General features: G+C 40.9%; 1 protein-coding gene across 8 annotated transcripts; it reads left to right on the top strand.

The window, feature by feature from the left end:
- Nucleotides 1–27,966: 27,966 nt before the first annotated feature.
- Nucleotides 27,967–60,744, top strand: LOC112908104 (adhesion G protein-coupled receptor E2-like). 8 transcript variants are annotated; one of them, XM_072721366.1, is made up of 21 exons: nucleotides 27,973–28,160; nucleotides 28,540–28,695; nucleotides 30,076–30,135; nucleotides 37,587–37,736; nucleotides 39,720–39,770; nucleotides 40,068–40,202; nucleotides 43,788–43,943; nucleotides 44,674–44,805; nucleotides 45,328–45,374; nucleotides 45,515–45,592; nucleotides 45,964–46,141; nucleotides 50,769–50,876; nucleotides 51,043–51,266; nucleotides 51,469–51,648; nucleotides 52,703–52,900; nucleotides 53,183–53,418; nucleotides 56,575–56,641; nucleotides 57,048–57,139; nucleotides 58,119–58,287; nucleotides 58,373–58,483; nucleotides 59,246–60,744. In XM_072721366.1, exons 1-21 carry the CDS (start codon nucleotides 28,133–28,135, stop codon nucleotides 59,258–59,260), a joined length of 2,571 nt encoding a protein of 856 aa, XP_072577467.1. In that variant the 5' UTR covers nucleotides 27,973–28,132; the 3' UTR covers nucleotides 59,261–60,744. The 8 variants fall into 8 exon arrangements, with proteins under 8 accessions (XP_025839301.2, XP_072577467.1, XP_072577469.1 ...); XM_072721368.1 differs by having other exon boundaries at nucleotides 28,545–28,695; XM_072721370.1 differs by having other exon boundaries at nucleotides 28,655–28,695.
- Nucleotides 60,745–60,948: the final 204 nt, after the last annotated feature.

A 60,948-nucleotide genomic window follows, 5' to 3' on the forward strand; every position in this document is an offset into this window, starting at 1 on the left:
AAACTCAAAACTTTCCCCCAATCTTCTCTTCTCTTTTTTTTCCCCCAATCTTCTCTTGATTGTGTTTCTTTTCTGTTTGTGGAAGTTCTTTTTTTATTAAAGATTTTATTTATTTATTAATGAGAGACACAGAGAGAGGCAGAGACATACACAGAGGGAGAAGCTGGCTCCATGCAGGAAACCTGATGTGAGACTTGATCCCGGGACTCTGGGATCACACCCTGAGCCAAAGGCAAACGCTCAACTGCTGAGCCACCCAGGGGTCCCTGTGGAAGTTCTTTGTATAGTAAGAAAAAGATAAATTAAACACATTTCTTAGAAACCATAATTCATTAAAATTAATCCAAAAAAGATATAGAAAATTTACAGCCGTAGATTTTCCAGCTTTATGATGGTATAATCGACAAATAAAATGTGTATATATATTTTTTAAGATTTTATTTATTTATTCATGGGAGACACACAGAGAGAGAGAGAGAGGCAGAGACACAGGCAGAGGGAGAAGCAGGATCCATGCAGGAAGCCTGATGTGGAACTCGATCCGGGCCTCCAGGATCATGCCTTGGGCCGAAGGCAAGCGCCAAACCGCCGAGCCACCCAGGCTGCCCAAATGTATATATATTTAAAGTACACAATATGATTCCTTAATATATGTATACATTGTGAAATGATTACCACAATCAAGCTCATTAATATACCCATCACCTCACATAGTTCTTTCTTTGGTGAGAACAATCAAGGTCTCCTCTCTGAGCAAATTTCTAGAATACAATGCAGTATTGTCGATTATACTTGCTATGCTGTACATTACATCACCAGGAATTACTCATCCTGAATTACTGAAACCCTATACCCTTCGATTAATATTTCTCCCATTGCCCCTGCCTCCTGCACCCGCTAACCATTTATCTACTGTCTGGTCCTCAAAGATCAACATTTTTAAATTCCACATGTAAGTGAGATCATGCACTATTTGTCTTTCCATGTCTGTCTTAGCAGTTGTCCTCCAGGTTCATCCATCTTGTCACAAATGATAAATTTCCTTCATCTCTAAGGTTGAACAATATTCCATTGTGTGTGTATACCCACATATATACACATATACCCACATTTTCTTCATCCATTTATCCATTGATGGTTGTTTCCATATCTTGACTATTGTGAATAAATAAAAATGAGAGTACAGATATCTCTTTGAGATACTGACTTAATTTCCTGTGGATACATACTCAAAATTAGATTGCTGTCGTATGATAGCTATACATTTTTCAAATTTTCATGTTATTTTCCATAAATGCCGTACCAATTTATATTCCCTCCAACATCCCTGCCAACACGTATTACCTTTTGTCTTTTTAAAAGTAGCCATCCTAATAGGTGTGAGGTAATACATCATTCTGTTTTAAATTTGCATTTCCCTAATGACAATGATGCTGGGCAACTTTTCATATATCAGCTGGCCTTTCAAATATCTTCTATATATATGTCTATTCAGGTTCTTTGCTCATTTTTTAATTGAACTTATTATTATTATTATTATTATTATTATTATTTTGCTATTGAGTTCCATGAGTTCTTTATATAATTCAGTTATTAAACCCCTTAACAGATACAGTTGACCTTGAACAACACAGGCTTAAGCTGCATGAATCCACTTATACATAGATTTTTTCCATAAACATATGTCCAGTACTGTAAATATATTTTTCTTCCTTATGATTTTTCTCTTCTTTTAAGATTTTATTTATTTATTCATGAGAGACTCAGAGAGAGGCAAAGACATAGGCAGGGGGAGAAGTCGGCTCCCCGTGGGGAGCCCTATATGGGACTCAATCCCAGGACCCCTGGATCATGCCCTGAACTGAAGGCAGATGCTCAACCACTGAGCCACCCAGGTGTCCCCCTTATGATGTTCTTAATAACATTTTCTTTTCTCTAGCTTACTTTATTGCAAGAATGTAGTAAAAAAAAATACATTTAACACATAAAATATGCATTTATCAATGGTTTATGTTAACAGTAAGCTATTAGTCCTTAAGTTTCGGGAGAGTCAAGTTTTGGGATCAACGCCCCTAACCCCTACTTTGTTCAAGGGTCAATTGTACATGGTTTGCAAATATTTTTCCCATTCTATAGGATGTCTTTTCACATTCTGATGTCTTCTTTTGTAGTATGGGAGCTTTTTGGCTTAGTGTAGTCCCACTTGTTTATTTCAACTCTGTTGCTGTGTTTAGGTGTCATATCCAAAAAAATCTTTAACATTAATTCATGTCAAGGGGCTTTATTCCTGCTTTCCTCTAGGAATTTTACAGTTTCACGTCTTACTGTACATCTTTCTCCATTGAGTATTGTTGGCTCCCTTGTTAAATATTAGTTGAGCATATACTTGGGTTTCTTTCTGGGCTCTTTATTCTGTTCCATTGGTCTGTTGTCTGTTTTTATGCCAGTACCATACTGTTTTGATGACTACAGCATTATAGCATAGCTTGAAATCAGGGAGTGTGATACCCCCGCTTTTGTTCTTTTTTTTTCTCAGGGCTTCTCTGGTTATTCAGGGTCTTTTGTGGTTCCATATAAGTTTTAGGAATGTTTTTTCTGGTTCTGGAAAAGATGCCATTGGGATCGTGATAAGGATTGCTTTGACTCTATAGATGTCTTCTGCCAGTATTGACATTTTAACAATATTAATTCGTCCAATCCATGAACACAGGATACCTTTCCATTTATATGTATCTTCTTTTATTTCTTTCATCAATGTCCTGTAATGCATAAATCTTTCATCAATAGTTAAATTTTAATTTTAAATTCATCTCCCAGATATTCCATTGTTTTATGCTATTGTAAAAGTAATCAATTTCTTTACTTCCTTTTCAGAAATTTTACTATTGATGTATAGAATTGTTACTGATTTTTGTATGTTAATTTTGTATCCTGTAACTTTCCTGAATTTGTTGATTAGATCTAACAGGTTGGGTCTAGGATTTTCAATATATAAATTATCCCATCTGCAAATAGAGACAATTTTACTTCTTCTTTTCCAGTTCTGACACCTTTTATTTCTTTTTCTTGCCTGATTGCTCTAGCTAGGATTTCCAGTACTATGTTGAATAGGAGTTATAAAAGTGGACAACCTTATCTTATTCTTGATCTTAGAGGAAAACCTTTCATCACTGAGTATATTAGCTGTGGAACTGTTATATGTCATATATGGCCTTCATTATGTTAGGATATGTTCCTTCTATCTCCAATTTGTTGAGTTTTTATTGTCAATGGATGTTGAATTTTGTCAAATCCTTTTTCTGTGCCTATTGAAACTATCAAATGATTCTTTTTCTTTCATTTTATTAGTGTAATATGACGTTGATTTGTGAATGTTGAACCAATCTTTTTTAATTTTATTTATTTATTTATTTGTTTGTTTGTTTGAGAGAGAGAGAGAGCATGAGGGGAGGAAGAAGCAGAAAGGGAGGGGGAAGGAAGGGGAAACAATCTCAAGCAGACTCCACACTGAGCGCAGAGCCCAATGTAGGACTTGATATCATGATCCTGAGATCATGATCTGAGCTGAAACCAAGAGTCAGATGCTTAACCAACTGAACCACTCAAATGCCCCTAATGTTGAATCACTCTTGCATCTCAGGAAAAAAATGCTACTTGAATTTATGAATAATCCTTTTAAATGAGCCACTGAATTTGGTTTGCCAGTATTTTATTGAGGATATTTACATTCATCAGGAATATTGGCCTACAAGAAATATTTTTAACAATCAAATATATAGTTGTATAATTTGTCAATGAAAAAGTAAGATTTAAAACGTTTAAGTAATTTATTTTTTAAGATTTTATTTATTCGAGAGACACAGAAAGAGAGAGAGGCAGAGACACAGGCAGAGGGAGAAGCAGACTCCATGCAGGGAGCCCGTCATGGGACTAGATCCCTGGTCTCCAGGATCAGACCTTGGGCTGAAGGCAGCGCTAAACTGCTGAGCCACCAGGGCTGCCCACTTCTAAGTAATTTAAATGGAATATCAATACCAGGTCTATTTATCTTGCGATTATAATATGGGAACAACTGAATAATATTAAGAAACTTCAAAAAAAGCAAAAATTAATAAAAATAGCCTACTGTTGATGAAATAGTGGATATAACTAATATTGGCATGATTAACTGCCTTTCACAAAAGAGAATATGAAGAATGTTGTTTGTTAGGTATTTCCAGGAGACAATGTAATGTGAATGCTCCCAAAATCCTAGTAAGAATAAGTATTTCCAACTTAAAAAAATCTTAAGGGGTATATGTGCCTGAAATCATAAACTAGTCATTATAAATTCATTAGCTTTCCCACCTAAACACATTCTTGTTTGGCTGGAATCACTAGAGTGAAAGCAATGGAGAAAATTAAGAATGAAGAAGAATAACATATATGGTTCAGATACCAGGATGTAGTAGTACTCAGTGAATGTTAGCTAGGCAGTGGTCTTATTCAACAATACTGAACTGCATCATTGGCCAGGGACCAGCAGATTTACTCATTTAGAAAGACCCTCTAGATTCACCATCACTCACTCTTTCATCATTGGAAATTAAGAATCGTCAATCAGCACAGAGATTGGTGGTGAAAAGAATAGTAATGCCAAGCAAGGAATGAAAAGCAGAACAGAGAGATTTGGTAAGTTCAAATTAGTGGGGGAAGGGGAAGAAAGCATTCAGTCTTGCTATTTGCCAAGTCAGTTCTTCTAGGGTACATAGTTGCTTCAACAGGAAATATTATTGACCCACAGCTCAAGATTGAATTCTCCCACAGCTAAGGCTTCATGATTCTGTACATAAGGGGCAGGTATTTTGCATTTTATTCAGATAGGTAGAATTGTGAGAATCTTCCATTAAAACCATTTTAGTATTCTCTGTGACTTGCAGAAATGTTTTTCCTCTGCTTGATTCACAGCTTGCTCTTGCACTATTTTCCAGAAGGATAAGAACCAAAAGAGGACATTTTTTCAATTCTATTAACCTTTCAAAGAAGGAAGTGGTTTGAATTTGCACCAAGGGAAAATATGGGTTTTATTTTGGGGTTTCTCAATTTATTATCTATATATTTTTGTTATTATTACCAAAAATATTTTTGTTCTTAGAATAAATCCTGTGAAATAATATGGTGCCTAGAATTTGCCTCCAGCTTATCCAGTGGGGGCAGGAACTGAGTAGAGGTGTAGAAGAATTGAAAGTGACCATGAGTTTATTATTATTGTAGCAGGGTGATTAATACACACACGTTCAGTTGACTGTTTTCTACTTTTTACTATGTTTGGAATTTTCTATTAAACTGAAAAAAATCTAAAGTAAAGATCAAATTGCACAAAGTCACAGAGCCAGTGAGTTGAAGAACTAAAATTTAAGTTTCATTGCATTCAGTTCCAAGACCATGTTGTAATCTCAGGTCAGCCTGGAAATGAAAATGGATTTAAGCCACGTCAAAAGAAGAAAGATCCTGACTGTAAAGAACTAGTATTTGTATTGAATAAAGACAGGCAGATCTGAAAATTTCTCCATAAAATGTATCTTGTAAAACGGATGGGAATAGATGTTCTAATATGTGTGCCTATTATTTTCCATTTGTATAGATTTTGATTCCAGTACCAAAAGCCTACTGTTATCAATTCCCCAGGAGACCTCCAGAAGATAAAAGGGAGAACATGTGCCCCCCTAGGTCCTGTGGGAAAGTCTAAGAGTCTGTTCAGAAGGAAACACTGGGATGCTCTAGAAGCCATGGGGCCATGGGGTACAGGTTCCTTAACCAAGTTGTAGTACCTATTTCTAGGGGTAGTTTGGATTTCATTCCTCAGCTATATTTACTTCCTCTCTGTTCTAGAGCTCTGTGTCCCACTAATATCACTGGAAGCTATTGCCCACAGGAATGGAGGCTTATATGTGTAACAAATCCCACCCATCACCTGAAGCTGAGGAAAGGGACTTTACACTAGCAAGGGCCTTTCCTTGGGAGTAGTCTTCTTGGCTTTGAGAACTTAGACCCTGCTTCTCCCCCAATCTTCCAGTTCATTACCAAGGACAAGTCCTTGTATGAAGACAAGCATCACATCTTTCTCCTCCTTCCATCTCCTTGTTCCCAACTGACAGTTGGCATCTTCTGAGGGCCCTCAAACCCATATATTCATTCCCCACAGCTCCCTGTGCTTGGTGCCAATGGAATGCCTACTGTACCAGTGCCACCTCCTACCACTGTGATCCTGGATTCACTTCTCTGTCTGGAGAGGTCATCTTTACCACCCCCTTGGAGGTCTGTACAGGTAGAGTCTCTACTGAGAGACAGTAGAAAGGGTCATCATAGAGGCATCTCTTGGGTGTATTCAGACTCCTCAGCCCTTGAAGCAAGACTAAGTTCTTTGCCAAGGGCAGGAGAGAGAAGCCAAGAGATAGGCAATCATGTCTCAAGGTCAAGCAGTATAGTGTTGAAAGTTTAGAATTTGGAGCAGGACTATCTGAATTCCAGCTCTTGTACTGACCAGCTGTGCAAATCCAAGCAAATTGTTTCATCTCCCAGTGCCTCAGTTTTCTTATCTGTAAATCGGGGACAATGATAATATCAACCTGCTTACTTATTATGTGCTTTAAATCCATGAATACATATAAACAATCCATAGAAACAGAAAGCAAATTGGTGGTTGCCACATGCTGGAGAGGGATGAATGGGGAGTGACTACTTATTTGAGTAAGGGTTTTTCTTTTTTTTAATTAAGTGTTTAATTTTAATTCCAATATAGTTAACATACAGTATTATATTAGTTATATTAGTTTCAGGAGTGGTGTAGTGATTCAAAAATTCTCAGTGATTCACAATTATTCAGTGCTCATTATGAGAACTGTACCCTTAATCCCCTTTCACCAAAGGGGGTTTTCTTTCGGAGGGATAAAAATGTTCTGGAACTAGAGACAGTTAGTGCTTCCACAACATTGTGAATGTAATCAATCCTGGTGAATTGTTCACTTTAAAACAGTTTATTTTGTTATGTGAATGCTACCTCAATAAAAAAAATACATAAATGATAAATTATACATGCAAAACATTTAGAACAGCGCCTTGCACCTGATAAGAAACCAATACATTTTCCTGTTGTTGTTATTGTTGTTGGCTGTTAATTGGTCAAAGACGGAGGCAGCATGTTGAAGGAGGTGTTTAGGGAGGGCAGTGCAATCATGAGAGATTTGGAATGTTCTACCAACCCTAGTACTCACTTTCTGAGAACTCCCTATAAACCATAATCTCAGTTCCTCCATCCAAAAAACCCACATGCAATCTCATGCCAGGATGGCCATTCGCCATTTGTAAAATACTATTTCTGAAATTAAAATTAAACTACCCAACAACCAAATGGGTGGATATTGTTATTATCCTTGATTTATAGACAAGATAACTGAGACATTGAGAGGTGGTTTTCTCACACTCATACAGCTGGTCATACAGCTGGAATTCAGAAAGGGATAATTTAAAGTCCACAAATCTCTCAAACGCTGTCCTTGAAGAAGTTCCGATCAGCCCCTTGATAAAGTCGAGTTGGTGCCATATTGTAGATAAGGAAACTGAGCTCAGAGAAGGAAATCCCTTCGTCCAAAGTAACACAGCTAGGAAGTAGAAGAATCTGGACCCATGGTTCAAACTGTAGCAATCTGATGTCTGTCTGGGTGGTCATGAGTTGGATAAAATATGAAATACTTCTATGGAATATCTAGAGACATTAAAATCATTTATTATTTTAATGTGGAATAGTAGTCATAAAATATTCTAAAATCCCAGGAGAATTTGTATATGCCAAAAGCTGTGAATTTTTTTTAAGCTATGGTGTGATGCCATGGGAAATTGATGAAAAAGTAGTAGAATTATCTTCATAATCGGTAACACTGGGTGACAGGTATATATGGATTTATTATACTGTTCCCCATTATTTAAAAAAAAATTGTTGCAATCTCAGTGGTAGGGTCTTTATGTGTGCATTTTCTGATTTCCTAGTTTTGTTCAAAAAACACATTATTTTCTTTGGAAAGAAAATGTAAGGGGTAAAATCATTTGAGTTTGGCTGCTACCAATCCTACCAGAATTTTGGACATTCCTAGCAGTTCTGACTTGTGTTCTAGATATCAGCGAGTGTGGCCCACCTCTACATGTCTTATGGAAGCCTTGCACATTGTCACAATGTGGAGGAGGGTCACTACTGTGAGTGTGCCTCTGGGCAAAAGCTCCTTTCAGACAGCACCAAATTTCAAAAAGAGAAGAACACTTTTCAAGGTAAGTAGCTTCCCATGACTCACATTTCTCCCACTCCCAGACCAACCTCATCCCGTCAATTTTGACAGTTGTCTTAGAACCAGTATCCATTAGGTCTGAGAGTCCAGGAGAGAGTACCGTGGGTCTATCAGAGGCTCATTCTTCCTATTTCTCATTCTTGTTCAGACTTACAGTGCCATGTTAAGGTATATCTAGAAGATTCTTTATTGCAACATTGTATGCAATAGTTAAAGATTGGAAACAGATGACTTCTATTAATGGAGAAGAGTCTGACATATTATGGTACTGCCATACAATGATAAGCTTTAGAGCCTTTTTATCAACTTGTTTTTCCCTTTGATGAACAGTTCTATGAGTTTTTTCAAAGATTTTATTTCTAAGTCAACTCTATACCCAACATGGGGCTCGAACTCACAATCCCAAGATCAAGAGTCACATGTTCTTCTGACTGAGTCAGGCAGGAGCCCCAAAGAGGTCTATGAATTTTAACACATGTACATATTTGGATTACCAACACTACATTCAGGATCTAGACCAATTAGTTCCATTATCCTGAAACATTCCTTCCTTCTGTTCCTTTACAGTCACTCCACCCCTCTATCCTACAAACCCAAACCTACAGATGTTTTTTCCACTTGTAGCATTGTCTTTTGAAAATGCCATATAGATGAAATAATACAATATGCAGCCTTTTGAGTTATATTCTTTCCATTCAGTGTAGCATTTTTGAGGTTCATTCATATTGTTTGTGTATCAATAGTTTATTCCTTTCTTTACTTCACTTTTTCTTTTTCTTAAAAGATTTTATTTATTCATGAGAGACACAGAAAGAGAGAGAGGCAGAGATGCAGGCAGAGGGAGAAGCAGGCTCCATGCAGGGAGCCCGACATGGGACTTGATCCCTGATCTCCAGGATCACGCTCTGGGCCGAAGGTGGCGCTAAACCTCAGAGCCACCCGGGCTGCCCTTCTTTTTTTTTTTTTTTTTTTTAATAATATATTTATTTTTTTATTGGTGTTCAATTTGCCAACATATGGAATAACACCCAGCGCTCATCCCGTCAAGTGCCCCCCTCAGTGTCCGTCACCCATTCACCCCCACCCCCTGCCCTCCTCCCCTTCCACCACCCCTAGTTCGTTTCCCAGAGTTAGGAGTCTTTATGTTCTGTCTCCCTTTCTGACATTTCCTACCCATTTCTTCTCCCTTCCCTTCTATTCCCTTTCACTATTACTTATATTCCCCAAATGAATGAGAACATATAATGTTTGTCCTTCATCGATTGACTCATTTCACTCAGCATAATACCCACCAGTTCCATCCACGTTGGAGCAAATGGTGGGTATTTGTCGTTTCTAATGGCTGAGTAATATTCCATTGTATACATAAACCACATCTTCTTTATCCATTCATCTTTCGATGGAACAAATTATTTTAAGATTTGTGTGGAATCAGAAAAGACTCCAAATAGCCAGGGGAATTTTAAAAAAGAAAACCATAGCTGGGGGCATCACAATGCCGGATTTCAGGTTGTACTACAAAGCTGTGGTCATCAAGACAGTGTGGTCCTGGCACAAAAACAGACACATAGATCAATGGAACAGAATAGAGAACCCAGAAGTGGGCCCTCAACTTTATGGTCAACTAATATTCAATAAAGGAGGGAAGACTATCCACTGGAAGAAAGACAGTCTCTCCAATAAATGGTGCTGGGAAAATTGGGCATCCACATGCAAAAGAATGAAACTAGACCACTCTCTTTCACCATACACAAAGGTAAATTTTTTTTAAATTTAAATTCAGTTAGTCAACATCAACATTCAACTAGTAAATATACTTAGTTTCAGATGTAGTGTTCAATAATTTATCAGTAGTGTATAACACCCAGTGCTCTTCACATCACATGCCCTCCTTAAACCCCCATTTTTGAAATTTTTAGTTTCCAGAAAGAAATATGGCTACAGTTAGCTTGGATTTATAATGACCGTTTTCTTCTCCTATTTATCTGGATCCTGGGTTTGGCTAATAATACAGTTGCATAAAATTACTTTCCCTGTGTGGGCTGCATAATTCTAATCTGTTGTTGGATCTACAAGTCATATTAGTCCAGGGATTTTTTACAGAAATGGGCATAGTAATTCTCAATTTGGGCTCTCTGGTAGAATCACACTGTATTTTAAAAAAAAATACAGGGATCCCTGGGTGGCGCAGCGGTTTGGCGCCTGCCTTTGGCCCAGGGCACGATCCTGGAGACCCGGGATCGAGTCCCACATCGGGCTCCGGGTGCATGGAGCCTGCTTCTCCCTCTGCCTGTGTCTCTGCCTCTCTCTTTCTCTGTGACTATCATAAATAAATAAAAATAAATAAAAATTAAAAAATAAATAAAAAAATAAAAAAAAATACAGATGCCTAAGCCCTCCCTACCTAAGATGTACTGAACCATGCCTAGACATGTGGTTCGGATATTTATATTTCTTCAAAGTTCCAATGGTAATTTTGATGACTAGCTCATTCCTTTTTATTGCTAAGTAATATTCCTTTGTACAGCTCTACCGGAGTTGGCTTGTCCATTCACCTATCGAGGGACATTTGGGTTGTTTACAGTTTAGGATGATTAATAATAGAGTTAAAAGACATATCCTTTGATGAGTTACATTGGAATGCTTTCCAACTTGTTTTAAACAGAAAAGCATGTTGTGGGGTGGTACCTATGCCAATGGCATAGGTGGTATATTATGCCAATGGCTTTTCTTCTCCTTTATCTTTCTTTTTCATTAATCTCAAGCATATTTCCATAAGTGTATTTTAATTTTAAAACTTTTCAAGTAGTAGTCCAAAAAGTAAATCCTACTTCTTAGTAGTATTCAGACAATAATTTCATCATAGGCATGATTTGGTTGTCTACCACTGCTCTGGGCTCTATGATAGGCACTGTGACTCCAACACTAAATAAGCATAGCCTCTGTCTTCTGGAGCTTTTACTCCAGTGGGCAGACAGACCTGTAGACAAATGCAATATAAATCAAGGGTTTGTGAAAAATTATAGTCACTCTTCACAAACCATACACTTCATGGGTAAACAAGGTATTTCTCACCACTGTACCCCAGTGCCTAGCACATAGAAGGAACTCTGGAAATATGCATAAGTGAATAACTGGAAAATAGCTCCATTATCACAGTAATCAGCTCTATGAAAAATCAGAGAGGGTGACAAAACATGAGAGACTCCTAATTCTAGGAAATGAACAAGGGGAAGTGGAAGGGGAGGAGGGCGAGGGGATGGGGTGACTGGGTGACAGGCTCTTGATGGGATGAGCACTGGGTGTTATACTATATGTTGACATATCAAACTCCAATAAAAAATATACAAAAAAAAAAACAAACAAGGATTTTCTTTAAAACTTGGTAAGTACTAGGATTTGTAATGAATCATTAGCAATAGAGAAAAATGGGAGGGAAGCAGGGGAGACAGATCATTGCATGTGCTTTTGTGATCCGTGTTATTTTTCCCAGCCCAAAAATATTATTTTTTAGCTGACCTGGTACAAATCCTCATGAAGGTGATCTCACCTGAGTAGGACTGAAGCATCATTTCCAGGAGAGCAACATGTAAAACTAATGAACATAGTGATCCACAAATTTCAGCATCAAAATAAAATCCTAGTATATTAAAGTCTTGATATCTTGAAGGAGGATTATCCTGTCACACAGGTACTGCTGAATTAATATGCGCTCTACTTCTCTTCTAGATATCAGACCGTCAGGTAATTAATTTTTAAAAAAATGAATTCTATGGGTTCAATATATTTGCAATAAAAATCAGGTTATAAGGGTACATATACTCCATGAGTTTTCCCAATTGTAAAGATCCTGTACTACAACACCCACTGAGCTATAGAACCATTCCATCACCTCAGAAAGACCCTCGGTGTCCTCTCCGTGTTCCCATCCCTAGTCCCAAGAAACCACAGACCTCATTTTATTGTTACAGTTTCCTTTTGACTGTCCCAGAGTCATTCAGTAAAGTAGAATTATTCTCTTTTGTGCCTGGCTTCTTTTGCTCAACATTCTATGAGAGTCTCCAGATATTACCATGTTACCATGTAACAATAGTTCACTCCTTTTTATTGCTGTATCTCATTCCAATATACACTACTCCACAAGTTGTTTATCTGTCCTCCAGTTAATGGGCATTTGCATTGCTTGCAGTTTGGGCTACTATGAATAAAGCTGATATGAACAATCTTAAACATTGCTTTTGTGGACACTTGTTCTCATTTCTCTTGGGTAAATGCCCAGAAATGGAATTGCTGAGTCATATGGCAAGTGTATGCTTAGCATTAGTGTATGTTTACTTTATTGAAAAAAAAAACTCCCAAACTCCACTCCAAAATAGTAGTTATCTTTTATATTCTCAAACAGCAGTATACGAGAGTTCCAATTGCTCCATTTTGCTGGTATTTGGTACTATTAATGTTTTAAGTTTTCCCATTCTAGTCTGTGCTTTTTTATTTTTTTATTTTTTTATTGGAGTTCAATTTGTCAACATATAGCATATCACCCAGTGCTCATCCCGTCAAGTGCCCCTCTCAGTGCCTGCCACCCAGTCGCCCCAGCCCCCCACCCACCTCCCTTTCCACTACGCCTTATTCATTTCCCAGAGTTAGGAGTCTCTCATGTTCTGTCCCCCTCACTGATATTTTCACTTATTTTCTTTCCTTTCCCCTTTATTCCCTTTCACTATTTTTTATATTCCCCAAATGAATGCTTTTAAAGGTGTGACTGTGATCCCCTCTTTGATGAGTCTCAGAAGGAGGGTCCTGTGCTGACTGTAATCACCTACCTGGAGCTGGGCCTCTCTCTGCTGTGTCTCCTCCTGGCAGCCCTCACCTTCCTGCTGTGCAAAGCCATCCATACCACCAGCACATCCCTCCACCTGCAGCTTTCAATCTGCCTGTACCTGGCTCCCCTGCTCTTCCTCATGGCCATCGACCAGACTGAAATCAAGGTACTGACACTGTTGCAGAGGTACCCCTGCCCTGCAACAGGGGATGCTCAGTTTATGGACCTGTGCTGCATTAGTACCTTAATAAAATGGCCTTGGGTTCTGAGGGGGTTGGAGGGGTAAGTAGCCTATTCCACATTGACTAATGAACTAGAAGACAAATCCTCCCCTGACAACTCGACCATATACATGAGCATCTCTCCAATGGCAAGGTATGGAATAGGTCCTGGGGCCACCCTCCTCTCTGACAATGCCTCCTGGTGACCCTTTCTCCTCCCCTAGGTGTTGTGTGCCATCATCACAGGTGCCTTACACTATCTCTACCTGGCCTCCTTCAACTGGATGCTGCTGGAGGATCTGCACTTCTTCCTCGCTGCATGCAATCTGAAAGTGGTCAACTACTCCAGTGTGAATAGGCTCATGAAGAAACTCATGTTCCCTGTGGACTATGGAGTCCTAGCCATAATCGTGGCCATTTCTGCTGCATCCATGCCTCACCTTTATGGAACACCCACCTGGTAAATGCAAATTCCCACTGTCCTTTTCTCCAGCATGACCATAGCCATCATAGAACCAATAGTAATTTAATTTCACCAGATCGTGATAGACAGAGAAGAGTCTGTGACCACTCCAAAAACATCTACCTGGTGGAAAATTGTTTAATTAAAGAGACTGTTTTTATTTAAGTCTCTAAGATTTAATTATTTAATTATTCTGTAACTTTTTTATTTTCATCCCTATTTATTTATTCTTTTTCAATTTTGTATTTATTTATTTTTATTTTTTATTGGAGTTCAATTTGCCAACATTTAGCATAACACCCAGTGCTCATCCTGCCATCAATTTTTTTTTATAACACATTCAGGAAATCACATAGCAGTTTCCAGAACCACTGCACTCCATCATGCCCACACCTTCGTGCATGCTCTGCCCTCTGCCTTCCCCTTACCTTGCACTCAGTGAACTCAGCTTCATCATCCACATATCACATCATCTGAGAGTTTGGAAATGCCCTCTGCTCTCCTCAACTTTTCACAGAATCAGTGGCCTCTATTTTAGGCAAAGCATGTCCTGGCTCATTCATGGAGAAGGTGAGGACAAGAACAGCCCTAGATTGGACCTGAGCAGAAGTAACTCACTTTGCAAATGGTGTAAGTGATCATTTGTTTTGAGGTTTCCACTAGACTTTAAGGCCTATAAAAACAGAAGTCTTATCTTTGTTGTTTTGAATCCCCTGGCCCCAGCCTAGAGCCAGCTGCACAGAACATTCTGGGTAATGTTGGTCGTATAAAATCAGGGGTCTTCATGAAACATCATGAGCTTTTTGAAACTCACATTCTGGAGTGTCATCATAATCCTCAGTCCTAGTCAAAATGCCATCCTGGACCCAAATAGTGTTTCTTTTTAGGGAATCATTGACAATTAAAGATCAAAGTCGATCACAACTCAGTCAGAAACATCTATGCAAGAGATATGAAACCAGCTCTGGTTGTGTTGCTCTTTGTGTAGGCATCATGAGCCTCCTTTCTCTTCCTACCCAGGATGCTGACATTTAAAGCCACAGCTCAGCTCCTCATCTTAGGCTGCGCGTGGTGCCTGGGCATCCTGCAAGTGGGTCCAGCTGCCCACATCATGACTTACCTGTTCACCATCATCAACAGCCTGCAGGGTATCTTCATTTTCCTCGTGTACTGCCTCCTCAGCCATCAAGTATCACTGCCCAGCTCTCACCTGGGACTCGTCCCCTCCTCAGTCCCCTCAGTGAGCTGACCCAAGAGTGATTTGCCTCGGCAGGTCCAAGAACAATACAAGAAATAGTTCAAGGGTGTCAGGAAAACCAAAGCCAAGTCTGAGAAGTACACTTTTTCAGTGGGACCACGTCTGATGCCTCCAAACACAGCGTGGTAAGATTTTGCAGTGTTCCCAGAACACTTCACTAACCAATCCCCTTGAGAAGTTCATGCCTACCTCACTAGACAACCTAGATGTATAATGGGCAATGCTCTTGGATGTCTCACACTTGATTTACCCCTGGACTCATTTGAAGGCACTTCTCTGTCTTGAAAGGAGGTCTTCCTGGACTTACACTCTATGCTCATATTGACCTTTGCACATGACTGTTCTCTTTTCCCACAATTGTACAGCACCCACTTCATGTGACATGTTTCATATGGTTTTTAATTGTATTTGGTGAGAAGATAAAAAGATGGATACTTGTAAGCAGAGAAGGAACCCTGGTCAGCTAAATAATCAAGAGTTAATGATCTAGAGCAGTGATGCACAAAAAGCACAGAATCACCACACATCCTTTATGTGCAATGTCATTCCAGAAAGAAAGTGAGACCTACAGAGTTTATGTAAATTATGCAAGGTCTTCAGCCTCCTCTACTTTCCCCTAATTTCAGTGCCCCCTCACCCTGACTGGCAAGTCATCTGCACATCTCTCCCCAACTTATTTGTCCTCCTTCTAAAACCGTTCCTTCCCAAATGCTCTACTCATCAAAATCTCATCCTTCTAACTCTTTCCTCTTCCCAGCAGATGTTCTTACCTACTTCTTCATATCAAAAACATGACTCAGCAGACAAGAAACAAGATCAATTTTGCACTCTCAAAAACACCAATCATTTGGCATCTTGTTCATTGTCTCCTTATTCCATCTTGTTACCACAGATAGACAAAATATGCTTCCTATCTTTTATGGTTAACCCCTCTACCTGCACTCCTCTTGGCTTCTCAGTAACTTCACATTACTGATCATACATTTCCTCTCTAGTATATTTGCTCGCATGTTCTCAAAAGCATCCTTTCCACCTGCATTGCAATATGCTAAACCTTTCTCTGACTCTGAAATATTAATTTTATATATTTGATTCTTCCTTCATCCTCCTCCAGATATTCAAACCCAAATTTTGCCTCCATCATTCTACCAAAAGAGCTCTATCTTAGGCCTCCAATGTTCTCCACTTAATAAATATCCTTTGATCCTCTTAGCATTCCTGTTAGCATTTGATACTCTTTGCAGTACTGGATGCCATCTTTGCCTCCCCCGTTTTGAAATACTCCTCTTGTGTCTGGCTTCTACGTCTTAACAATCCCTGGAATACTTGCTATCTTTCTACTGAGCTTTCTTCGTCTTTTATATTTCAACTACTCTACCTGGCTGAGTTCTAAAAACACTTCTATTCTTATAGCTTGGTACAATATTTTATGATGTATGTAGATTAATGTTTAGGAAAGTTAGTGAGTACATTTCAAAGTGTAAATCATAAGTGCCTTTGTAAAGCCCCTGAAAAAATCTATGTCCACATGTGCCTATGTATTGGAGGAGGCAGCCATAGGATATGGGGGAGATGTTTCTTATTTTTCTGTATCTATATGTTGTTGGGTTTTTTTTAAAGATTTTTTTAAATTTATTCATGGGAGACACACGGAGAGAGGTAGAGTCGTAGGCAGAAGAAGCAGACTCTCTGTGGGTACCCCAATGCAGGACTCAATCCCAGGACCCGAGGATCACGATCTGAGCCAAAGGTAGGCTCAACTACTAAGCCACCCAGGTGCCCCTATCTATACGTTGTTAACATTATATGTTGGCAAATCGAACTCCAATAAAAAATATATATACAAAAAAAACACATCATTTAAAAAAGAATATTCACATATTTGTGATTTGAAAAATAAAAAAAATTCTAAGTTGCTACAAACCACAAAGAAAGAAATCTACATGATGTGTAAAACTACCTACTTTTCAATTTAAAGTGTTCACATCTAGGGCAGCCCTGGTGGTTCAGCAGTTTAGCCCCACCTTTGGCCTGGGCATGATCCTCGAGACCCGGGATTGAGTCCCACATCGGGCTCCCTGCATGAAGCCTGCTTCTTCTTCTGCCTGTGTCTCTGCCTCTCTCTCTCTCTCTCTCTCTCTCTATATATATATATATATATATATATATATATATATATATATAATGAATAAATAAATATAATTTAAAAAATAAAGTGTTCACATCTAGAAGGGCTTCTCCAGATCTTTCCTTGGTGCATTTATATTTTCCATACTAGTTACTCTTGCAGCAATCTCTTTTCCTGGAAACTGTTAATCGTCCACAAGACATAGAATATCCTTTGGATCGGTTAAGTAGGAGGAGTGAACAACTTTCAGTTACTCACAATATGATCTCCCCACTTCACTATGTGGAAATGCCTACCTGAAGCAGACAGTATACAGTACTTTTCCCCAAATGCAAATGTCCCTGAAAACAAGGCCCTCCCCACAAAAAGAACCTACAGAACAAAGTCCCAAGCAGAAATCCCAGAATGACCTTCTAACACACTCCTAGGGTGTTTTTACAGCTGGGAAATTCAGTTTGTACTGGCCTGAGTTCAAATACTGGCTCAGCTATTTGCTCTTTATTACACTTTAGACAAACTATTTTATATCATTTCTCATTTCAAAACCCTCTCCTATCCTCCCTGACTGCTTCCAGCACTGCTCCAGATTTCTCCCACCTAGCTGCTCCTCCAGGACCCCACCCCTCTTCCCACCATCAGGCACTCACATTCTTTTATCAGGACCCCTCAACCACTCTGGAGTATCCCTCTGGCCCAGACCAGTCTTCCCCATTATCAGACTCTCTCCAATTCCTTTTCAGGCTCATTCTTACAACTCCTCACATCTCCCACATGCAGAACTCCCACTTCCCAGCTTCATAGAATCCCCAACACCCAGTCTTGGATTTCTAGGTACAGGAGGCAGGGGTTTCTTGTGCCCAGGCTCCTCGAGTCACAAAATTCCAGTTTCCAGATTCTAAGGATTCCAGCTTCCAAGAATCAGCCACAAAGGTTTGAATCCCCGCTAATAAAGGTGCTCTTCATCCAGAGGAGTGTGTGCAGTCTTCTCTGCTCTTAAAAGCCTCTGAAGTAGGGGGCTCAGGGAAATGATGACTTCATTATATTCACTGAATCACTGGAAGGCAGAAAAATATAAACCACTCAAGTGAACCATCAATAAGAAATGGCAAAATGAAAAGTTATCTTGGATTTAAGGAATGCCAGTCCATAGACACAAAGATCAAATCACTTCTACCTATGTTGACATGGAAAATCTCCATGTACAAGTTGTTGGGTGTCTGTAGTACAATGCTGTATAATTCTAAGAGCCTAGATTTATTAACATCTTAATGTTTGCACAGATAGACTTTTTGCCTTAATTTTCTTTTTTAATTTATTTTTGTATATTTTTATTGGAGTTTGATTTGACAACATATAGTATAACACCCAGTGCTCATCCCTTCAATGCCCTCCTCGGTGCCCATCACCCAGTCACCCCGTTCCCCCGCCTACCTCCCCTTTCACTACCCCTTGTTCGTTTCCCAGTGTTAGGGGTCTCTCATGTTCTGTCTCCCTCTCTGATATTTCCCACTCATTTTTCTCTCCTTCCCTCTTTAATCCATTTCACTATTTTTTATATTCCCCATATGAGTTAAACCATATAATGAGTGAAGTAAGTCAATTAAAAAAGGACAAACAATACACAGATATACTTTTATTTAACTTCCGTAATTCAGTTAGAGATTCTATGTTTGGCAGAACAAATGATAATTTGTTGATAATAGAGAATGCTTATTTAAGGGAGATTAGGTCAAGGTGAGGATCAATCAGATATCTCTTGCATTTGTGGTGTTATATTTTTTATAACAAAAATAAGTTCATGTTTTTACTTGTTATCAAAAATAAGTTTGTAAATATTTTAAATAAGGTGCCCTCTCCTGGAAAAAGCAAGAATATAGTTGCTGAAGAGGGAAGTATAAGGCATGACATACTCCAACTCTAATTCTTTTTTTTTTTAATTGGAGTTCAATTTGCCAACATATAGCATAACACCCAGTGCTCATCCCATCAAGTGCCCCCCTCAGTGCCCGTCACCCAGTCACCCCATCCCCCCATCCATCTCTCCTTCCACCACCCCTTGTTCATTTCCCAGAGTTAGGAGTCTCTCATATTCTGTCACCATCTCTGATATTTCCCTCTCATTTTCTCTCCTTTCCCCTTTATTCCCGTTCACTATTTTTTATATTCCCCAAATGAATGAGACCATATAATGTTTGTCCTTCTCTGATTGACTTATTTCACTCAGCATTATACCCTCCAGTTCCATCCACATCAAAGCAAATGGTGGGTATTTGTCGTTTCTAATGGCTGTCCAACTCTAATTTTTAATTGGTTTTCTGCCCACAGTGCTTCTTAAAATTCCTTATGTATCCAGAACAGCTTAGATCTTTTGTTAAACTGTAGATTCTGATTGAGTAGCCATTGGGCCTTTACTTTTGCTTAAGAAGCAGACTTGTGAAGCAATCTCACACTCCCCATGGTAAATACTCATTTCAAAATAATTTGAAAATCAATACTTGAATAGGCTCACAATTCATTATGCTACCTTCAAGGTCATTCCCTTGGAAAGGAAATAAAAAAATAAGAGTCACCAGTACCTGAAAGAAAGATAAAGCAGTCATTATTCAGAGAAAGCATAATTGTCTGCCAAGAAAGCTTCAGAGAATTCACTGGAAAAATACTGACAGTCCAATCACATGCCAACAGCAAGGTCAACATTAAAAATGCAATGGTTTTCCTATCAAGGGAAAAACAAATTTTAAAATACAAAGCGCTATTTAAAATTTAAAACTAAAACTTCCACATTACCTGAGAACAATCCTACAAGAAATGCATGAAGTTCTCAAGGAGAAAACTATCAAGAGTAACTGGAAGAAATCATAACCTAGACAGAGAGTTAGTTTGGTGGGGTGGGGAAGTCTTAATACTGTAAAGAAGCTATTATTTCCAAATTCAATTACACAGTCAATGCAATACAAAGTCCCAAAACATTTTCATGGAATTTAGTAAACTAGCCAGCAGGTGTTTATAGAAGAAAAAAATGTGACAGAGGAGACAGTTCACTTGAAGAATAAGTGAACAGGAGCTCACAATGTCCCATGTCCTACTCTCTGCTTCATCTTGGCCAAACTTTAATCTGTCCCCTCTTTCCTACAGGCTTCTGAATTCTGCTTACCCTCAACTCTGAGCAAGTAACCAAAAAAGTGGAACATGCCCTCCCCATCAGCCTTTCCTGGGAATTGGCTGACCACAGCAAGACCCTCTTTTTGTCACAACACATTGATAATTTCCCCTTATTTGTCTAGCTTCCCCTCCGAAGATGCTGCTTACTTCTCTCTGCTTCTTCCTTTACACTATAAAATAAAAATATTTTCCTGTATGATTTTGAGATGCTCATGGGTTTCTGAGATCACAATCTTCTCCTTGTTGCAATAGTCCTTCTATGTGAAATCTCTCCTTATTCAAGCCCATACAGAGATCTGCCTCATAACATCTATAAAAACAAAAACATGGCATTTTTTAATGTGTGGGATTGTTCCAGGAACAGAAAATAAGTCAATGAAACAAGATAAAGGATATGTCATATATAGCAATGCAAGGTGCCACAGAGATTGCATTTCAAATTAATGTGTGAAACATTGCATGTGAAGTTAGGGAAGTCACAGATTTTCTCAATAAATGATGTCAGGACAACAGGGTATTCATTTAGGAAAAAATTATTTTTTTTAATAATTAAACTTTTTTTAAAAGATTTTTTATTTATTCATTCATGAGAAACAGAGAGAGAGAGAGAGACAGAGAGGCAGAGACATAGGCAGAGGGAGAAGCAGGCTCCACGTAGGGAGCCCGACATGGGACTCTATCCTGGATCTCCAGGATCAGGCCCTGGGCCGAAGGCGGCGCTAAACCACTGAGCCACCCAGGCTGCTCAGGAAAAATTATTTACTGAACAAATTCCAGGTACATTAAAATCCACCAAAATTATTAAAATATTAGAAAATGAAGGACATGTCCAAGGCAAGGTTAAAGCAAAATTCGTTTAGTCAGTAAATGAAAAAACCGGGACCAAAATGAAATTATAAGTTTATGGTGACACCACACTCAATTTCATCCTTATTACAATTATAATAGGATTGATATTTACCCAGTTTGTTATCAATGTGAGCCTGGACATGCAGAAACATCAAGTGACATGGGTTTTTCAAGATACCCCTGCCCATGGTGGCCCCAAACCATACAATGAACAGGGTGTGGAGATCATCCTGGACCCCATACAGAGTGGTATGACTATTTGACTGGTGCATCCTCACTCACATTGTCTGTCCTGCCTGTCGACTTGTTTACAGAGTCCCATCCCTGGGGGCAGTCCTGAGCTAGGCGATCAGATTCCAGTTTGGAAGGGGCAGCTGGATTGTATCCGGTTAATAATGCACATGATTTTTGGGTTCCTGGAGATCCTGTTAAGGGTAAGACAAGGGTTGAATCAAGAGACTAAGACCAGGGATGCCTGGGTAGCTCATTCAGTAAAGCATGTGACACTTGATCTTGGGGAGGTCACTTCAAGCACCACATTGGGTGTAGAGATTGCTTTTTTTGTATATTTTTTATTGGAGTTTGCTTTTAAGAAAATGAAATACTTTTTTAAAAAGAAGCAATACAACTATGATTTATAACTATATTTTTATTAACATTTTGCTTTTGCAAGGAGAAAGTTGGCCTTATTTTCTCTTATAAAACCTCATCTGGTGCTATTGGGGTTTTTGTTTCTTCTCTTTTTGTCTTTGTGAAAATGGATGCTCTTGCTCTGGAAAAATATTTATCTCTTGACTTTTCAAATTAGGAATTTTCAGTATTCCATTATTGACCAGAATGGCTTGAGGCCTAAAATTTTTGGTAATATTCCTTCTAATTTAGTTGCCTCTCAAATTCAAGTGAATATTTTCTCTTCTTCCTTTACCCTCCTTCAGAAATAAAGCAGATGGCAAAGTTTCCAGAGAGAAAAAATGTTTATATTGACAAAAAACACCATATTCAAAGTCTGAACGCATGTGATACAATAAAAAAATTTGCATTGTTTAACAAAAGATATCTAGATATGGATACATACATACCCACATATGATTTTAATGCCTTAAAGTCAGTAAGAAAAATACAGTGAATAAAATAAAGTGTGCAAAAGATCGGAATATATAAGTCACAAAGAGCACCATGAATATACAAAGACATATGACAATTGCAACAACACTGCTAATAAGATCCTAATTCATAGTATGTTAAGATAAATTGTTTACCCACCAAATGGGGGGAGAGAGATGAAAACATTTGATAATGTATAATTTCAAGATTCCAAGACATCTATAAGCCCTAAGCCTCCTAATAGTCAAATAGAAACTTAGAATTATAAAGGTGAAATGTCCTTTACAGATTGTCTAGACTTGCTGTGTCATTCTATCAATAAAAGAACCTTACATCCTCAAGAAGGATTGGCTTAGAGATCCCTGGGTGGCACAGTGATTTGGCGCCTGCCTTTGGCCCAGGGCGTGATCCTGGAAACCCAGGATCGAATCCCACGTCGGGCTCCCAGTGCATGGAGCCTGCCTTTCCCTCTGCCTATGTCTCTGCCTCTCTCTCTGTGAATATCATAAGTAAATGAAAATTAAAAAAAAAAAAGAAGGACTGGCCTATATTCTTGAAGTCTGACTTTTTTCCTATCCACGAGTATATAATGAACATGCCTTCCTGACAATTATAAGTCCCTGTGTCTTTCTTCTATTAATTTCCTTCTAAATGAGATAAATGATTAACCAGAACTTAGACATCGCTTAAGCCATAGATCACCAAAATTTTTCATGTTAAAAATGAAAAATAAAGAAAGATATGATAGCAGTGTGGAAAACTGACCCTCTCCTATGGCACCTGGGCAATTTGATACAGTCTCATTAAATAGAAGAGTTGCAGAATTTATTACAATGTAAAATATATATGCACTGTAACCCAGTATATAAATCACCTGATAGCTAGTCTAAGGAAATTTTAAAATGTTCTCCTAAAAAAAAATAAATGATAAATAAAATAAAATAAAAATAAAAATGTTCTCCTAATGGCGTTTTTGAGACATTCACTGCAACATTATCATAACAATAGGAAACAGAAGACCATCTAAATTTGCATAAAAAAGGAGAAAAGCAAACTGTATTTTGTAATCTACATATATACAACAGCAGCCTAAAAGAAAGATGTGAATTTATATATAGTGACATGAAAAACCTCTTCAAATATTGTTGACTAAAGAATAAGCTGAGAACAAAGTACATAGTGGTAAAAACTTTATTTTAAAACATAACCACAGCTCAATTATATATAAACATTTTATACACAAAACAAAATTAGCACTCTAGAAGATAGAGGGAAGGAGGCAGCCCAGGTGGCTCAGTGGTTTAGCACCGCCTTCAGTCCAGGGTGTAATCCTGGAGACCGGGATCCAGTCCCATGTCAGGCTCCCTGCATGGAGCCTGCTTCTCCCTCTATCTGTGTCTCTGCTTCTCTCTCTCTCTCTCTCTCTCTCTGTGTGTGTCTCATAAATAAATAAAGCCTTTTTAAAAAAAGATAGAGGGAAGGAAGATAGAACAGGGACCTTGGGGACCCAAAAAACTATGCAGTGGTGAGTCTCAAGTTCGTTTAGCCTCATCTATCCCAGGCTTGGAACTGAAGAGACCGGCAACCTAAAAATGCCGGCAGATGCAGACAACAAAAAATTTCCCCAGGAAAAGCTAGTTCTTCCTACCCAAAGGACCAGGAAAGGTAGTGCATAACAAAATAGAAAATATTTCAGCAGTAACTGCCCTACTCCAACCAAACAGCAGAGAAAAATTGGCCCCACACTTATTTTCTTTAAAGATTTTTTTTTAATTTTTATTTATTTATGATAGTCACAGAGAGAGAGAGAGAGAGAGGCAGAGGCAGAGGGAGAAGCAGGCTCCATGCACCAGAAGCCCGACGTGGGACTCGATCCCGGGCCTCCAGGATCACGCCCCAGGCCAAAGGCAGGCGCCAAACCGCTGCGCCACCCAGGAATCCCCCCCACACTTATTTTCTATCAGCAAGGGTCATGTCTGGAAGCCCAGACCTTTACCCTTGCCCAGCTGTGATGACGCATTCCTTCCCATTCCCTGGGGTTGTGGCAGAAAAGGAGCTGGGACTTTCTTCATGCCAGTAGAGGTCCTGTGGGGAGCAGTAACAAGGTATCCCTATGACCCCCACGACCCATGTCAGGGAAGTGTACTCAGATGCCTGGCAGTGAGGGAGAACTTCCAACTTGGGGGGGTGGGCAGCAACAAGGTACCCCTCCCACATAGGAGTGTCAGTGGGCCAAGAGGAAAGTCTGCATTCCCATCCTCATGTGCCAGCAACAAGACGGCCATTCTTCCCTCAACTCCCAGCATGTAAGTCAATTAGAGAAGGACAATCATCAAACGGTTTCACTCATACGGGAAATATAAAAAATATGAAAGGGATTATAGGGGAAAGGAGAGAAAATGAGTGGGAAAAATCAGAGATGGTGACAAAACATGAAAGACTCTTAACTCTGGGAAATGAACAAGGGGTAGTGGAAGGAGAGGTGGGTGGGGGGATGGGGTGACTGGGTGATGGGCACTGAGGGGGGCACTTGACGGGATGAGCACTGGGTGCTGGGCTATATGTTGGCAAATCGAACTCGAATAAAAGCATACAAAATATATACATATATATATATACATATACACATATTTTTTTTAAAACTCCCAGCATGAAGTCAGAAGAGTCTGCCGAAAGAGATTTTAATACAATCAAGTTTCAAAACATAATAACCATAAAGACCAAGGATACAACTTAAAAAAATCATTGTCACACCAAGAACCAAGAAAACCTCAAACTGAGATAATATAAATGTTAGAATTCTCTGACAAATATTTTATAGTAACCATCATAAAAAGTGCTCTAATGAATTTAAATTTTAAAAAAAAATTTTAAAAGACAGACAGACAGAAGGTAGATTAGAGGCTACTGGGGGCCAGGGAAGGGCATGGGAGAGTTAGTCCTTACAAGATACAGAGCTCCTGCAGAGAGTGATGAAAACATTTTAGGATTAGTGATGATGATTGCACAAAATTATTACCGATGTAATTAGTACCACTGAATTGTATACATTAAGATGGTTAAAATCACAACTTTTATTTTATATATTGTACCACAAAGAAAACAATTTTAAAAACTAGTTTAAACGGGGATGCCTAGGTGGCTCAGTAGGCTAAGTGTCAGCCTTCATCTCAAGTCATGATCTCAGGGTCTTGGGATCCAGCCCCACCATGGGCTCCTTGCTCAGTGGGGAATCTGCTTCTCCCTCTCCCTTTGCCCCTCATCCCCACCAACCCTGCTCCTGCTAGCTCTCTCTCAAATAAATAAATAAAATCTTTTAAAAATTTCTTTAAGAAATTTGGGTATAAACATTTCCAATCATGGGGCACCTGGGTGGCTCATGGTTGAGTGTCTGTCTTTTGGCTCAAGTTATAATCCTGAGTTCCTGGGATCGAGTCCCACATTGGGTTCCCCACAGGGAGCCTGCTTCTCCCTCTGCCTGTGTCTCTGCCTCTCTCTGTGTGTCTCTCATGAATAAATAAATAAAATCTAAAAAACAAATGTTCTAATGAGCAATTACCAGCAAGCTTTTCTGAAACAAATGAAAAAAGTAGAAAGACTCAGCAAAGAAACAGAACTTTGATAAAGAAACAGATGATTACAAAGACCTAATGGAAACTTTAGACCTGAAAAATACAAAAAGTGAAATGAAAACTCTATTGAATGGGCTTGCTAGCAGAATGGTGACAAAAGAGAGAAAAAAGAATCAGTGAACCTGAAATCAAAACAGCATAATTTATGCAATCTGAATAAGACAGACAAAATAAACTACAGAAAAAAAAATTATCAATGGTGCCTGGGTGGCTCAATCGGTTAAAGATCTGCCTTCAGCTCAGGTCAAGTCCACCATCAGGCTTCCTGCTCAGTGGGGAGTCTGCTTCTCTCTCTCTCTCTCTCTCTCTCTCTCTCTCTCTCCCTTTGTTAAATAAATAAATAAATATATAAATAATCTAAAAATCATTATCAGAGTCTCAGGAACCTATGGGATTACAAAAAAAAGTCTAATATTTCTGTCATTGAATTACATGAGAGATTCTTAACTATTGGAAACAAACTGAAGGTTGCTGAATGGGTGGAGGATAAGGAAGGGGATGGGGTGACTGGGTGATGAGCATTAAGGAGAACACATGATGCCGTGAGAACTGAGCATTATATGCAACTGATGAATCATTGAACTCTACATCTGAAACTAATGATGTACCATATGTTGGCTACTTGAATTTCTTTTTTAAAGATTTTATTTATTTATTCATGAGAGAGACACAGAGATAAGCAGAGACACAAGCAGAGCAAGAAGCAGGCTCCCTGTGGGGAGCCTGATTCAGGACTCAATTCCAGGACCCTGGGATCATGGCCTGAGCCAAAGGCAGACACTCAACCACTAAGCCACCCAAGTGTCCCTGGCTACTTGAATTTAATTTTTTTAAATGTATTCCAAAGGAAGATAGAGAATATGGAACTGAAAAATCATTCAGAGAAAAAAATGATTAAAGTTTCTCAAATTTCCAAAAGATGAAAACATATAGATTCAAAAAGCTTAGGAAACTCCAAACAGAATCAACTTAAACAAATTAGGGCCAAGATACACCACGATCAAATTTTTAATGACTAAATACATAGAAAAAAATCTTGAAAGTAATGAGACATTGTGATGCTTCATCACTAAGGGAACAAACATTTCACATATGAATAAGCTGTTATTGCTCATCAAAAATCATGGGTGCCAGTGGAATGTAGCACAACATTTTTCATGGTGTGGATGATTGAATAAATAAAATGTGGTGTCTATATATATAATGGAATTTTATATGTATATGAAAATTATTCAGCCAGTTACAAAATCACTAAGTCCTAAGGATATAGAAGTACAGCATGGTGATTACAATTAATAATGTTTTATTGCATATTTGAAAATCACTAACAGAATAGATCTTAAAAGTTCTCATCACACACACACACACACAAAATTTGCAGTTATGTATGGTAATGGATGTCCAGTAGGCTTATTGTGGTGATTATTTCACAATATATAAGATATTAAATCATTATGTTGTATATATATCTAAAGCTAATATAGTGCCATAAGGCAATTATACATTAATAAAATTGTCTTTTAGGGGTGCTTGGGTGACTCAGTCCATTATACATCCAACTCTTGATTTCTGCTCAGGCCATGATCTTGGAGTTTTGGAATCCAGCCTTGTGTGGGGCTCCAAGCTCAGCACGTAGTCTGCTTGAGATTCTCTTCCTTCCCTCTCCCTCTGCACCTCCCCCTGCTCGCACAGGATCTCTCTCTCACTTGCTCTCTCTCTCTCTCTCTCTCTCTCTGTCTTTCTCTCTCTCTAAAATAAATAAATAAAATGTTTTTTCAAAAACTGTCTTTTAACAAATACTAAATAGATAATTCTGTTCACTCTAATCCAAGGTCTTCATAGGGTAGAAAGAACAGCAGAGTAATTCTTCACATTGGGAAATTCTTATAATACACAGGATCACATCTTCCCATACCACAAAGATTTAAAAACCACCTTCAAGGAGGCTTTCAATACAAACACCCAGTAATGCTATGCAAATACTTATAAAAACAGAAGTGAATTTCTGAGAAGTTAATCATAGGACAGATTATCGGGAAAGAAAGGATCTAGACCAGTGGTTTCCTATGTCAGATCCTCTGGAGGCCAAATAAGACTTAAAACAGGAAGTTTTTGTAACACACGCAGACCAAAACCAGACGTCCTCCGTGCCTGGGCTTGCTGGTGTCTTGCACCATGAAAAACAGAAATCTACTGCTCCCAGGTAGGTAGAATTATAACAATAATGACAGATTACTAGAGCTATCTGGGAACTCTATCCAGTTAGAGAATATTCTGTGTTCTTGATGATCTGATTTGTTTTCCCACTTTCTATAAAGGACAAAGGGAAGAGATTTTAAGAAGGATATTGGCTCATTTATATTGTCTCAAAGGAGAAAATCAGTAAAATTTATTCCCAGAGCCCATCCAACAAAGACTTCTCATTTTACTACCTCTATTGGTCCAGTTTCTCCAGAGAAACAGAACCAATATAATGTGTGTGTGTGTGTGTGTGTGTGTGTGTGTGTGGTGTGAGAGAGATTCATTCATTTTAAGGAATTGGTTTATAAGATTGTGGAGGTTGGGAAGTTAATATCCTGCAGTGCAGGCCAGCAAGCTGGGACCCCAGGAAGACTTGATGTTACATCTCAAGTTTGAAGTCAATCTGGAAGCAGAATGCCTTCTTCCTCAGAGGAAGTCAGTCTTTTTCCTCCTAAGGTCTTCAACTGATTGGATGAGGCCCACCCACATTATGGAGGGTAATCTGCTTTACTCAGAGTCTACTGATTTAACTATTAATTTCATCCAAAAAACATCCACACAACAAATCTAAACTAGTGTTTGACCAAATGCCTGCATGCTGTAGCCCCACCAAATTGATACATGAAATTAACCATCATGTCACCTATACTGTGTTTTTCACAAGGGTATATAACCAAATTCTCTGAAAATGCTAATGAGCTAAGAAAAACATCATCCTTTAGTCCATAGACTTTGGGTGGTTGAAAGGGCAATAATGGTGCATAATGGGAAGGTCAGCTTAATTCTGATTAGCCTTTCTATCCTTTCATGCTTAGGATAATACCTGTTACATAGAAAATTAAGTGTTCCTATATATTGTCCTCATTGGTTGTAATTTGTTTCCTGGTTGTGAAAATAACCACATTTCTTATCATCTGGTGTGTGGAACATGATTTTTTTTAATGCTGGGCACATTATAGGAAAATCCTGTAAAGGCCCTGAGATATTAAAAGGTTTTCATAAGGTTCCCATGAATGGAATGACAGACTTTAACAGCTGGCCAGGTGATGATTGCCTGTGGGGTAGATTCCTTCCCACCTGCAATGGTTTTCATACCACGAGGCCTGTCCAGTGACCCATTGCTCAGGACCAGCCTGGGAGAGAAAGGGAAAGGCTGTGCCCTCAGTGTGCTGTAGGAGGGCCAGGAGCTCACTTGGAAGGAACCATAGAAACCACAGATGTTGCACCTGGAAAGGTCACTTAATCAGGAGATGGTGGTTCCACCTGCCAGTGCCATAGTTCTCACCCCTCACCTGTCATCAGCTCCCCCTCTCGTGATTCCAGGACTTCCTGCCTAGCCAATGCCACTGTGAGCTGGGACTCAGGATTGGGGCTCTCTGATCCCTCAACACACACTCTTCTCATGGGCCATGAATCATGTATGTTGAACAGGGAGGGGAAGTGTTCCTGAAAGAGAAATGTTCAGGGTAGATTTCTGCCACTGCCAGAGAACAAAGAACCTGTCTATGGGCAGAGAACAGCAATCTGAGGACTTTGTGCTTCAAGATTTACCCCCTCCATTGGGAGAGGCTGGCATTTCTAAGTTTTGTCCCTTACATCAGCTGTCTGAATATATTCTGTCCCCTTACCTGTAGCACCAAGTCTCCATGAGGATGGTATCCATTAGTGAATGACTCTTCAGGGAGTCCAGGGAGAGGGAGGTAATGGGCCTGGTCCTCAATTCTACATAAGGTACCAGAGCCTTGTGGATGATGCTGGAAAGCTGTGGGCTGCAGGGCCAGAGCCACTTCCCCAGGAGGCAATGACCATGCCATCAGAAGTTGAAACTAGAGCTCCATTCTCCTCTCTTTGTTCTCTCGCTGTTTTTTCTGCTCTAGAACTCTTGCTGCTGCTGCTGCTGCTGTTGCCATTAGGAGCTTCAGCCCAGAAGACTAGAGGTGAGTCTGCCCAGACTTAGTGACATAAGCTGGAGAGTGCACACTGGGATCTGAGTCCTCTCATCCACAAGGAGGAAAGGAGACTTATTATCCAAATGAGGCTCCAAGAGGATCTTCTGGAGATAAGAGATGCTGTTTCTTCCTCTCTAAATGTCCAGTCTTCTGTCTTTTCCTCTTCCAATGGCATCCATCCCTTCTCTGCCCTGCTCTACTCATGGACTCTTAGCTGGCAGCTGGCTTCATCCATTCCTTGAAACTTCTGGCTTTAATCTTTTTTCTGCTAGTGATCCCACACCTATGCTCACTGGTGCCCTCTGAACTCTCCATGGGTCAGTGCCGTCATGTGTCACTGCTCTCCAGGATTTGTTCTTTGTCTGGAGAGATCTTTACCTTTACCTTTGGAGAGTTGTGATGTACAGGGCCTTGGGATGGTGGAGGGGCATGGAGATGTGGGGAGAGATGGGGGAGGGGGCCCTCATTGAGAGCAGGGGAAGTGTGAAGAAAGTGGACATTCAGATTTTCATGATCAGTAGGTAGAGTGTTGAGAGCTTACACAGAAGAGCTGGGATAATGTGGATTCAAGGTCCAGCTCACCACTGACTACATCTGACATGTAAGAAATTATTTCTCCTCTCTATGCCTCAATTTGCTTGTCTGTAAATTGGGGATAATCACTGTACCTATCCCCCATGGATGGAGTCAGGTTTAAAGTTTATGTGTGTGCAGAACAGGTAAAGACTGGTATGGAGCAGACTGTCAAATATGAGCTATTATCATGGTCACTGCTGTTATTACTGTGATTATTTTCATAAGATGAGGAAAGGACCCCCAAACCTGAAAGCTCAGGCTCTCTTCCTAGAATGAGCTCATGGGGAACTCCTGCCTCATGGTCATGGTTTACCAATTTAAATTCCCTCCAACAGTGCGCAAGATTCCCTTTTTCCTATATCCTCACCAGCAGTTGTTATTCCTTGTCTTTTTTATAACAGCCATTCTGACAGGTGAAGGTGATATCTTATTGTTTTGATTTGCATTTCCCTGATGATTAGCAATGTTGAGTACATTTTCACGTACCTCTTGACTATTTGGATGTCTTCTTTGGAAAAAATGTTTATTCAATCCTATACCTATTATTATTATTATTATTATTATTATTATTAATCATCTTTGGAAGGGTTTTTTTTGCTATTGAATTGTATTAATTCTTTATATATTTTTAATGTGAATCCTTTATCAGACATATGATTGGCAAATATTTTCTCCCAAATTGTAGGTTGCCTTTTAATTTTGTTGGTGCTTTCCCTGCTGTAAAAACGATTTTAGTTTAATGTAGTCCCACTTGTCTATTTTTGCTTTTGTTGCCTTTGTTTTTGGCGTCAAGTCCAAAAAAATCATTGCCTACACCAATGTCAAAAAGCTTACTCTCTGTTTTCTTCCATGAACTTTATGATTTCGAGGTAGCATCATTTTTTAAATTATCAAATTTGGTCTCAGAGAGATTGAGTGACTTATCCAAAGTCTTACAACTAATAAAGTGGTAGAAGCGTATCCAGGTATAAAACTAAGGGGTTTTTAAGTATTGGTGAGGATGTGGATAAAAGGGAACCCTCATGCACTGTCAGTGGGAATGGAAACTGGTGCAGCCACTGTGGAAAACTATATGTAGGTTCCTCAAAAAATTAAAAATAGAAATACTATATGATCCAGTAATTATACTACTGGGTATTTACCCAAAAAACAAAAAAAAAAAAAACTTATTTACCCCAAAGATATAGATGTAGTGAAATGACAGGACACCTGCACTCCAATGTTCATAGCAGCAATGTCCACAATAGCCAAACTGTGGAAGGAGCCACAATGTCCTTTGACAGATGAATGGATAAAGAAGATGTGGCATATATATTCAAAAAGATACATGCACTCTTAACATTTACTACAGCATTATTTACTATGGCCAAGACATGGAAGCAACTCAAGGGTCCATCTTAGATGAAAGAATAAATAAGATGCAACATCTGGGGCACCTGGGTGTCTCAGTCTGTTAAGTGTCTGCCTTTGGCTCAGGTCATGATCCTAGAGTCCTGGGATCAAGCCCGGCTTCAGGCTCCCTGCTCAACACAGTCTGTTTCTCCCTCTTGCTCTGCTCATTCTCTCTCTCCCTCTCTCTCTCTAAAAATCAATAAAATATTTTTTTAAAAAAGATGTGACATCTGTCTGCAATGGAAAATTACCCATAAAAAAGACATCTTGCCATTTGCACTTTTGCCAAGTACAGTAAGTCAGACTGAGAAAGACAAATGCCATATGATTTCACATATATGTGGAATCTAAAATATAAAACTAACAAAACCAGCCTCTTAAATACAGAGAGCAAACTGATGGTTGTCAGAGGGGAGGTGGCAGGGGGTTGGACAAAATAGATAAGGGGATTAGCTTAAAGCTATAAAATAAATAAGTCATAGAGATGAGAAGCACAGCATGGGGAATAGAGGCAATAATACTATAATAACATTGTTTGGTGACAAGTGATGACTACACCCACCATGGTGAGCACTGTGTAATGTCTAGAATTGTTTTTTTAATAATAAATTTATTTTTTATTGGTGTTCAATTTGCCAACATACAGAATAACACCCAGTGCTCATCCCGTCAAGTGCCCCCCTCAGTGCCCATCACCCAGTCACCCCCACCCCCCCGCCCTCCTCCCCTGCCACCACCCCTAGTTCGTTTCCCAGAGTTAGGAGTCTTCATGTTCTGTCTCCCTTTCTGATATTTCCTACCCATTTCTTCTCCCTTCCCTTCTATTCCCTTTCACTATTATTTATATTCCCCAAATGAATGAGAACATATAATGTTTGTCCTTCTCCGATTGACTTACTTCACTCAGCATAATACCCTCCAGTTCCATCCACGTTGAAGCAAATGGTGGGTATTTGTCATTTCTAATGGCTGAGTAATATTCCATTGCAGAATTGTTAAATTATTATGTTGTACATCTTGAACTAACATAAAACTATATGTTAATTATACTTCAATGAAAATACACTTTAAAAAAGAAAAAAGATTTCTTTTTTAAATATTTTATTAAAGTTCAATTTGCCAACATATAGTATAATACCCAGTGCTCATCCCATCAAATGCCCCCATTAGTGCCTGTCACCCAGTCACCCCATTCCCCCCACCTACCTCCCCTTCTGCAACCCTTTGTTTGCTTCCCAGAGTTAGGAGTCTCTCCTGGTTTGTCTCCCTCTCTAATTAAAGAAAACATTTCTAAAGTCTGCTTTATTTAAGTATATGTGACACACAATGTTACATTAACTTCATATGTACAACATAACGATTCAACAAATTTATACTATGTTCACCACAAGTGTAACTACCATCTGTCCCTATAAACCAACACATTGCTGCCATGACTTATTCATTCCATAACGGATAGCCTGTATCTCCCACTCCCCTTCACCCAACCCCCAACTCCACTATCCTCCATCAGGAGGATAGTGCTCTCTGTATTATAGGCCTGATTCTGCTTTTTGTCTGTTTGTTTTATTCATTTGGTGGGATTTTTTAGATTCCATTTATGAGTGATATCATATGGTATTTGTCTTTCTCAATCTTATTTCACTTAACATAATACCCCCTAGACCCACCTATATTGTCTCAAACACAATAATCTCCTCCTTTTATGGCTCTATAATAGTCCACTGTGTATATACCACATCTCCCTTATCCACTTAACTGTTGATGGACACTCAGGTTGCTTCCATATCTTAACTATTATAAATAATGCTTCAATAAACAAACAAAAAAATTTTATAAGCTAAAGAGCAGTGTGCACAAATAAGATAGTATTATTTAGTACTATTTCAATAATTTATTTTGATCCTGAAATAATTTTTTAAGTATACAAAAATAAACTTTCAGGGCACCTGGGTGACTCAGTCTATTGAATGTCTGATTCTTCATTTCAGCTCAGGTCATGAACTCAGGGTCCTGGGATGGAGCACCACATCAGGCTCTCTGCTCAGGAAGGGAAGGAGGGGAATCTATTCCTCTGCCCCTCCTCCTGCTTTCTCTCTCTCTCTCTCTCTCTCTCTCTCTCTCTCTCTTTCTCTCTCTCCCTCTCAAAATAAATAAATCTTCAAAAAAAACTTTTAAAATCCAAAAATTAAATTGTACTACGTATCTGCTTAAGAAATGAAATAAGTCAATCAGAGAAGGACAAACATTATATGGTCTCATTCGTTTGGAGAATATAAGAATTAGTGAAAGGGAATAAAGGGAAAGGAGAGAAAATGAGTGAAAATATCAGTGACAAAACATGAGAGATACCTAACTCTGGGAAACGAACAAGGGTAATGGAAAGGGAGGTGGGCGGCAGCACTTGGCGGGATGAGCACTGGGTGTTATGCTATATGTTGGCAAATTGAACTCCAATAAAAAAAAAGAAATGATACAAAATGATACAAAAAAGAAATGATCAAAACATTAAAATAAATGTAACATAATTTTAAACTAAAAAGAATGAGTGAAAGAAAGTTTTTCAATCTCATTAAAAACAACTATTTTTCTCAAATCAGGAAAACAAAAATTGATTTTCCTTTAAGATGAAAATAAACACAACTTGAATGAAGTTGGAACTGAATTTTGCTTTTAAAAAATTTTAAATGACACTGAAGAGGTTTTTATTCAATGAAATAGGATCATAAAAAGAAATTATAATACTTAAAAATTGTTAAGACAGAGGGCAGCCCGGGTTGCTCAGTAGTTTAGCATCGCCTTCGGCCCAGGGTGTGATCCTGGAGACCTGGGATCCAGTCCCGTGTCGGGCTCCCTGCATGGAGCCTGCTTCTCCCTCTGCCTGTGTCTCTGCCTCTCTCTTTCTCTCTCTCTCTCTCTCTCTCTCTCTCTCTGTGTGTCTCATAAATAAATAAATAAAATCTTAAAAATAAATAAATAAATAAATAATTTTAAAAATTGCTAAGACTGAAAATTTTGTTTTGCACATTTTACCACAAAAAGAAAATAGGGAAATGCAGAAAAATATATAGTTTTTACACCAAGAAATGCTTTCATGTACTCAAAATAGTCTTAGATGCATATATACTGATAATTAAAGGAAAAATTTCTAGTATGTTTGAAAAGATAAGAAAAATTACCCTAAAATTTCCCAGTAGTCTGTGTGGTAGACTTATAGGTAATTTTCCTTATTTTCATTTTTCTTACATTTTCTTTATCTTCTGAGTATCTGTGTGTCATTTATATTTGGGATAAAGTAAATTTAATCACAGACAAAAGAATGGTGGTGTGAATCTTGCCAAGGCCCTTCATTCCCAAGAGGAATCCTTTTTTTTTTTTTATTGGAGTTCAATTTGCCAACATATAGCATAACACCCAGTGCTCATTCCGCCAAGTGCCCCCCTCACTGCCCATCACCCAGTCACTCCATCCCCCCACCCACCTCCCTTTCTACCACCCCTTTTTTGTTTCCCAGAGTTCGGAGTCTATCATGTTCTGTCTCCCTCACTGATATTTCCCACTCTTTCTCTCCTTTTCCCTTATTATGTTTCACTATTTTTTATATTCCCCGAATGAATGAGACCATATAATGTTTGTCCTTTTCCAATTGACTTACTTCACTCAGTATAATACCCTCCAGTTCCATCCACGTTGAAGCAAATGGTATTTGTCATTTCTAATGGCTGAGTAATATCCTTGGGAGATCCCCATGCATTTGCATATGTGTCTCATGGAAACTCCTGGCTGGGTGAGCATGGCAAGGTGACATGGCTGGTGATTGGATCTCAGGTCCTTTCTGGGAGCTCACCTGTCAGGTTGAGGATTTCTCATTGTCATCTTTCCCTCCTGTACATCTCATTCCCATTTGTCCGCCACTCCAATCCACCCAACCCATGAACCTTGAAGGCAGGTATCCAGTCATTCTCATCATCTGAGAAGAGAGGTCAGTCCCTTCGCCCAGGTGGAGGTGAACATGAATGTGTCAGGTGTGCATCTTCCCACATCTGTCATGTCCTGATGCTGACACCCACAGTGTGGGGTCTGGATCCTTATAAAGGAAGTCCACAAGTTCTGGTGGGAAATTCTGCTCTGGGGGAGACCAGTTGCCTGCCCTGACTTAGCATGATGTCATGAGTCCTTTCAAGCTCTGAGAGTTTTTTGGTCCCCTGTTTAGAATGTATAGGAGAAAACATTCTTAAATGAACTTTTTTTTAAAAAAATATTTATTCATGAGAGACAGAGAGAGAGAGAGAGAGGGAGAAGCAGACTTCATGCAGCGAGCCCGACGTGGGACTCGATTCCGGGTCCCTAGGATCACACCCTGGGCTGAAGGCGGTGCTAAACCGCTGAGCCACCTGTGCTGCCCTAGGAGAAAACATCCTATCCCTGCATTTTGATGCATTCTTGTCTTGTTGGTTCTTATTTTTTTAAAGATTTATTTATTTATTTATTTATTTATTTATTTATTTATTTATAAGAGACAGAGAGAGAGGCAGAGACACAGGCAGAGGAAGAAGCAGGCTCCATGCAGGGAGCCTGCCGTGGGACTCAATTCCGGGTTTCCAGGATCAGGCCTTGGGCGGAAGGCGGCGCTAAACCGCTGAGCCTCCCGTGCCACCCTTGTTGGTTCTTATTAAACTGTTATTTTTAACCAGTGATGTGTAGCCCCAGCTCTGTGGGACCCGAAGCTACTCAAAGGGGACCTAGCTCACAGGCATCTTTCCTCTCATTTTTAGAGAACAAGAAGAGATAAGAGGCCAGGAACCCACCCTGCAATGACTCAAATAGGAGTATCTTCCTGTTGTTTCTTCATTTCTCATATATTGTGGGCTCTGGTTAAAGGGAATTCTCCCCAGAGACATCCTGGGGCACCTGTAAAAGGCTCGACATTGGGATTTGGGGGAGTGCTTGATGAGGATTGTGAGGTGACCTTGGGCCACTCTGAGTATGGGCCTGACCATCTGTTTCTATCATCAGGTGCAAATGATAAATATCATCACTCTGGACAGCCCCTAAGCTGCCTCAGCTTCAAGGGTGGCCTTCTATGCTACTGTCACCCTGACTAGAGCCCACCACCCCAGGTCTCCAGTGGTGCAAACAGCACTACAGAGGAGGGTCTGGAGCCTGACTCAGTGCCTCTGTCCACCCCCGCAAGGCCTGCAGAGGAGAGTGGCCTTCCTTCCTGTCCCCATCATGCAAGGCACAGCAGTGTCTGAATCTAGGGGGCCTCAAATCCAGCCAGAGAGCAGAGATGAGCAGAGCAGAAAGCAATATTTTGGAGCAGCTGGCTCTAGCTGAGATCTCCCCCAGGAGTGCTGCCTAGGATCTGTGTCTTTCCAACCTTCATCATGGGGTCAGACTAGAGACCAGGGCCTCTTCCCTGTAGGAACTTATTCCTTTGAGAAGTGATCCTTCATCTTGTTGTATTCCAGATATCAACATGTGTGAACCATCATTGAGAAAGTCATGTGCAGCCTATGCTGACTGCCAGGGCATGGATGGGAAGTACTGCATGTGCGGCCCAGGACAGGAGCTTATTTCTGAGACAACCTTCAGGAATGAGAGTGAGAACATGTGTCAAGGTAAGAATGACTTTGCACCTTCCATCTCCTCATCCCTGTGGTTTGAGATTACTCAGCCCACTTTCTCCAAGCATCAGAGAACACCCTGGGCATCTACCTGGTATCCTGTCCCTTTCCAAACCTCAAGGCTCAGATCCCTCCAACGTGCCACTCACACAGTCTTAGAACATCTTCTTTGACACGTGGCACTTTATTTTCAGAAAACAGCAGGGTAGCATTCAAGATACTTCACAAGCTTACAGCATGTTATGTTTCAGTGCAATATCCGTCTTCCTCTGCTTCATCAGTAGCAGCCAAGATGAGACCTTCCCACCCCTCCCCAGAATCCACAAAGGCTCAGCCATGCCAGAATGAACCCAGGAACCCTGTTCAGAAATATGGGAAGGGAGGAAATTCGAAGGTGGGCCTACCTTTCCTGACCAGCCCTGCCCCTGGCCAACAACCTTGCCTGGAGAAGATGCCTCCTGGCACTGTGAACAGCTTCTTGGCCTTTGTCTCTAGTTTCCCATGCAAGGCTCTTCCCTGAGCCTCTCTGATAATTTTAGTCTACAGTCTTGTGGGCAGATGACTAGGACCTGGAAGATGTTGTACAAGGGTGGGTGGGCAGAGTGATGTGGACCACCCTACACATACTCTGAGATTTAGGTGAATGGAGGAGGCTGCCATCTGGACTGGATGGAAAGAGAGGGTACTATTGCCAGACACCTGACCTACTTCCAAGGAGGTCAACCCAGGCCCTATTTTGACCCAGACCACTCAGAGACAGAAGATGGAGGCTGATCCCTACTTGGCATGGCCCACAGGTCTGCATCCCTGGTGGGAGGCCAAGGGCCAAGAACACAGAAACATCTGCCACCTTTCACCCATCAGCACCTGCTCCGCTCTTCAGCCACTTGCCCCCACCCACCACTGATCTTTCTCAGATGCAAATTCTCACCACTTTCTTTTAGTCTGGATGATTCCTTCATGGGAATCAGAAAAGGCAAATTCACTGCCCCAAAGCTGCCTGACTGGATCTCAACCCCACTGTTTACTACAGCCCTGGTGCTCACTGTCCAAGTGACCTTGCATATCTGGCATCACCTTCATTCTCCTGACTCTTTCCCTCAAGCCCCTTAAAGTGCCTGGTTCAGGTGTGTTTCTTGGCTATCTCCAAGAAGCTGGAGTCTCACAGTTAGCATGGATGGGAGTTTACTGTCCCACCAGGACAACCAGGAGTCCAAGAGTTATGTAGGCAGTGAGAATCCACCTGGGGAAAGTCAGGACAAAGGCCATCTCTGGGAACCATGACAGGTCCTGGTAGGGAATGCAGCATTTCCCCTGTACTCAGTTCCCAGAAAGGCCCACCCTGGACTTGTCCGAGTCCTTAGGCTGGGACTCAGGTGGCCATGATGTCCCCACTCCACCTGGGAACCACCCAGGGAAGCTGAGGGCACTAGGCCTGACAGAGTAAGAGGGCTTGGGCCACTTCCATCCACGTGGACAGCAGAGGATCTAGCCACACTATTCTCCCATAAGAGGCTCCATATGAAATAGAAAAGGCACCAACTCACCACAGAAGAGAGCACGGGGCCTTCTCCAGGCATATTTCTGCTATTGCCAGAGAACACAGAACATGCATATGGGCAAGACACTTGGATTTGAAGAGTTTCTCCTTCAAGATGTACTCCCTTTCTTTGGGAGAGGTTGGAGTCTCTAGGTTGTGTCTCTGACATCAGCTGTCTGTGTGTTCTCTGTCCTCTCACATGTAGCACCTCGGGTCCCATAAAGGCTATGGTTATCTTGATTGACTTCTCAGGGAGTCCAGGGAGATGGAGGAGACAGGCTGAGTCTTGTTCTGTGTTCACTATAGGAGGCTTGTGGATTCTGCTGGAAAGCCTGGGCTACAGGCAGAACCACCCCTCAGGATGCAATGACCATGCAGACACTGGTTGAAACTGGAGCTTGACTATTCTCTCTTTGTCATCTGTTTTTCTTCCCCAGGGATGTTGGTGCTGCTGCTGTTGACACTGGGACCTGTACAGAAACTGAGAGGTGAGTCTGCCCAGCCAGCTCCATTGGTGACATAAGCTGAGGAGAGCATGCTGGGGTTTGGATTGTCTCACCGACAAGCAGTGGGGAAAGAATCTTATTCCACAGATAAGGCTCACAGATGGTCTTCTGGGTATAAGAGAAGCTGCTTCCTCCTCCCTAAATATCCAGAGTTTCCTGAGCTCTTCCAATGGCAGCCATCCCTTCCCTACCCTCCTCTGCTCTACTCCTGGACCCCCAAGCTGGCAGCTAGCTCCCTCCATTTCTTGAGCCTTCTGACTGTGGCCTTTGTTCCCACAGTCTCTGCCCCCACAGACTGTGCTCCGTGGTGCCCTCTGAAATCCACATGTGTCAATGCCACCGCCTGTCGCTGCTCTCCGGGTTTCAGTTCTTCGTCTGGGGAGATCTTCACCAGCCGCTTGGACAGTTGTGATGGTACAGGGGCTTGAGAGGGTGGAGGGGCACAGACACAGTTAGCTGAGATGAGGGGGAGTGGGGGGACACCTCAAGCCCTCAGCCTCACTGAGAGCAGCACCCAGCACTTCAACAAGGAAAAGAGATGACAGAGCAAATAGAGTAGGAGGGAAGTGGACAATCAGGTTTTCATGATCAGTAGGTAGAGTGATGAGAGCTTACACAGCAGAGCTGGGCTACGTGGGTTCAAGGTCCAGCTCACCACTGATTATACCTGACATGTAAGAAATTATTTCTCCTCTCTATGCCTCAGTTTTCTTGCCTGTAAATTGGGGATAATCATTGTACCTACCCCCCACGGATGACGTGAGGTTTAAACTTTACATGTGTGGGAAACGAACTAGGGGTGGTGGAAGGGGAGGAGAGCGGGGGGTGGGGGTGAATGGGTGATGGGCACTGAGGGAGGCACTTGACGGGATGAGCACTGGGTGTTATTCTGTATGTTGGAAAATTGAACACCAATAAAAAATAAATTTATTATAAAAAAATAACAGGTAAAGACTAGTGCAGAGCAGACTGTCAAACACAAGCTATTATCATGGTCACTGCTGTTATTATTGTGATGATTCTCATAGCGCAAGGAAAGAGAAGTAGTGGAAGCAACAAGAGGAGAGAAACACTCAGGGCCTAGAAGCTCAGGTTCTCCTCCTAGCTTGCTCCTCACAGCAGCCCCATGAAACAAGCAGTTAGCATGGCTTTTCCTTCCCACTTACATCCATTCTTCCCACCCCGCCCCCACACCCAAACAACCCCTCCCCACCTCCTGTACTTACTCATCTGCTCTCTCCATGAGTTCTAGTTTGTTTGTTGTTTGTTTTTAAATTCCACATATAAGTGAAATCATGTGGCATCTGTCCTTCTCTGTCTGACTTGTCTCGCTTAGCATAATGCCTTCAAGATCCATCCATGTCATTGCAAATGGTGGGACTGCCTTCTCTTTTATGGCTGAGTGATATTCCCCTGTATAAATACACCCACTTTTTCATTATCCACTCATGCATTGATAGAAACAGATTGTTTGCCTAGTATAAATAAAACTGCAATGAACACAAGGGCACGGATAGCTTTTCAAGTGAGTGTCTGATTCCTTCAAATAAATATCCAGAAATGAAATTACTGAATCATTTTTAATTTTTTGAGGAACCTCCAGAATTTTTCCCACAGTGGCTGCACTAATTTGCATTCCTTCCAACAGGACACAAGATACCCTTTTCCCCACCTTGTCACCAATACTTGTTATTTCTTAACTTTTTTTTAATAACCATTCCAACAGTTGTGAGATGATATCACAGTATGGTTTGGATTCACATCTCCTTGATGATGAATGATGAAATGAATGAGTACCTTTTCATGTACCCGTTGGCCATTTGGATGTCTTTGGAAAATGCTTATTCAGATCTTCTCCCCATTTTTAAGTTGGGTTGTTTAGGTTTTATCTGTTGTGTTAAATGAGTTCTTTATATTTTTTTAATGTTAATCACTTCTCAGATATATGATCTGCAAATATATTCTCCTAAATTATAGATTGCCTTTTCACTTTGTTGATGGTTTCCCTTGCTGTTCAGAAGCTTTTTAGTTTGGTGTGTTCCCACTTCTTTATCTTTGTGTTTGGAGTCAAATCCAAAAAAATCTATGCCGAGACCAATTTTAAAGAGCTTATCCCATGTTTTTTTCTATGAATTTTATGCCTTCATCTTTTTAAAAGATCATAATTGGGCTCAAAGAGATTGATTTATCCAAAGGCACAATTAATAAGGTCATAGAACCTAGATCAAGGTCTAAAACAAAAGAGCTTTTATTCTTCAAGAATGCAAGATCATAAAAGAAATTTATATGCTTTAAATATGGTTAACAAGGTAAATTTTATGTTATGGCATTTTACAACAATAAAAAAATAGTGGAGAAAAGGGGAAATGTACAATTTTTGCACCAAGAAATATTCTTCTTCTACTCAAAATCATCTTAGATGCATATTTATTGATAACAAGGGAAAATGTTCCTGATATGTTTGAAAAGCAAAGGGAAAAAAATAACCTAAATTATCCAATGGTCCATGTAGTAGACTTACAGTTGATTTTCTTTGTTCTTATTTTTCACATTTTCTTTGTTTTCTAAGTATCCATGTGTCATTGGGGAGAAGATGTTACCAGATTTAAAAAAGAAAAGATATTATCGTGACTATTAGCCAGTCTTGATGCATTTGCACATGTGTCTGTCATGGAGATTCATGGCTGGGTGATCATGCTGAGGAGATCCTGCAGCTAATATAACTGGATCCCAGCTCCTTTCTGGATTCACATCTATCTGTTTGAGGGGTTTCCTGTCCTCATGCCTTCCACACCTTGCACCTCATTCTCAACCATCCCCTTTGAGTAGCCCAGGGACTCAAAGAGCTGAGGCTGGACACTGTTGGCTAAATACAGCAACAGTTTTATAAGAACCATGGACACAAAAATGAGTAAGAATGCAGGGACAGAATATTTGGTCTTGTACATTCCAATCAAGGGAACAAGACTTTGAGAGTCTGAAAGGACTCAGCATGATGCTGAGCAGTTTCCCACCAGAACTTGTGGACCTCCTTCTAAGGCCCCAGGTCCAGGCTATGGGACCATAGCACCAGGACATGACAGATGTGGGAAGATGCACACCTGACCCATTCATGTTCACCCCCATCTGGGCAATTGGAATGCCCTCTCCTCTTTTTAGATGGTGGCAATGGTGAGATACCTGTCCTCAAGGTTGTGGGGTGGGGTGGAGGCCCAGCTCTGTGAGTCCCTGAGCTACTAAAAGAGGATCTGGCTATGGATATCTTTCCTGTCATGCTTAAAGAACAGGTAGAGATAAGATGCCAGAAAACATCCCCAATGGCTTAGCTGTGTGCAGCTTCTTCATTTCACATCCCCAATGTCTTTTATAAGAGAGGACATCCTTCCGGAGTGGAGATAGTATGACTCCCACAGAGACATCTTGGAGAACCTTAAAAATGCCTGACATTGGGAGCTTAAAGTAGCAGGTAATAAAGACTGTGGGATTTACTAGGGTCACAGTGAGTAATCAGAGGTAGAAGCTGTCAATGGGCAGGGGCCTGACCACCGGGCTTTGTCCTCAGGTGTGAATGAGTGTTATCCTGGACAGATTCCAGCCATGACTCCCTTCACCAAATCAGCATCGAGAGTGGCCTTCAGTGCCACTAGTCACCCTGACTGGAACCCACCCCTACATCCCCAGTAGTGCAAACAGGGACTCAGTGCCTCCATCCTCCCTACAAGGCCTGCAGAAGGGGATGCAGATCTCCTTCCAGCCCCCGTCATGGTACAGCAGAGTGTCTGAATCTAGGTGCCCTCAGGCCCAGCCAGAGAGTAGAGATGAGCAGAGCAGGCAGCAGACTTTCTAGAGTGGCTGGCTCCAGCTCAGACGTGCTCCAGGAATGCCACCTGCAAACTGAGTTCTCTCCAGTCCTGTTGGCAGAGTCAGGCTGGAGGTAGGCCTCTGCCCTGTAGGAACTCACACCTTTGGGAGGTGACCCTTTGCCCTGTTGTGTTCTAGACATCAATGAGTGTGGACCACCCCCAACAGTGTCCTGTGGAAAGTTTGCAGACTGTCAGAACACAGAAGGGAGCTACTACTGCATGTGCATCCCAGGATATGTGCTTGCTTCTGGGGCAACAATGTTCATGGATGAGAGTGAGAACACGTGTCAAGGTAAGAACCTCCCCATCTTCCATACCCTCATCCATGAGGCTTAATCTGCTCCACTTTCTCCAGGCATCAGACAGCCATCCTCAGCACCTACCCAGTCACCCATCCAGCTTTAAAGCCCAGGGCTCAGAGACCTCTGAAGAGGGTCACTTTAAAGCATCCCCTTGCCCCCCTGCTATCTTATATTTGTAAAATAAAAAAAGGATGGCACTCAAGATATTTCAGAAAAACTGGGGCATCTGGGTGTCTCAGTGGCTGAGCATATGCCTTTGGCTCACATTGTGATCCCAGGGTTCTGGGATCGAGTCCCACATTGGGCTCCCTGCAGGGAGCCTGCTTCTCCCTCTGCCTATGTCTCTACCTTTCTCTGTGTGTGTCTCTCATGAATAAATAAATAAAATATTTTTTAAAAAAGATATTTCAGGAACTCACAGGATATTGTTTCCAGTGCAAAATCCCTTCTCATCATCATCAACTGCCAGGATTAGACCTTTCCCCTGCAGAGCCTACTTGGTTTTAGCCATGCCAGGAAACCTCAGACTTCCTGGCCATGTTGGACCCAGGAACCCCATCCAGAAACACTGCAATGGGAATATGAGAGGGCCATCCCCCTTTCCTGGGCCAGCATTCTCCCTGGCCAACAGTTATGACATCCAGGTGCCCCTTCTTAGCTACCCAGCCTCTGACTATTTCCCTGCACAAAGCTTACCCTGACTGTCCCAAATAATTTCAGTTCATAATACTACGAGCAGACCAGATGACCAGAACCCAGAAGGATGTTGTGTCAAGCCTAAGCTGGATAACAAGGATCCACCCCCATACACACATGGAGAGCTGGATGATAAGAGGTTTTCATCTAGAAGAGGTACCAATGGAAGTTATCATTGAACACCAGCAAGTAAGCAGTTGCCGTGATGGAATTAAAACAAAGACCATCACTGGGAGCCAGACAGGATCTTGATTGGGAACTGTGGCATTCCCTGCACATGGTTCCCTAGAAGACCTACTCTGGCTTTTGTCCAAATGCTCAGGCCAGGACACAGATGGCCATGATTTCTTCACCTTGGCTGAAAGCTGCCCAGGGAAGCTGAGGGCATTGGGGCTAAAGACAGGGAGGACTCAGTCCAATTCCATCCACACCTAGATAGCTGAGCATCTGGGCCACCACATTGACCCATAGTGCATCTCTGTATAAATAAGAAAAGGCACCCACTCAACAGGGAGGAGACATAGGGCCTTCCTAATGCTTATATGCCCAAACTAGGGTCCCTAAATAACCAAGTGACCACCTGGGAATTTACCTAGCCTTACCTATCCCCAGACCACTCCCCTCAACACAAACTCAGAGATATTCTCACACCTAGTGAACCACCGTTATCCCCTGCAGGCATCTTTTTCCCCACCTGGACTCCACCCCGTGGAATCAAGAGCCAGGTGAGTGGCCCCAGCAGGGACCATAAGACAGGAAATCCTTCCTTAAAGCATGAGCCCCTCACCCTGCCTGGCCACCATTTTCCTCAAGCTTCAGGACCCACACTGAGGCTCTTTGACTTCCTCATCTCCTCTCTCCCCAGACACTCTCTCGCTTCTTTCAAAGAGTCCAAGATCTACACAGAGAGTTCAAACCAGACTTTGTCGAGAACACCATCCAGGTAAGACCAGAATCCAGGGGAAACAAGTTGGAGGCATCCCATCAAGGCTCTCTGAGGCCCCACCTCTCCCAGGGTGGACAGGAAAAGCAAACATCCAAGTATTTGTACTCCCTATTAGACACCTAATTGCACTTACAACCCTTCCTCTTACTATTCCTGGAATTTGGGTTGATGTCATCCTTGGCATTCATGAGTAGGATTGACCATGAGTGGCTGGATTGCAGGGGTAATCCCAGCATATCCCAAACAATGCCACTTTGATCCCCCAAATAGATAGTCTCTAGGATCTTTACTCTGAGGCTAAGTGGAAAGCCTCTTCATGCAGTCTGCCTGGCCCATGAATCACTACTTCAGCAGCTGCTTTCCCCCAGGACCTCATACAGGGGGTGGATGAGCTGCTGGAGACCCCCGAGGACCTGAAGGCCCTGCCTCGCTCAGAGCAACACCGTGTGGCCACTAATCTGCTCACTGGCCTGGAGAATTCCCTGAGAAATATGAGCCAGGCCCTGTCCAATGGGACATTGACCTTCAATGCATCTGCAGGCACAGGTAAGTACCGGGCTCCTGCTCTACCCGTTCCCCACCTCATTTGTTGCCCGATCTCACTGGAGCAGAGAGACCATACTTGTATCTTAGTGTTACAGTTATAAACAACTTTTAAAAAGTGGTTAAAAAGAAATGAATAAATTATGCTAAGTAAAATAAGTCATAGAAGGACAGTGTCATGTGATCTTACTTATATGTGGAATCTTTAAAAAAACACACACACAAACACAAGCTCATACATACAAATTGGTGGTTGCCAGCGGTGGGGATGAGAAGGGCATTCGTGCGGTGTGTGGGTGTGGGCAGTGAGCTAAATGGGTGAAGGAGGTCAGGAGATACAAAATAAATAAGCCATGGGATGTAAGGCACAGCATTGTGACTATAATTACTAATATGATGTTACATATTTCAAAGTTGCTACAAGAGTAAATCTTGAAAGTTCTTATCACAGGGAAAAAAATTTTTTGACTGTGTGGTGCCAGATCTTACCTAGGCTTTCTGTGGTGATCCTTTTGCAATATATACAAATAAGAAATCATTATGTTGTACACTTGAAACTAGTATAGTGTTCTATGTCAATTATACCTCAATAAAAAAGGAAATGAATAAAAGTATAACTAATATACATGTTAATACAAAATAAATTATGAGCAGATGAATTAATGATAGTGAAGAATTTAAGAGAAAAGAGAAATGGCTTCCCAAGAAACCAATTTATTTAATTTGGATTAATATGAATTTAATACAGTCTGATATTTAAGTGTTTTATTTGAGGTAAAATTCATGTACCATAAAATTCTCCATTTTAAACAAAGTGTGCAATTCAGTGGCATTTATTTTTTAAGATTTATTTATTTATTTTAGAGGGAGAGAGAAGGCAAGAGCAGTGGGGAGGGACAGAGAGAGAAAAAATCCTCAAGCAGACTCCAAGTTGAGAAGGAGCCTGATGTAAGGCTCTCTCCCATGACACTGAGATCATGACCTGAGCTGAAATCAAGAGTCAGATGCTCAACCAACTGAGCCACCTCGGTGCCCAAATTCAGTGGCATTTAGTACACTACAAAGTTGTAATCATCACCTGTACTTCTAAAATATATTCATCGGCCCTGAAGTAAACACTGTGCCTCCTTCAGGAGTCATTCCTCATTTCTCCCCTCCCTCAATCCCTGGCCACACTGGTCTGTTTTCTATGCCTGTTCTGGACATTTCATATAGAGAGAATCATACACTATGTTGCTTCATAGTGTGGCTTCTTTTACCTAATATAATGTTTTCAAGGTTAATCCATGATGTAGATTCTATCGGTGTTTCATTCTTTCTTATGGCTGAATAATATTCCATTGCATACGGATATAGCACCTGTTCAGCCCTCCATGCACTGATGAACATTTAGTTTGTTGCCACTTTTCAACTATTGTGAATAGTGCTACTATGAATATGGGTTCATGTTTTTTGGCTGAATAACTGTTTTCAGTTCTTTGGGGCTACACAATTAGCATTGGAGTTTGTGAGTTATAGGGTAATTCTATGTTCAACATTTTGAGAACCACCAAATTATTTTCCATCCCCACCAGCAATGGGCTCCAATTTCTACACCTTCAGCAACACTTGGTACTTTCCTTTTTTTGTTTTTGTTTGTTTGTTTTTTTGTTTTTTGTTTGTTTGTTTGTTTTCCTATAGTCTTTTCAGTATATGTCAGGGGATATCTCATGGTGGTTTTGATTTGCATTTCTCTGATAATTAATGATGTTTCACATATTTTTCTGTAAATTGTTGAACATATGTGTAACTTTTTTGGAGAAATGTCTATGCAAGTCCTTTGACTATGTTTTAATTCATTTGGCTTTTCGTTGTTGAGCTGTAAGAGTTCTTTATGTATTCTGATAGTAGACTCTTTTATTTTTTATATTTTATTTAAATTCAATTTGCCAACATAAGTATAACACCTAGTGCTCATCTCATCATGTGCCCTCCTTAATGCCTGCCACCCAGTTACCCTACCCCCCTCACCCACTTCCCCTCCTGCAACCTCTTAATTGTTTCCCAGAGTTAGGAGTCTCTCATGGTTTGTCTTCCTCTCTGATTTTTCCGCACTCAGTTTCTCTCCTCTCTCTTATGGTCCCTTTCACTATTTCTTATATTCTACATATGAGTGAAATCATATGATAACTGTCTTTCTCCAAGTGACTTCTTTCACTCAGCATAATACCCTCCAGTGCCATCCATGTCAATGTAAATGGTAGGTATTCATCCTCTCTGATGACTGGGTAGTATTCCCTTGTATATATATGCCACATCTTCTTTATCCATTCATCTATTGAAAGACATCATGGCTCCTTCCACAGTTTGGCTATTGTGGACATTGCTGCTATGGACATTGGAGTTCAGCTGTGCTCTCTATGACACATATGATCCACTAATTTTTCCTCCCACTCCCATAGATTGTCTTTGCACTTTCTCAATGGTCTTTCACTTTAATGAATAGATGCTTCCATTGTGATGAAATTCATTTTCTCTGGGGTTTTTTTTCTTTTGCGAAATGGATATTTGGTGTCATACCTAAGAATCCATTGCCAAATCCAAGGCCATGAAGATTTACACCTGTGTTTTCTCCGAAGTGTTCTAGTTTTACCTCATAAATTGTAGGTCTTTCAGATGAATGGATGAAGAGAATGTGTTTTGTATATGTATGTTATATATATATATTATATATTATATAAATGTGGTTTGTATATATATGTATATATATGTATGCAATGAATATTACTTGGCCATCAAAAAGAATGAAATCTTGCCATTTGTAACAACATGGATGGAACTAGAGAGTATTATGCTAAGTGAAATAAGTCAGAGAAAGAAAAATATCTTATGATTTCACTCATATGTGGAAGTTAAGAAACAAAACAAATGAACTTAGGCAAAGGGTAGGAAAAATAAAATAAGATAAAATCAAGAAGGGAGACAAACCATAAGAGACACTTAACTATAGGAAACAAACTGAGGGTTGCTGGAAGGGAGGGCAGTAGGGGATGGGGTAACTGGATGATAGGCATTAAGGAGGACACTTGATGTAATGGGCACTGGGTGCTATATGCAACTGATGAATCACTAAATTCTACCTCTGAAACATATAATACACTATATATTAATTAAATTGAATTTAAATTTTAAAAAATGAAATAAATTTTTAAAAAATTAAATGTAAGTCTTTGACTCATTTTGAATTAATTTTTCCAGCTTCCTTTTTTGTGTTTGGACAGCCAGATGTGCCAGGACTTGTTGTGCCAGTTTTTGTTGAGAGACTTCTCTTTTTCCACTGAAGGGTCTTGGCACCAGTTGTTGGAAATTAATGAACCAGAGATGTATGGGTTTGTTTCTGGACTTTCAATTCTATTTTACTGGTCTGTGTGACTCTCTTTATGTCAGTGCCCTACTGTTCTGATTACTGTAGGTTAGTAATCAGTTTTGAAATTAGAAGGTGTAAGTACTCCAATTTTGTTTTTCATTTTCAAGATAGTTTTCAGTATTTGGCCCACTTGCAATGCCCTGTGAAGATTAGGATGAGCTTTTTCATTTCTGCAAAATTAAATAATTAAAACTATTTTGGAATCCTGCTAGAGACTGCATTGAATCTGTACGTCTCTGAGAGGACTACTGCCATAATAATAATGAATCTTCCACCCATGAACATGGTTTACAGTTTTCTATGTACAAGTCTTGAGCAATCTTGCATAAAATTATTCCTCATATTTTATTGATGATTTTGGGATCTATGTTCATAACAGATTGGTTTATAGTTTTATTTTCTTGTGATGGTTTTTTTAATTGGAGTTCAATTTGCCAACATATAGCATAACACCCAGTGCTCATCCCGTCAAGTGCCCCCCTCAGTGCCCATCATCTAGTCCCCCCAAACCCCCACCCACCTCCCCTTTCACCACCCCTTGTTCATTTCCCAGAGCTAGGTGTCTCTCATGTTTTGTCACCCTCACTGATATTTTCACTCATTTTCTACCCTTTCCCCTTTATTCCCTTTCACTATTTTTTATAAATGTATTTTTTTATTGGTGTTCAATTTGCCAACATACAGAATAACACCCAGTGTTCGTCCCGTCAAGTGCCCCCCTCAGTGCCCGTGACCCAGTCACCCCCACCCCCACCCACCTCCCCTTCCACCACCCCTCGTTCGTTTCCCAGAGTTAGGAGTCTTTCATGTTCTGTACCCCTTTCTGATATTTCCCACTCATTTTTTCTCCTTTCCCCTTTATTCCCTTTCACTATTTTTTATATTCCCCAAACGAATGAGATCATATAATGTTTGGCAAGTTGAATTTAAATAAAATATTAAAATTACATATGATATCTAAAATATGCATATGCTATATTATACTTATATATTATGTGTGCATTCCATAAATTATACAATATGTAATATTCAACATCATATTATATATTATATGTTTTTTGTGTATTTTTATATTATATATACAGTATCTATATTATAGATTTATGTAATGTATTAAATATTTTTAGAAAAACATATCTATATACACACATAAAATGATATTATACCAACCACTACAGCCACAAATACTAACTTACTCCCTTATATAACTCTGACATCATACAGACCTGTCCCTGAAACTGTGGGAGCAAGGAGACAGAAATGTCATCTTGAGTCAGAATCAGGTGAAGATGATGTTGAACTGGGATGTGGTGCATGATTCTGGTGACTCAGGTAATGGCCGAGATGGGAGGAAGCTCACAAGATGCCAAAGGATGTGACAAACAGGGAACTGAAGAGTAAAGGGAAAGGGGGCTTTAGTGGGACCACAAAGAGTCCATCTGAGGAGGACGGGGTTCATTGTGCACCGCAAGATATCAACATCAGTCTCGTCCTGCAGGCCCTTCTGTGGTGGGCCTCATCTCCACTCCAGGGATGGGAAAGTTGCTGGCTGAAGCCCCTCTGGTCGTGGAGCCTGAGAAGCAGGCAGTTCTGCATGGGGCACACAAGATCTCGCTGCAAGAAGCCTCCCCTGTCCTGCTCTCAGATGTCATCTCTGCATTTATGAGCAACAAGGTCACCCAGAATCTCAGTTCCCCCGTCACTTTCATCTTCTCCCACCATGTGAGTGCTGATGGCATGGGGCTGTGGATGTGGAAGGAGCCTGGGTCCTGGGCACAGCCTCGCTGCCTAACTCAGCCTTGAGGTTCTGCGGGAGGTCCCCCATGAGTGCATCATTCCCCCAGGAAAGCCCTTTGCAAGCCAGCTTTGGATAAGCATTTCTGAGCACCAGAACCACCAGCTCCCACCTATGTTTTTCCTACAGTCAGTGACCCCTGGGCCAACACAAAAGGTGTTCTGTGTCTTCTGGGAGCACAGTCAGAATGGATCTGGTCATTGGTCCACCAGAGGCTGCACAATGGTGAACAGTAGAGATACCAGCACCACCTGCCAGTGCACCCACCTCAGCAGCTTTGCCGTCCTCATGGCCCACTACGATGTGAAGGTGAGAGTCCCGAAAGGGGCTGCACCTCATGTCTATTACTTTTAAAAAAACAGATGTTTATATCTTGTGGTTTCTTCAGAGCAGCAGTCAGTCATGGTGTGTCTCAGTTGCTGTTCAGGGTCTTACAAGTCTGAAATCAGCCAGAGCTGCATCCTCCTCTGAGGTTCAGGGTCCTCCTGTGAGCTCCCTGGTTGCTGGCAGGTTTCAGTTCCTTGCAGTTGTAAGACTGGGGTTCCACTTTCTAGCAAACTGTGAGCAGGGGACCCTGCTCAGCCCCTAGGGGCTACATCCATTCCTTCTGTCATGGGCTCTTACACAGTGTATTGCCATTTTTAACCAGAGGCCAGCAGGAGGAGCCCTCTCACCGCAAACACTCAAATTTTGCATCTTCTCTTGGAGTGCCCAGAGCTTTTAAGAGCTAACATGATTAGGCCAGGCCCACCCACAATAGACTCCCTCTCTTAGAGACACAGGACCGGAATTACAGCTCCAAAATCCTTTCACAGCAGCACCTCAAATGGCTTTAACTAAAGAAACTGTGTGTACACATTCTATCATTGCCAAATTAAAATTCTGCTTATCACAGGGGTCTTCAGGACAGGAAGCCTGTAGACAGGGGCTCTCTGGGGCCTTAAGAAAGATTCCGTGGTGGCAGAGGTCCAATGGGGCCAGGAAAGCCAGTGAGTGCAAGTGGGTTAGGAGTTATGTTTGCCTGCTCCCCTGGCCACGTGAACTGGTTACTTCCTCTGGATTACAACCAAAGACTTACTTAGGTGATCTGTGAAGTAAAATAAGCCGTTGGGGGTTCCAGAGCTTTGTCTTAAGTAAGGACTCTTACTCCTCACTTCCAAGGACTGAGTTAATCAGTTCAGATTTCCATAAAATTCTAGCATTCTGATCCTGGAGGAACTTACTCAAAAACATAAACTTACCTGCCTCCTTCTTTCCTGATTTGGCTACAACAAAAAAAAAAAAAAAATTTAATGGAAGAGTCATTACCCCAGACCAGGGAAATGTGACTGTGATGTCTTTGCTTCTCTTGGCTGGATCCCAGGAGGATGATCCCGTGCTGGCCGTGATCACCTACATGGGGCTGAGCCTCTCTCTGCTGTGTCTCCTCCTGGCAGCCCTCACCTTCCTGCTGTGCAAAGCCATCCAGAACACCAGCACCTCCCTCCACCTGCAGCTCTCAATCTGCCTCTTCCTGGCCCACCTGCTCTTCCTCATCGCCATTGACCAGACCAAGATCAAGGTATTGACACAGTCTCAAAGGAGCCCCTGCCCTGCCCCAGAGGATGCTCAGTTCATGGAGCTGTGCTGCATTGATATCTTAATAAAATAATATTGGGTCCCAGGGATATTTTGAAGGGTAAATAGCCTATTCCACATTGACTAACGAACTAGAAGACAAATCCTCTCCTGACAAGTCCACCATATATATGAGCATTCTCTCCAATGGCAAGGTATGGAACAGGTACTGGGGCCACCCTCCTCTCTGACAATCACTCCTGGTGGCACCTTTCTCCTCCCCCAGGTGCTGTGCTCCATCATTGCGGGTGCCTTACACTATCTCTACCTGGCCTCCTTCACCTGGATGCTGCTGGAGGCTCTACACCTCTTCCTCACTGCACGCAACCTGACAGTGGTCAACTACTCCAGTGTGAGCATGCTTATGAAGAAGCTCATGTTCCCTGTGGGCTACGGAGTCCCGGCTGTAATTGTGGCCATTTCTGCTGCATCCAGGCCTCACCTTTATGGAACACCCACCCGGTAAGTGCAAATTTCCACTGTCCTCTTCTCCAGCATGACCATGGCCATCATAGAACCAATAATGATTTAATTCCATCAGATCATGATAGGCAGAGAAAAGGTCAATGGCCACTCCAAAAACATCTACCTGGTGAAAGATTGTGTTCACTGAAATAATTGTTTTTAAGTCATTAGGATGTAATTATTTTAAATGTTTATTATAAAGTATGTTAATAATTATCTACTTAAATAATATTGTGCATTATGTTAATAGCTGTACATTAATATAACATTAATGGTGTTTAATGATTACAAATTAATCTTTACTTAAGATAAATGAGGTGATGGTTTTTAATCTTTTAGATTTCATTATTTTAAATATAGAAGGAGCATTCCAGAAAGATTGTACTCTAGTTGGTAAATTGTTGCCCACGGGGACACTAGTTAACAATTTTGAATGGCTTTACATATATTCTAGAGTTGAAAAAAAACTGGAATTGGTCAGAGAAGTAAGCAGAAAGGCTGAAATAAAAAATAAAAAATATTTTATTCAAGACAAAAAAAATAAATATTAAGTGTATATTATATTAATAGCTATTTTATATTAATGAATACAGTCTATAATATAAATAGCTTTATATGTATTAGTAAATATATATTAATATAGTATTCATTGCGTTGATTAAGGGGCAGTTTTATCCTCCAGAAAGTAAAACTGAAATGAATAGATGGCATTGATTTGTGTAAACTCTCTTCTAATTTTATTTTTTTTAAAGATTTTATTTATTTATTCATGAGAGACACAGAGGGGGGGGAGAGAGAGAGAGACAGAGAGAGATAGAGAGAGACAGAGAGAGAAGCAGAGACACAGGCAGAGGGAGAAGCAGGCTCCATGCAGGGAGCCTGACGTGGGGATCGTGGGACTTGATCCCCAGTCTCCAGGATCACACCCTGGGATGAAGGTGGCGCTAAACCGCTGAGCCACCTGGGCTGCCCTCTCTTCTAATTTTAAAGGAAACAGGGGGTCATTTGCATGATGAAGTAACTGACCACAGCTAAGATCTAGAAACAACTTCTGATATACAGTCACTGTTTTGTGTGTCAGCTCAAATCATCTCCCCACAACCTATGAAGTAGAAACTAGTATCAAGCCATTATACAGATGAGGAACTGAGATACAAGGAGATTCACTAACATGGCCAAGGTCACACAGCTGGTTGATGGCAGAGTTGGTCACATGCAGTCTGGCACTCACAACACACACCTATCCTGATGACATGAGTACTCAGCTGCATCAGCGAGCCCTGGCCAGCTAGCCTCCCTAGGGAGTTGAGCATAAAGGTCAGGGAACTTTTCCATAAAGAGCCAAATAATCAAGACCTCTTGCTTTGTGGGCCCTCTGGTCTTTGCTGCAACTACTCAGCTCTGTCATCAGAGCACAGAAACAGTCACAGACAATCCAGGAGGGAAGGACTGTGTGTTCCAGTAAAACCCACTTACAACAGCAGGTGGTAACCACCCTGGCCCACAGGCTGCAATTTGCCAACGCCTCCCTTCACAGCTTCACTTTGATGCTTCTTGCTGGGTCCGTTTGACCCTCTCCCTGGCCCTCACACCTCCCACCTCACTCACAGCTCCCCTCTCTGGGGCTGAAGTCCAACTCTGTCATTGCTCTCAGAGTGTTCTTGAGATGCCTGACCTGTGGGCATGTGAGTACCTGTGTCCTCAAGAGGAATAAAGTATGTAGTACTCATGAGCCTTACCACTGGGGCAGGCTCACTGTGTTGTTTCATTTGTGTTTTTTTACTCATCTCTTCCATGGTCCAAAATTTTCACCTTGTCTATACACCTACTCATCCCTCATACCTCAGCATAAATACAATTCAGTTCTTTCAGGGAAACCCTTCCCAAGTATCTGGATTTCCTATACTCTGGACCAAGTTATGGATCCAACTACATGTCCTCATAGCTCCTCATACTTTTTTTTTTTTTTGCATGTTAGACACAGTATTTTATTTTATTTTTTTATAAATTTATTTTTTATTGGTGTTCAATTTGCCAACATACAGAATAACACCCAGTGCTCATCCCGTCAAGTGCCCACCTCAGTGCCCGTCACCCAATCACCCCCACCGCCCGCCCTCCTCCCCTTCCACCACCCCTAGTTCGGTTCCCAGAGTTAGGAGTCTTCCATGTTCTGTCTCCCTTTCTGATATTTCCTACCCATTTATTCTCCCTTCCCTTCTATTCCCTTTCACTATCATTTATATTCCCCAAATGAATGAGACCATATAATGTTTGTCCTCCAATTGACTTACTTCACTCAGCATAATACCCTCCAGTTCCATCCACATCGAAGCAAATGGTAGATATTTGTCGTTTCTAATGGCTGAGTAATATTCCATTGTATACATAAACCACATCTTCTTTATCCATTCATCTTTCGATGGACACCGAGGCTCCTTCCACAGTTTGGATATTGTGGACATTGCTGCTATAAACATCGGGGTGCAGGTGTCTGAGCTCCTCATACTTGATCATAAAACTAATCATCTTGATTTTATCTAAGGGCTAATTGTTGATCCTCCCACATCACTGATGTCCCCCTGAGGACTGAGACCACGCTACCCTAATCCAACTGGGTCTTCAGAGCCAAGCACAGATCCTAACATAGAAGAGACAGTCAATATTTGTCAAAGAACATAATTTGTTGATCAATACCTTTATTTTCTTTTTAAAAATTATATTTATTTCTGCCAGCATACCTGAGAGCCAAGACATAGAAGAGCTTTTTGAAAGGAACTCATCTTTTTTAAAGACCACTTTAGTAAGGTGTGATTGACATGTAAAATGATGTATGTAATTAAATGTACACAACCTGATGAGTTTGGGGCTAATACCCATGACCATTGCCACCATCAAAGGCATATACAAAGTTGTAGTTCTGCAAAAATAAATAAGTTTAGATCTATAGCACATAGTACATATCATTAACAATAGTGTATTATATACTTAAAGTTTGCTAGGAGGGTATGTTAAATGTTTTAACTAAAAAAAAGCAATAATAAAATAATGAATGAAGCAGGAGGAAACACTAGGAGGTGAGGGAGATGTTTATTTATTAATCCTTTATCCACAAGGCCCATATTTTCTTGAATCTCTTTCCATCTCTCTTAGGTGCTGGCTCCACACAGACAAGGGATTTATATGGACCTTCCTTGGCCCCATCTGCACCATCTTCTCTGTGAGTAGTGCATGATATCAGAGCAGCCCACCTGCCCAGCTGAGGATCATTCAAAGGCCAGGTGTATCAGGAGGGTTAAAGGCAGGATGAGCAATCATTCCAGTTGCCCCAGGAATGATGAGAGGCTCCCAGGAGGCAGGAATTCCCATTGTAAAACCAGGACTAAGGTGTTTCCTGAGACATGGCACTGTCAGGACTAAAATTCGGAATTCCCATGCAAATTGCATTGAAGTGGTCATCGAAGTTACGGGACAGACATGGGCCTGAGTTACTACTGGGTGTTTAGTCTGCTTTTCTTGGACTTTTTGAAACTCAAATCTTCCCTGCTGGGTTAGGTGTTGGGTGAGCAAAGAGGAAATTTTGCCAGATGTGGAGTGTAGGTAATATATCTGTGGGTTTTCTGCAGATAAATTTGGCTTTCTTTCTGATGACCTTTTGGATTGTGAAAAAGAATCTCTCTTCACTCAACAGAGATGTATCCACCCTCCGGAACACAAGGTGAGGATGGGTCAGAGGTACACACCGCCCCCCATACAGAGCATTATCCTCCTGGCTCCAAGGCTCTGATGTCCCTCACAGGGCTCCCTAGGGGACTGGAGGAGAGGTGCCACCGCCCTCCTTGGCCACCAGCTCAGATTCTGTGATTTGTTACTGACACCCATGCCAAAAACATTCCATCTGTGCACACCCCTCCAATAAACTACTTCAGCTGCAGAGAGAACCAGCTTTGTTCTGATAAGCAGGGATTGCTACTATGGCCCTATGAAAAAGGTCCTGAGAACATGCATACCCTTATAATGCATTCAGGAAATCACATAGCAGTTTCCAGAACCACTCCACCCCATCATGCCCATACCTTCATGCATGCTCTGCCCTCTGCCTTCCCCTTCTCTTGCACCCAGTGAACTCAGCTTCATCATCCACGTATCACATCATCTGAGAGTTTTGGAATGTCCTCTGCTCTCCTCAACTTTGCAGAGAATCAGTGACCTCTATTCTGGGCAAAGCGTGTCCTGGCTCATTCATGGGGAGGGTGAGGACAGGAACCGCCCTAGATTGGACCTGAGCAGAAGTAACTCACTTTGCAAAGGGTATAAGTGATCATTTGTTTTTGGGTTTCCACTAGACTTTAAGACCTGCAAGAATAGAAGTCTTGTCTTTGTTGAATGCCCTGACCCCAGCCTAAAGCCAGGTGCACAGAACATTCTGGGTAATGTTGGTCGAATAAAATTGGGGGTCTTCATGAAACATCATGAGCTTTTTGAGACTCACATTCTGTAGTGTCACCATAATCCTCAGTCCAAGTCAAAATGCCATCCTGGACCCAAATAGTGTTTCTTTTTAGGGAATCATTGACAATAAAGATCAAAGTCGATCACAACTCAGTCAGAAGCATCCATGGAGTAGATATGAAACCAGCTCTGGTTGTGTTGCTCTTTGTGCAGGCATCATGAGCTTCCTTTCTCTTCCTACCCAGGATGCTGACATTTAAAGCCACAGCTCAGCTCTTCATCCTGGGCTGCACATGGTGCCTGGGCATCCTGCAAGTGGGTCCAGCTGCCCACATCATGGCTTACCTATTCACCATCATCAACAGTCTGCAGGGTGTCTTCATCTTCCTGGTGTACTGCCTCCTCAGCCATCAGGTATCACTGCCCAGCTCCCACCTGGGACTCCTCCCCTCTTCTGTCCCCTCAAATGAGCTGACCCAAGCATGCTTTGCCTCTGCAGGTCCGAGAGCAATACAAGAAATGGTTCAAAGGTATCAGGAAAACCAAAGCTGAGTCTGAGCAGTACACTCTCTCCAGTGGGACCATGTCCAATGCCTCCAAACACAGTGTGGTAAGATTTTGCAGTGTTCCCAGAGCACTAACCAATCCTCTTGGGAAGTTCATGCCTACCTCACTGGACAACCTGGGGTATATAGCAGTCAATGCCCTAGGATGGCTCACACATTGTTTTCACCTGGACTCCCCTGAAGGCACTTCCCTGTCTTGAAAGGAGGTCTTTTTATACTTTCATTCATTTATATGCTCATGTTGACCCTTGCACATGACTGTCCTCTTTCCCCACAATTGTAAAGCACCCACTTTGTGTGACATGGGTGCAATCCCTTTTTAATTGTACTTAGTGACAAAATACAAAGTACTCATAAACAGAAAAAGATGCTGTGGTCAACCAAGTAATCAGGAAGTAATGATCTGTAACACTGTTACACAAGATGCTAAAAAAAAAAAAAAAAATGCTCAGAGTCACCGCACATTAATTATCTCAAGTCACTCTATGCCATCCCTGTATGTGATGAACAATAAATATGTATCTATAGTCATAAAATTAAATTGAAATAAGTATTAAGCTGGAATGGAGACTTCTCTTCAAAGTCTGCAATCATTCCTAGTGTTTCCAAATACACAAATACTGCAAAACCCCACTAGAGAATCACAGAGGGCAGAGGGGAAATCCCAGCAATGTGAATTATACTGAGCATTTGTATGTTCGGGTTAACAAAAACCTTTTCTCTTCTTAGGCTTCTCTTGACAATATTTTGTAGTTTTCTGTGTACCCATCTTGCACTTTCTAACATAGAATCACCTTCCTTCTTAGGAGAATTATAATTAACAGCTAAACCTGATGAACTTGTCTCTTAGAAAATGAAGAAAATACTGCCTGCCATCGTTTGGACAAAGAATATAAAAAATGCTTTTTTCATGTTTGTTACAAATAACTCTTCTTGGCACCACTGTGGGAGAAAGTATGCAGGAAATATTTGACATTCAGTTGCTAGAAATTTGGATTTTCTGGTGCATACAACACTCTCATCTTACTCCCAGTATAATCAGGAGCTATTACCGAATATCTCATTAGAAGCCTCTTCTACAAAAATTCTTCCTCAGGTTGATGATATATAATAAGGAAAACCTGCCCCATAGGACTTTCCTAAAATAGCATAAGAGAGGAAAGTAATTCACATACCTGCATATAGTGTAAACAACTAATCCCAGTTGCTCAAGACATTCCCAGTTTTAGTGCTGGAAGTATTACATCCCAGAAAACACTTTGGATACAGAAAAGTAGACCAGTTGGTCTCTGTATAGCATGCCTCAACTTCACTCTCCATTTCTAAGGACTTACTAATTTTTTATTCCAAAAATATGTGCTGGGAACAGATCAAGAAGATCCAATTTCTGATTTCACAAAATTTAAATGTGAAGAAAAAAATTTCATCAGAGCAAAATTAGAGCTTGGGACTAGAATCTGCATCTTTATGTTTTTTAAGTTGAGTTGTGGAAAAAGGTGTATACAGCTACTACACATTTTGTGAAATGTATTTCAAGATAACATATTATTTCACCTTCATCATGCAGCCTAGGCAAGATCTAAATCTAGAGCAGTTACACCTACAGGAAACTCTCCGTGGGATTCCTCTGACCAATTCTGTATCAATTTGAATATCAAGGAAAATGACTGTACATGATTATATTTTAAATAAACATATCCATGAATCCATAGTGATACTTTAAAATATCAGCTACTAGATGCAGAAAAATACAACAGAATTAGAAGAGCATGATTCTTTCAATATCCCGTAAGTGGCCACTAAAAGCATTGACTGAAAGGCTTCGGAGAGCAGGCTGGGACCATAGCACCAAAGAATCACCTCAAGACTGCCAACCAATTACAAAGGCTGAAGTGTGCATTTGCAATGTAGAGATCTGACAGCCACCATCTGAAATTAAAGAAGCTTAATATCATCAATGGTGGGCACTGACCTATGTATCTCCTGATATGTCATGAATTTGCAACATCCCATTTTTAGTCAATAAAGAATTATTAACAAATCAGTCTAACTGAGATCTAATCCAGCCTTTAGACTATGGTAAATATCAAAAAGGGAGACAGAACATAAAGACTCCTAACTCTGGCAAATGAACTAGGGGTGATGGAAGGGGAGGAGGGCAGGGGGTGAGGGTGAATGGGTGACGGGCACTGAGGGGGACACTTGACGGGATGAGCACTGGGTGTTATTCTGTATGTTGGTAAATTGAACACCAATAAAAATTAATTTATTAGATCAAAAAAAAATAAAGTTTTATTGGAACACAGCCACACCCATTCATCGATGTATTGTCTATGGCTGCTTTCATGCTATAATGTCAGAGTTGAGTTGTGACAGAGGCTGTAAGGCCACAAAGCCAAAAATATTTGCTGCCTGGCCCTTATAGAAGAAACTTGCTGGTACATATCCTTTTAGGTAACTTTCAATATATAGGTAATGCAGGAGACAAAACAATTTAAGTGACATCATG

Source organism: Vulpes vulpes, chromosome 9 (assembly GCF_048418805.1).
Source record: "Vulpes vulpes isolate BD-2025 chromosome 9, VulVul3, whole genome shotgun sequence".
NCBI classification, from domain to species: Eukaryota; Metazoa; Chordata; class Mammalia; order Carnivora; family Canidae; genus Vulpes; species Vulpes vulpes.

Excerpts from the sequence above, each read along its gene's own strand:
- LOC112908104 (XM_072721366.1), top strand. The coding sequence starts at position 28,133 with ATGAAAAACAGAAATCTACTGCTCCCAG. Across the intron at positions 39,771-40,067 it reads ACCTGTACAGAAACTGAGAG|TCTCTGCCCCCACAGACTGT; the intron begins GTGAGTCTGCCC and ends TTGTTCCCACAG. Across the intron at positions 45,375-45,514 it reads CCCGTGGAATCAAGAGCCAG|ACACTCTCTCGCTTCTTTCA; the intron begins GTGAGTGGCCCC and ends CTCTCTCCCCAG.